The 71,163-nt window shown below is 40.8% G+C and overlaps 2 protein-coding genes across 14 annotated transcripts; both read left to right on the forward strand.

Moving 5' to 3' along the window:
* Positions 1-839: 839 nt before the first annotated feature.
* ICE1 (interactor of little elongation complex ELL subunit 1) lies at positions 840-39,771 on the forward strand. Of its 12 annotated transcripts, XM_082322798.1 has the most exons (21): positions 876-1,351; positions 2,200-2,258; positions 3,816-3,850; positions 4,297-4,315; positions 5,105-5,216; positions 6,204-6,280; positions 12,609-12,646; positions 14,585-14,667; positions 14,938-14,977; positions 15,067-15,123; positions 16,836-16,925; positions 17,011-17,064; positions 22,327-22,679; positions 23,236-26,884; positions 27,230-28,029; positions 29,739-29,907; positions 32,861-33,021; positions 35,324-35,514; positions 36,970-37,076; positions 37,845-37,943; positions 38,863-39,771. In XM_082322798.1, exons 1-21 carry the CDS (start codon positions 1,268-1,270, stop codon positions 39,042-39,044), a joined length of 6,459 nt encoding a protein of 2,152 aa, XP_082178924.1. In that variant the 5' UTR covers positions 876-1,267; the 3' UTR covers positions 39,045-39,771. The 12 variants fall into 12 exon arrangements, with proteins under 12 accessions (XP_082178921.1, XP_082178924.1, XP_082178915.1 ...); XM_082322795.1 differs by having other exon boundaries at positions 840-919; positions 23,236-28,029; XM_082322789.1 differs by having other exon boundaries at positions 23,236-28,029.
* Positions 39,772-57,538: 17,767 nt separating this feature from the next.
* On the forward strand, positions 57,539-67,113 carry HUS1 (HUS1 checkpoint clamp component). 2 transcript variants are annotated; one of them, XM_082308920.1, is made up of 8 exons: positions 57,539-57,676; positions 58,004-58,131; positions 58,670-58,846; positions 59,517-59,624; positions 60,600-60,674; positions 62,723-62,822; positions 63,179-63,310; positions 64,171-66,269. In XM_082308920.1, exons 1-8 carry the CDS (start codon positions 57,625-57,627, stop codon positions 64,251-64,253), a joined length of 855 nt encoding a protein of 284 aa, XP_082165046.1. In that variant the 5' UTR covers positions 57,539-57,624; the 3' UTR covers positions 64,254-66,269. The 2 variants fall into 2 exon arrangements, with proteins under 2 accessions (XP_082165046.1, XP_082165047.1); XM_082308921.1 differs by lacking the exon at positions 59,517-59,624 and having other exon boundaries at positions 64,171-67,113.
* Positions 67,114-71,163: the final 4,050 nt, after the last annotated feature.

Below are 71,163 nucleotides of genomic sequence, written 5' to 3' on the forward strand. Positions count from 1 at the left end.
GAGAAGGAAGATTTAACGTGGGTCCACAGATCCAGAGATGAATAGTTATACCCCTGAGGAATGTGTACAAACTATCATGAAGAGAAGAGTGAAAAATCAATTTGAAGTACCTGGATAAACTGTGAGCCAGAGAAAGTTTCAGGTGGACTAAAAGTTGTGTAAGCAGCAGCAACATCGCAAAGAGCATTCAGTACATAAAGTCCAACAGCATGAGATGGATAGAAAAAAACCCACAAACTAATTCACACTGTGTGCAATCAGCTATCCTGTGTACTAGATACTGAATGACTGCTATGGAAGTAGTGCAGTGGGGCCATACCTCAACAATAACACGATGTGGAACACCACAGTCAGCAGTTATTACCTTAACTTCTGTTTCTCTAAGTGATCGAAGGCATGGCCTGCAATGCATGAAGTCTTCTAGCTGGCTCTCTAAGATAAAGCTGTTGTGTAAGTGGTAGATGCAGGCAGCCACGATGACGACAAGTGATGCTAAACATTGCCCTTAAAAATCTCCTTACGAGTGCTTGGATGCAATGAAAAGCTCGGTCTCTTGCCATGAACAGCACGCTCCCGCAAGATGCTGTCTCAGTGGGTGGAAGTGGTACGCTCCCAGTTTAAGAACTGGTTCTGCGTATGTCAGGGAATAGCGGCAGCCACGTACGGCCACGGCTGGACGGCAGCTCCGCCTCGCCAGCGGCCAGCGCCGGAGGCGAGGGAGGGCGGCCGCGGCGGCGCGCCGTGCGCCCGCCCCAGCCCCGGGCCGCGGGAGGAGAGGGCGGGGCAGCAGCGCGCGCAGGCACCGCCCCCCTGGCGCCCCGCCCCAGAAGCGGCCTCGTCCAGCCTCTCGCGCCAGGTGAGGAAAGCCACCCTCGCCCGCGCCTGCGCCAGGACCCAGCAGCGCCCTTCGGAAGCGCCCGTGCGTTAAAAAACAAAACAAAACAAAAATAGTACTCGTAGGAGGGCGTGGCAGATGCGGGACCGGTCGTTCCTTTCAGTGGGCCGAGACGGTCTTCGCCGGGCGCTTCCAACGCTCGGCCTCTGCAGAGAGCGCGTTCTGCCGTCTTTTCCGCTGCCGCTAGTCAGGCAGCGATGGGGTCGCCCTCGAGGAGGCGAAGGCGAGCTGGGTCCTTGCTGAGTCGGCGGCGCGACCTGTGACGCAGCTGAGGCCGCGCCCCCGCGCCGCTGTCGGGGCTGGGCGGAGGGGCGCGTGTGGCTGCGCGGGCGCTGCCGGGCAGCGGGGCCGGCGGGGGGCGCGGCGGTCACGATGATGCCTGGAGAGACACCGCCGCCGCCGGCCGGGACTGCGGCCGCCGCCGCGGCCTGCGCGAATTGCGGCGTTCTCCAGCAGGTAGCAACGGGCCGCCGTCCCCGCGGCGCTGGAGCGCCTGGGGCGGGGTTTTTGCTTAAGGACGCGACCGTGGGGCTACGCCGGGCCGCTGGCGGGTGGGAAGCGCTGGGTGCCGCAGTCACCGCTCCCGGTGCAGCGGGAGCTCAGATAGCGAATGTGGCAAACGGGCTCTGTAACAGGAGCGGCAGTGGCGGGCTTTAGCCGGGCGAGATGCGGAAAAGTAGCTTATGTTTCTGCGGCGTGCCTAGCGGGATCTGCTAGTGAATTCTAGGCGTATCCTTTTGAGTTTGCTTCGGTGCAGTGGAAGGAGTGTCATCATTCACCTCCTTTCTTCAGCGCTCTTAAGCGAGCGTGTAGTTTTATAGTATTACGCTTTAGGCAGTGTCTGTTTCCCCTTTAAATGAGGGGAAGGCCCTGCTGAGAGTTTAGAGGGCGGAGAAGGTCTTCGGACACACTTAGAATGAGTCTGGGTTGAGAATCTGGAAAATCTGTAGGCTCAAATGAGCTAGATGCCGTTTATTGGTAATATTCTGCCAAAGTTTAATTTGATGTTGAAAAAAAAGTTGTGGGGATTTTAGTATATAATCTACTGTAAAGGCAAAGTTTTAAGAGCTTTTGTGGTAAAGCCTCATCTAAGTATGCATACTTTCTTGTGGAGCCTGCATCCTCTGTGTGTATTTGTATGAATATATTTTTGGTGAGTTACTAACTCGTTCACTAAGAGAACTGAAAAAAAGAACAGATTATTGTATTGCATAGATTAGCAATCAGTTTAGAGGTTATTTACAGTGTGTAGTACTGGTTTTTGGGGTGAAACTTCTTTACCAATTTGAGACTCTTCCTTACAGAATATAAATGAATATGTAGCCGCATTAATTGCACTGAAGCAAAAAATGATTGATGGCGAGTAAGTACAATTGTACAAGTGTCTTTTTTTTGTTTGGTTTTTATTGCTCTTAAATTCTTAAAGCAAATACGTTTTGTGGAATGTAGATATTCATTAATGCACAAAACTTAATCCTTTTCAAAGTGCAAGTAACTTCTTCACAAACAGGTCCTAAATCTAGACTGTAAGATTTCTTTAATTTATGTCCTAAAATATCTGTGTGTAATGGTAGTAAAGCAGGGCTATTTTGTGTAGCTATAATAGCTCATATATTATTACGAATACTAGCAGAAGCAGCTCTCTGAAGAGATTCATTTCATCTGTTGTGAAGAATATAGTATGAGAACTAAAAGTCAAGCACAGGTGTGTACGAACCTTTTCAACAGAATTTAGTCTGAGCATTAAGGTGTGAAAAGCTGTTGGGATTAAATATCAGAATATGAAAAGCGAGGCCAAACGTCTGTCAGAACAGTAAGGTTCTAAAATGCTTCTCATAGTTTGCCTTCTCTTCTGTGATTGCTTCCACTTCTTCTCAATAACCATCAATATATGACTATATGGAAGAACATAGCAAGACATGTTATGTATACCTCCATACTACGGCCTAATATCCTTGCTATGTCTCCTAATTTTAATGGTTTATTTCTCATGTACCCTTTCCCAGATACATGTCAATCTGGCTTTAGCGAATCTAAATTCTAGTCCTGCATTCTGGTTTCCAAAAAGTACTTAAGAGAGCCCTCATTGTCTTGACTGAGACCCTTTTCTTCAAAGATCCTTTACTCTGTGTCCATAGATTCCTTTTCCTACCTTGAAACTTTGTGTCCCTCTTCTTTCTGCCAGTACAAACATTTCTTGTGAGAATTACCGCTCCTTTAACTGCTTGCAGCTCAGCCCCTTTCTTTTTTGCCTTACCTGATTACTCTTGACTGTTGCAAGAGAAAGTAATGCAGCGCTCTCTGTATTGGAGGAACTGCCATGGTATTTCTTTTTCTTGTCCTTTCTTCTCTCCGTTCTTAAAAACCACAACATTTGAGGAAAGGAGAGAATAACTTTCCTTGGTGCAGTCCTGTGTCCCACTGTACACCTTGGATCAGTGTTACACTCTTATGGCTGCTAGAAGAATAATGTAAAGATTAAAGCCTTTTAGGGTCTTTTGAACTATTTTTCTTACATTTATGTGTTCTTTCCTAGGAAAACATCCTTTTAAGTTTGGGAACTAGGATATGATTTTGTAATTATATTTTTTGATTTTATGTATATTATGTTCTTTACCTAAATAATGGGTTTTGGGGGCTTTGTTTGTTTGTTTTTTAAAGCTGCAAATAGTTAATGGCTACAAATTCCTGTAACTGCTGGTTGGTTGTTTGGGGTTTTTTTATTATTATTTTAAAGCAGCCTGATTTGAGGTTTGAATGGCTTAATGAAACAAAGGGGTTATATTGACTACTATCAGAAAATGCAAACCAACCTTACACTTTTCGTATTTATAATGCAAAAGGAAAGGTATCCCAAGACATGATTGTCAAAATCAGGTGGGAAAATGAGTAATGTCTTTTTTTTTTTTTCTCCTTGCAGTCGTTTGCTGACAGAGTATCAACAGAAATGCACTGATATCCTTTACTTTTCTATTAGTGTTCTTACAGAATTAGTATATCAGCATTTCTTACAAGAGGGCTTGAGGCTTTTTGTTTAAGGTTTAATTTAACAGATGATGTCTCTAGTAAAGAACAGACTGGATAGGCTTTGTAAAGAAAATAGGGCTATGAAATTAAAACTATCCACTTAAGATCCAGCTTATCTAATATATGGCTTAATATGGACTCTTTGAAATCTGTATTGCTGAGAATGACTCAAGTTTTTTCATGTAACAGAAGAAGCTCTGCTTATTCACTTCAAATGTATTGAAATGTTTTAATTAAACACTTAGTTCTGCAAGTCCTATGTTTTTTGGGTGGAAGTCTTTATTGGATGTTTCTTTGCAAGTGGCGATTGGTTTGAAATATACTTAAGGACGTTTGATAAATGTTTTTTAATTTCTACCTTAACAAGAGATTACAGCTTCAATTTGCTGAACGGTAAGTTTGATTTAAACTGTTTACTAAAGATGCTATGTTCTCTGTGTCTTGGACAGTTTTAGGAGTCTGAGTTGTAACAGCAACAGCCCTGGGTCTAGGCTGAGCTTTTAATGTGGTCCTTTCTTTTACCATGCTTCCTAGGCCATAGTTAGCAAAGTCATCTCCTTGATGAGGAGAGAATTCTGTCCTTGTTCTACAATACCTATGTGAAATTCTTTCCAGGCCCTGTGTTACATAAGAGTCTAAATTGAGCAAGTGGAGATGCGGAGCTTATCTGGTGGTGATGGTTCAATGTAAGCGTATTTGGGGTGGCCCTATTTGTATAAAGCATTTTGTCTTAGAATTGTAGCTGTGTGCCCTTGCTTACGCTACTTGATTATAGAGGAAGAGGCAGCATATAATCTTTACGGACTCCATCCTGCCTGCTGAAAAATCCCAGAGTTGGACCCTGCTCTTATTTCACAGCACTGCCTATGTGAGACACTTATTCCTGGTGCTTCAGTGTAGGCAGCTGGGCAGTACTCCTGTGGGGTATGTGCCATCTGCTTGCATCTAGCTTTAGGCTCAGTTTAATGTTTTTAAATCAGATCTTGAATTTTCTTTGAATGTAAAATGTTGGATGGAAAAATGAGAACACTTAGACTCTTAAAAGCCCCACATATCTGTCACAGCATTTTTCCATAGGGGAGAGCAAAATACTCAGACACTTGCCTGAGGAATCAGAACATTGAGTTTGAAAGCACCCATGTTTTTTGGCAACTTTTTTTTTAATTACACTTCCTGTTTCAGAGAGATCTCTGCTCTTCGTTGCCAAGTGGAGCAGATGCTGCAGAAAATCCTGCCTCTGGAAAAGTGCCAGGAAGAGTTGGGTTCCTTGAAAGCAGAGTTGGAAGAGAAAAAGGTATGCTTGTTAAGGTTTAAATAACTTGTGCTTTTTCTGTTGAAGGAAATGTATATATTTAATGCTCATCTTAATGAAGCAGGCTTTGATGAGCCCAGTTGTTATTTCCAGCTCACTGGGACAAACAGCTCTGGTTTTAGGTGAAGTTAATGGCAGCAGGTTTCAGACAGGCAAAAAGTTCACGCTTTTGTAGTTCCTATGATTTTTGATCAGGTTATTTGTGGTTTATTTCTTTATTTAGGAAGGAAGGAGATACTTTCAAATTCCTTTGGTTTTCTGTTCTGATCTTCTTAGATTACTGAACTCTTTATAACTTGTACTGCTAAAAAGGTGCAAAGAGGGTCTGTGCCGAATAGGATTTTGCTTCTGTTACCATTTTGAACACATGCTTTTACATTATTACCTACTTGAGTTTATTCCTGATTTCTCTCCCATCCTTTAGCTGAGATTTAGTCTACAGAAGAGAAGCTTTTGACTGTTCAAATCTCCTAAACATATGTATTTTCTAGACATTAACTATTATGTCTGAAAAAAATACCCCAACCTCTTTCTTGTAGTTTTTTCATGCCGATACAAGGTAGGATATTAACATTTGTCTTGTCACTGTACCTAGTTTTTCTTCTGTTAGAACTGTTTTTTAAAACCTCTTCCCTCAGCAAGCATTAGTAGCTGATGTCCTGATGGCACTTTTTCAGAAAAAGCAGGATTAGATGTATGGTGTATATTAGTTGTGCTCTTGACTTCAGCTTTGAGTTCCTATCCAGATAGGTGTTGGAGGCACATATTCAAAAGATAGATAGATATAAATTTATTTGTTATAACTTGCCTTTAAAGAGGAAGAATAACCTGATTTTTCAACTTGCTTTTCTCATTGAATATACTTCTTTTGGCTATGCACTGTTTTCATTAGAATAGGTAAAGTGTCTGCCATCTATTTTTTTTGCCCTCAGTAAGGACATATTTTAACTGTGCTTTCCTTCTCCACAGAGTTCTCTCAAGATTTATCGGGAGAGTCAACTGGAATATGTTAAAATTAAAGAAGAAATAGTAAACAGTGATGCTGTGTGAGTGATGCTTCTTTTTTTCACAACCTTTCTTTCCCCCTCTTACCTCTTCCAGAACTTGGTCTTGTACCTTACCTAGTTATGCTTTCCATTTTGCTGAAGTTTTTATGCTTACGGGTTCTTAGAACAGGGAGTTGTGGAAGAATGGTCGTAAATTTTGTAGCAAACACTCTGGAAGGTAGTATTAGTTTAATTATTATCCTGCCTTGAAGTGACTTTTGGTGGTTGTTTAGAGAAGGTTTTTAAGAAGAGGATGAGATTAGAGAAGAAGCTGTAGCTTCTTCAGTTTTAAGTGGTTCTTAGTCTTGGCTTTTTGTTATTGCCGTCCGTTTCCATTTTGCTGACAAGTCTCTGAGGCCGGTATATAAATGACATTACCAAAGTGATCTGCACTTAAAATCACACTTTAAAAGAACTGTTTTTAAAGAAACAGCTCAACAGGCCCTGAACTGTCCACCATGTTTGGAAATAGGCAGGAGGGATTTGGCACCAGAAGTGTAGAAGCCATTTTTGCTGCCATGGTACAGAATATTGTGAAGCTATGCCTTGATAATTCCCAAAGTTTCTTCTTCCAGTAACCAGTGACTCAAAGGCTTCCTTGCCTGGAGCATGTGTGTGTGTTACCTGTCTTAAAGCTTTTGATGGACTCTCTAATGAAGAGAGGCTTTTTAACCCTGTTATGCTCTTAGCCTCTAAATCACCTGTATCAGGGAACTGTGGTTTCTCAGTACTGTATGGGAAGGTACTTATACTCTCAAAAGAGAACCACTAATATACAGCTGGGTGTTGTGAGTTTGTAGTTGTCATTATTTTTCTTCATGTGCATCACTTTGCATTTATCAACGCCAATGACTGCTCTCCAGTTGCTTGGAATTCTAAGACCCTTCTACTGTTTTTTGTAGTCAGCTTTTATTTCTGATGTGTTCCAGCACACATCCCAGTGGGACTACCACTGGTGACTCCTTACTTCCTTCCATGTAAACTGGCTATTATCTTTAACTTTGGTGTTCCTAAGCTATTTTTGTGTTACGAGCAGGTCGAGGGAGGTGATCATTCCCCTCTAACTCAGCACCGGTGAGGCCACGCCTGGAGTACTGTGTCCAGTTCTGGGCTCCTCTGTACAAGAGAGATATGGGCATACTAGAGAGAGTCCAATGAAGCATCTCTCAAATGAAATACCCTAGTATCTTTACATGGCTTGTGAAACATGCAGTACTCACAAGCACAGCAGCAAGCCACTATCATCCAAAAGGTGGTACAAGCAGACTAGCATTGTTGTCACTTGCTGTTGTCATTCCTTCTGCCAGACTGCACTTATTTCACATATAGGTACTCTATGTTCTGTGAGCTTAAAGGAATCTTTAGCAAATTGTCCTATCTAAGAGCAGCAGAGAGCAGCTACCCCATTGCTAACTGCATCTTAAGAGGGAACTGACCACCCTGATGTGCTGGCAATATACTGTATCAATATAGATATATTGCCTGTCTCATATCTGTCACTCGTATCTCCAAGAAGGAGGAGCCAGGGAATTACAGGCCAGTCAGCCTCACCTCGATCCCTGGGAAGGCAATGGAGCAGCTCATCCTGGAACCCATTTCCAGGCACATGAAGGACAAGAAACTCCTCAGGAGTGGTCAGCATGGCTTCACCAAGGGGAAGTCATGTTTGACCGACTTGATAAACTTCTACAATGAACTGACATGCCTGGTAGATGAGGGGAGAGCAGTGGCTAGAGTCTGCCAGGCCTTCAGTAAGGTCTCTGACACTGTCTCCCATAAGAGCCTCACAGCCCCTCAAGCTGTTTCTGCAGGGGCTGGATGAACAGACAGCAAGGTGGATTGAAAACTGGCTGAATGGCCAGGCCCTGAGGGTGGTGATGAGCGGCGCAAAGTCTGGTTGGAGGCCAGTAACTAGCGGCGTACCCTGCGGGGAGAGGAGAGGGACCGCGTACTCGGTTACTCAGTCCAGTCCTGTTTAACATCTTCGTGATGTTCACTTCGTGTTCTTCATTAGTGATCTGCACGACGGGGCAGAGCATACCCTCAGCGAGTTTGCCAATGACACAAAGTTGGGAGGAGTGGCTGATAGGCCAGAGGGGCGTGCTGCCATCCAGCGTGAGCTTGACAGTCTGGAGAAATGGGCTGACAGGAACCTCGGGAAGTTCCAACAAGAAGTGCAAAGTCCCGCACCTGGTGAGGAACACCACCACACAGCAGTATATGCTGGGGCCCACCCAGCTGGAGAGCAGCTTGGCAGAAAAGGACCTGGGGGTCCTGGTGGACACCAAGTTGGACACGAGGCAGCGATGTACCCAGGCAGCGAAGAAGGCTACTGGTATCCTGGGCTGCATTAGGCAAAGTATTGCCAGCGGGCTGAGGGAGGTGCTCCTTCCCCTCTACCCAGCGCTGGTGAGGCCTCCCCTGGAGTATTGTGTATTGGGGAGCCCACAATGGACAAGAGAGACATGGACACACTGGAGAGAGTCCAGTGAAGGGCCACAAAGATGATTAAGGGACTGAAGCATCTCTCCATTAAGTAAAGGCTAAGAGGGCTGGGACTGTTCAGCCTGGAGAAGAGAAGGCTCAGGGGGGATAGTATCAATGTCTATAAATACCTGAAAGGAGGGTGTAAAGAAGATGGAGACAGCCTCTTTTCCATGGTGCGCAGTGACAAGAGGCAACGGTCACAACCTGAAACGCAGGAGGCTCCTCTGAACATCAGGAAACACTTCTTTTACTGTGAGGGTGGCTGACCACTGGCACAGGCTGCCCAGGGAGGTTGTGGCCTCTCCATCCTTGGAGATACTCAGCAGCCATCTGGACATGGTCCTGGGCAACTGGCTCTAGATGGCCCTGTTTGAGTAGGGTGGGTCAGACAAGGTGACTTCCAGAGGTTCCTTTCAACCTCAACCATTCTGTTATGCTGCAGCTATTTTATATACCTTTGACGCTGAGGCCATTTTACGCAGTAGGTCACATGAGTTCAGTAATTTGAGAGCTGAGTTTGTTCAGAAGCAGAATTCTAATGAATTGTTCATAAAATGAATGTTAATCTACAGGTACTGTAAAATAATTTAGGCCAAAAATTATCTCTCAAGTCCTTTGGTCCAATCTGCCATTCAGAGCCAGCATCAAAGTTAGGTTGCTCAGGACCTTGTCTAGTTGAGTTTTGAATATTTACAAGGATGGCAATTCCCCAATTCTAAGCTTATAATAAGCATGATAACTTGAGACAAATATGCATGTCCACTCTGAAGAAGGTTTTAGGTATGAAATCACTCCTACAGACAAACTTTGTCTCAAGCTTTAGCTCCTCTCAGGACTACGTAAAACTAAACCATATGACTTAAGAACGTCATTAAGATGCTCCTTGAACTCTGACCAGCTTGGTGCCCCACTTCCCTGGGGACCCTGTTCCAGGGACTGATCACCCTTTTGGTGAAGAACCTTTTCCTAATGTCCAATCTGAACTTCCCCTGATGCAGCTTCGTTCCATTTGCTTGTGTCCTGTTACTGGTCACCAGAGAGAGATCAGTACCTCCCCCTCTGCTGCCCCTCTTGAGGAAGTTGTAGACTGTGATGAGGTCACCCCTCAGCCTCCTCTTTTGTAAGCTGAACAAACCAAGTGACCTCAGCTGCTCCTCATAAGTCTTGCCCTCGAGACCTTTCACCATCTTGGTCACCCTTCTCTGGGCACAGTTTAATAGTTTGATGTCCTTCTTATATTGAGGAGCCCAAAACTGCACACAGTACTTGAGTTGGGGACATACCAGTGCCGTGTAGAGTGGGACAATCGCCTCCATTGACTGGGTAGCTGTGCTGCGTTTGATGCACCCCTGGACACGGTTGGCCCTTTTGGCTGCCAGGTAATGCTGTTGACTCACATTCAACTTGCCATCAACCCAGCCTCCCAGATCTCTTTCTGGAGGGCTTCTCTTCAGCCTCTCATCCCCTAGTTTGTATGTATAGCTAGGATTACCCCATCCCAGGTGGAGAATCCAGCGCTTGCTCTTGTTAAATTTCATACGGTGGGTGATTGCCCAGCTCTCTGGTCTATCCAGATATCTCTCTAATGCCTCTCTACCATCGAGGGAGTTTAATTTGTATCAATCATTTGCAAACTTACTTAATGTGCACATTTGACTCCTGTGTCCAGATCGTTTATAAAAACATTAAAGAGCACTGGCCCTAAAATTGAGCCCTGGAGAACCCCACTGGTGACTGGCTGCCAAACTGATGTAACCCCATTTACTATAAGTCTTTGAGCCTGACCCCTCAGTCAATTGCTTAACCAACGTATTATGGACTTGTCTAGCTGTGTGCTGGACACGTTGTCCAGAAGGGTACTGTGAGAGACAGTATCAAAAGCTTTGCTAAAAGCCAAAAACCCCCATATGTACTGGCTTCCCTTAGTCAACTAGATGGGTGACCTTGTCGTAAAAGGAAATTAAGTTAGTTAAATAGGACCTTCCCCTCGTGAACTGCTGGCTATGACCAATGACTGTATTGCCTCTCAAGTGTTTTTCAATAACTCCCATAATAACCTTCTTCGTAATTTTACCTGGCACTGGAGTGAGACTGACAGGCCTGTAATTACCAGGGTCTTCCTTCTTACCCTTCTTGAAAATTGGGACAACATTTGTGAACTTTCAGTCAACTGGGACCTCTCCAGACTCCCAAGAATGTTGAAAAATAACGGAGAGAGGTCCCGTGATAATATTGGCCAGCTCTTTTAGTACCCTGGGATGAATCCCATCAGGCTCCATAGACTTATGTGCATCCAGCTGGAGCAGCAAGTCTTGAACAAGTTCAGAGTTGGCTGGGAGTTTATCATCCACCCAATGATGGTCTTCCAACACATGGCTCCGGGGAGTCCCAGGGCCCATCATTGGTGTTAAAGACAGGTGAAGAAGGCATTAAATGTCTCTGCTTTGTCTATGTCCATATTTGTTAGGTGACCGACCTCATCAAGTAATGGACCAATGTTATCTCTGATCCTTCTTTTGCTGTTACCATATTTTAAAAAGCCCTTTTTGTTGTCCTTCAGAGTACTGGTCAGCTTGAACTCTAATCGAGGTTTGACTGCACGAATCTTCTCCCTGCAATGGTGAATGGCACCTCTGTAGTCCTCCCATATTGCCTGTCCTTGCTTCCCATGTCCATACATTGTAGATGCAGTACTTCTGTGCATTGGTCAGAAGATAATCTATAGAGAAACAGAAGTTTGTTACCTGCTATTTTTTAAAAGACAACACCACCCTTTTTTTTTCTTTTTTTTTTCCTGCAAAGATGTTTTATGAGGATTTTTTTCTGAAATTCTCACCTATGGCTTGACTGTCAAAGCCATTATCTGAGTATAGAGAGAGTTAAGTATGAACCTGTTCAGGCTGAGAAGGTCCAAGAGCATTGGTCTATTACTTTATAGTATAAATGCTTTGATTACTGAACATGTCAAAGGTGGTCAATCATCCTGTTTCTGAGCGGGTTTTCAAATGTATTCCAGTTAATGTCCGAAGTAATGATTAAAGCTTGCATATCCAGAAAGGCTTGGGTTGTAAATATCAATCCATTATACAAGTTTTAATATGGGGAGTGGATGAACTGTGTTCTTCTTCATGAAAGTGATTAGTACGCATTGGTAGCTTGTGTTTGTCAGGACAGAGTCCTCTACTTACCACAAGAGTTTAAAAACTGTTTCTGGGATATTGGGATCTAACAGAAGGAAATAATAGAAGTGTTTACTTTTTTATTTATTTTCCAGTTCTATATATGTTTTACATGTAAGGTAGGGTTGGAAATGCTAAAGTCAAAATTGTTCAGGATGCATCATTTTTTTTGTTTTGTTTTGGCTTCAGTAAACACCTGGGTATTCTGAACAAAAAGCTGTGGGACATAAGTGATGGCTGAAGGCTATTCCTGATTATCTCATTGCTTAGGTCTTACTGATTGTAAGCAAGGCTTAATTGTTTTTAAGGAGTAAAACTAACCTGTCTGCATTACATCATAGAAATGCAAAAACCAGAAGCCGATTTTCTTGGATTGTGTTTGTAACTCCAAGTTGTAGCTGAAGGTATATTATGTACCTGGATTAGTGGACTGACTCTCTTAAGAGCAAACTCTACCTCTGTAACAGATATACAGCTGTTTGTGTGAGAATGTCAGCAACATGCCACTGATCTAAGTTTTCAGATTCAGGGATGCATTCGTCTCAAAGGTCCTGGGTCTAGGAAATGTGTTTTCTCTGAAATGGCTAGATTTCTTTTTTTCTGTCTTTTCATGCAACATAATTCTATGCAAAAATGATGTATTAATTCCTTCTTTTTAATAGGAGAAAGAAACTGGAAACAAAAGTGAAGAAACTTGAAGGTAACTTTCTACATCGTGTTACTGTGCTGTTGTCCTACTCCATCTCTTCATTCCTTTTTTTATCCAAAGAAGTAATTGCAACTTTCTAACTCTGAGGCTCCAGGGAACAAGGCAGAGCAGTACTATGCATGGTGCTAAGTCTCTGAATTACATCGGCCCTCCTGCAAAATGTTTTTTGTTGAGTATCTTAGCCGCATGGCGTAAATGAAGTTGGAAGGGAACTTCTGGTCATGAAAACCTCATAGGATGGAGTCTGCCCAGCCTGTCTGGGCAACCTGATTCACTGCATGACTGTCTTCATGGCGAAAAAGCTTTTCCTTATAGTCAGTTGGAAACTCTCTTGTTTCAACTTATGCCTGATGTCTCTCGTCCTTCCACCACGCACCACTGAACAGTCTTGTTCCATCTTCTTGAGACCTCCTTGTAGGTACAGGAAAGCTGTGCTTGGATCCCTTCTAAAGTTTTTTATTGTTCCCTTCTAAAGTTTTTTATTGTTTGTTTGGTTTTTTTTTTCCCCTCTCAAGCTAATTAAGTCTAGTTCAACGAGCCTGTTTTCATAGGGTATGTGCTCCAGCGTTCTAATAATCTTGGCAGGATTCTTCTAGTCATGTTTGTAATCATATTTAAATATGTAGTGATCCTGACACATGTTTTCTGATCTTTAAATATTCTGGCAATTGGTTTTTTATTTGTTTCTTTTCCTTTTAAGTAGAGATAAAGCACTTGCCTCGTGGCACTGTGTTTTTCTTGTTTCGCTAGTAGAGGGTAGATATGCATAAAGCATTCTGATACTTAACTTGCTGGACTGTTAATTGGCAGGGCAAATATTTTCATTCATGGCACGCTTACAGCTGTGCTTACCACAGTTTAAAGTACAGTGAACTGAGTGACTTGTATCCTGGTGTTAGAAACCCCCCAAATCCTGCTGTAAAGTACAGGTAAAGGGTGTTTATTTTGATGAGCGTTTTGGAGTTCCATTATGCGGCAGCAAGGTTTTTGTAGGCTCTTGTCCCCCAAAACTCAGATTCTGGCAGAGCTAGAACAAAATATTGTAAGATAGTTTGCATTAGGTCCAATTTGAGTGACTAGTTTATCTGTTTTGTTCTTTTCTGTGTTCATTAAATGTCCCAGACCCTGTATTTTAGCCTGGTATCTTTTGTCAATCTGAAATTTTCCCATGATTGTTTTCTGTCAACCTACCACCTGAGCTGCCTTTTTAATGCTCGCTCTTTTGATACGCTCTCTTCTGTGACCTGATCTGATCAGCACGCAGGTTCCCTCTGTCTTTTTTCTGCTGTCTGTGTATAAGTCACCAAGCTGATCTCTCAGGAGTTCTCTCGAGTATCTCTCTTGCTTGAGAATTTCCCTAGGAACCTCATATTCAGCCCCCACTTACCTGCCCTGTACTTTTTATTCACACCCATCTGCACTCTTCCCAGGTGTCTGTTAGACATTAAGAGGTAAGGTACTCTTCACTGTTTATTAGTCTTGAGTGCTATCTACATCTTTCTAATGCAGTTGGCTATGCTGTTTTCATCTTTGAACCAGAGCCCTCTTTTAAATAAGAGAATAAAACACATGAAAAAAACATTGCACCTCATTCTTAATTTTATTCCTTTTTTTCACTTGGTGTCTATTGTTCTACAGTACAGTATCATTACAATATGACCCACTCTCCATTCTTGCATGTAAGTGAGAAAAGTGATAAAACTATTTCAGTAGTTCAGAACAGTAATTATGCAGTGGAAGATGACATACTTGTATGCCTGAGTTGTTGTCATAATGAGCCAAAATATAACTTCAATGGATCTATATTTCACACTATCTATTTTTTTTTTTTCTGGTAATTTCATTTGCAAACTGGTGACCAATACTACTTAAATTAGTTGTCTCTTACATTGTAGTTTCTAACTTGAATTTTGGTTCTCTTTCTTGAAGAGGCTGCAACAAAGCATACACAGGACTTCAGACAACTGAAAACTGAAAAGAAAAGGCTTGAAAAGGAGCTAAAGAAGGCACAAGTAAGACTTTCCTCATCTCTTGTATGAAGCTTCTTTTAGTATTTCTGGGGGGGGAAAAAGGAAGCTACTAGTAATAGAGGTACTGAAATAGTAAAATTACATTTATTGGGGATATTGAGTAACTAAACATAGCAATTCACCTTAAAAGATAGAAATTTTCCAACTGAAGCATGACCTTTGAAACGTTGATTTAGATTTCATGCTAGTTAAGAGTAGATGCTCTACAAACTATGTATGACATGAAAAATGAATATTATTTAATTTTAACAGGGAAAACTTGATGGTGTACTTAAAGAGAAGTGCAGAAAAGGTAAGTGTTCACCTTTGAATGCCTTCAGATTTATGTGTGGTATTGTTCCATTTAAACATTTCCTTTCCCACCTCTCCTCTTTTTAATAGTTAAGCATGCGGAGACCCAGAGTTCAAGTGAAGATGTTACAACAGATATAGACAAAGGTAAGATTTTTTTGCAAGACGGTTCTCTGTGCGGAGCCAACCATTATGAATTTATTGCAACTCTTCTGGAGTTGCATTTTTGGAAACAGAGGATACTGAAAGAAATGCTGTATGTGCAGATATAGTTGATACAAGTATGTTACACTGATGAAGGACTAATATAATAGATGACTATTTTCAGTTTTGCAATAAGGAAAATACTTGATTCGTTAAAATCACTAGTCTACCCCATGCATGTGTGAAGTCAACTGATGTGCAATTATAAAACAGAATGCAAACACTGCGAAAAATACAAACAATCCTATTGTCTTTGATGTTCATTGAAATCATAAAGGAAGCACGCAAAGCAAAAGAGACAAGATAGGAGTGTAATCTGCTACAATTTCTGTGTGAGGCTCTGTAAATCAAGTGGAAATCCAGGATGTGTAGTTGTTTCTTACCCTATTGACTTTTTTTCCCTAATGATCTAAGATACCTGCTACAAATTGTCCAGATCTGACTGTGTAATGGAGCAAACTCCTAAACTTCCTCTAAAGTACTGAGGCCAAACTTTAAGCAAATTTATATTTTTGCAGTCTTTTAAACTACTGATATTGCTTTTGAATTGTTTAGAAATTCTGAAGGCAATTTGCAGGCAAAAGAACTACTTCCCTGTTCTATTTCTTGCTTTGCAATATTTGTATATAAAGTTTGTTGCCAAAGTTAAACTTTCTGAAGACCTTGTCAGTTCTTGTGTGTCTTGGCATATTTTTATTGCCTTTTGGATTGTACTACATTGGTACCCAATTTCATCTTTTAATTTTTAATTAATGGCAAAATGGGAAAATTAAGATCTGAGCTCTGATTCGAGTTTCAAATAGCAACAAGGCTTTATTACTAATGAGAAAATGCTAGTGTTGTTAATAGCTGTCATACAAAATTTGGCAGGTTTTCCTCTTACGTGCTGAGCTTTTTTTAATATGTCTCTTCATAAAACAATAGCAGTTTGTTGTGGTCTTTGACTTACGGAATTGGCACAAAACGAATAGTCTCAGTTCTTGATTGTTGGATCTGATTATAGTTTTGGCATAAGTAGGTGAGGTGCTTGTGTATTTTGTTGAGTTTTTGGTCTGTTTCTCCCTCTCCACCTGCCCTTCTGGTTCTGGAACTAGGTTGTTTGGCATCACCTAGCAATGGTGCTGTTAGGACTCCAGACAATGTCTACTAATGTTGTGGCCTGATAATTAGTTCAGATACATTCAATGTGCTGTTACTCCATGGTAAGACTAAGATGAGTTACTACTGAGTGGGCATAAAGAAAGATGTGATATAAATACTTTCTTCCTAAAAGATTTCCTCCCCCATTTGTGTTCATGTCACCTGAGTTGTTTAGAAAGCTGTTTAATTTCACTAATGCTACATTGAAATCTGCTTTTACATTTTACTCTGGGGGCTGCTACAACTTTTTGCCACCCTCACTGTAGAAAGAAAAAGCTAGAGTATCCTGCAACTGTTCCTTCAGTCTGCTGTGTGGCAATGGCCAATACATGATCTATTCCCTCAATGGCATCTAGCGTTTCTCTTTCTCTGAAGCTAAAATGCCCCTGTGTCCCTTGTCTTAATTTTTGTTGTGGGTATTGTCTGTGTTTTGAGTAAAAATAAAGAAACATAAATTCTTAGCTCTCTGAGCAACTGAGGTTTTCCTCAATTTATAAAAATATTTATTTTAACAGAAAAAATAAAGCTTTTGTTAGAAGAACTCTGGATGTGCATTGACAGTGCAACAGGAAAAAGAGAGAATCAGGAAAATGATCCTGTCTTGGGTGAGATGGCATGCAAAGTCTTGGAATTTTCTTGAAGTTGTCTCTCTCTGTCTGACCAAAAATAAATACTGGTACATTTTTTCAGCTTCTGTTCAGGGTGAGGCATGGCCTGAAAAAAGAAGACTGACTGTTACAGAAGGTAGGTTCCAGTAAATGTGAATTTATTAATATGCAAGTGCATTAATTTAGTCTTACTGGGATATCATCAGGTTGGGTACTGTTTGCATAACACTTTTTTGACAGACTTAAGTACTTTCCTTGGTGATTACCTGGTCAAGTACATGTGTGATTAGAATATTTGAAAATAATTGCATATATTAATTTGAACAGCCATGTAAACTGGAATGCTCTTCTAAATAAAAGCTGTTGTAATCTGCTGTTGCAATTGAGAAATCAAATTCCTTTACTATCAGCTGCTTTGACTATTTCTAAGTAGTCAAAACTCACCTCTCGTTTATACCTGAATTACTATATCATTATAAACTCTGCAGTACATAATGTGAATTATGGGATGCAAGCACTCTTTTTAGTCTGAAACAAACACATGGTAACATAGTTGGATTGTAAAATTTAAGAAGCTGTTAGCACCATTTTCTTCATACCTGCCTAAGTAATAATAGGTAATGGTGCATTAATTTTCATATTCGTGATACAGAGAAACAAAATGTATAATTGGGTGATAGCTTTAATTTTGTAACGTGATATTTAGTATAATAATAAAAAATAATATGACTAGTTATACACATGCACATCCACAGCAAACTTGAACTGCTTTAACTTCACATAACAGATGTCATTTTCCTTCTGCCCTCAAGAGTAATAGGTGCCTTGAAACTGCATTAGTATTTCTGTAGTTGTCTCTCCAGAGTGTGCTTATTAATCTTTCATTTTTCTTTTCTCTACTGCTTTGGCTTTCTGTTACTCAGGCTGTAGAGATACTGTCTGGGATAAGTACCCTGCCTTTTTAAGAGCTTTGAAGGTGAACTGTTACCCTGTCTCCCTACCCTGTTAAGTCTGAAAATTTGCTACCAGTGTAGATCCCAATGAATCTAGTTTCAGATTGTATTCCAGTGGAATCCACATAAGAGGTGCCAAAATAACCGGCTCGTAAGCCAGTTTATCAGCCTCATTCCCACCAGTTTAATGCAGCAGATCTGTGGCTTCAGCTCCAAAACCGAGCTAGACAGTTGTCCCCTGAGATTCTGAATTTGATTTATTGATAAAGGGCCAATCAAATGACAAGAACAAGAAACTGAAGAATTTGAAATATGGGTGATTTCAGGGATATTGGGTTCTAATGTCATCCCCTTCCCAGCCACCACAGGGGGAACTTTAGATTCCAGAAGTCCTGTCCCATCTTTCCTATGCATATCTTCTCAAGGAAACTACGGTACCTTCACAAAAGGAAGCAATTGTCCATAACAGTCCCTTCTAGTCACTCCCTCTTTTGCTTTTGTTGGAGTGGCTAGATATTGTAGAAATACATCTTACTTTCTGTTGCTTTGGGTTTGGTTTTTTCAGTCTTTAAGCCTAGGACAGCCATCTTCTTGTTCTGCCTCTCATGAAATTGTCCATTACCTTGGATTCACAATAGCAAAATGCTTATGTTTACACATGCAATCTTATAGCAAAAAAAAAAAAGGATCTTAATGAGTTTGCCCTAATTTCTTGTCCGATATTATAATGGTTTCATCTTAGAGAGCAAATCAGCTTGATGGTAGTATTGCTGAGGCATCTTTTCCAGAGAATGTCAGTTCATCTGTCTGCCTGGATCTAGCCTTTCAGAAAGATAACTTCTTGGCTGATTTCTTAGTACACTCAAGTGTGCTCTAAAATATCCAAAGCTTTGCATTACAATCAGTGCCTTCTCTGTTCCACCAAGGTTGATACCCCTTTGAATGGCTTTCTTGAAGAACATGTTCGTGTATGAAAACTGGAAGACTCATCCATTCATGCTTTTTCCAAGAAATGTGCCATTGTGAAAGCCTCATAGGACAATGAGGTTTTGCCAAACTTAATTTAAAAGCATTTTTGCTTGGTCTTGGTAGTATTGTTACAAATCTGCCAGTAATAAAGTTGACTGTACCTGCAGTTGACCATCAGACCAATAACCTTAGACCAGAATCTAAGGTTAATAAGACATTGCTGGTTTTTTAGACTTTGGAAAACTGTTTCCCATGTAATTTGAGCATAAAGTCACCTACGTTGAGAATGGGCATGTGAAGAATCTTGTAGCCCAATGCTGAAGATTTTGGTAATTTGGATTCTCCAACACGCACTGTCCGTATGCAGGCTTATGGTGAGAGGAGATGAGGGAAGATGGGAAGACCACATCTGGGAGGAGCTGAGCCTCTTCAAGTAGTATGTATAACAGGGTTCTGAGTTAAATCTGGCCTACTACAGAGCTATACCCCTCTTATCTGATCTTCCTTTTAGTTTGGGGATCCAGGATAGGGGAGAAACTGCATATAGATGTTAAGAGCAGGGATGGAAAGGAACACACTGGAGGTACCTTGGTGTCTGCTTTAATACCAGATAAAAGGAGATACAAGGCAGTGGCATTACATGTAAAATACAAAGATAAGACCAAATCCCTAAGGACCTGTGTATGGTCCTGAGATTAAAGCCCATAGGATGTGAGTGATTTAAGAAGCAGATGTCCTTTCTGTCTTTAAGACCATATGAAAATCTCTCAAGATAACATCTAGATGGTGTAGCATTGTGCATTTAGTTTCAGGTATGCAATGTTTACCCTAATTATTTGTTTCATATGATGGGATGCGTGGATTTGCTGTCTCGAAAAACAGAATACTGTCTGTAGCTCTAAAGAATAGTGTATAAAACATACTGAAATTCACATAATTGGAAAGAGGTTGAAAAATTAAGGGTTGTTGGCAGGCCATTAGAAACTTCCTGTGGAGGGATTTTTCTTCGGAGAAATATTGCTGTTTGTCCTTGAGAAGTGTGCAATTGCTGCTGCCAGGCATTTGCAGTCACTGTGCTAATGATGATGAGTTTTTGCTGTAAACCAGAAGAGATTCTATGGCTAGATTAGTTATTTTGATAAAATATCCAGCATCTTAATCTAGTCCTTCTTTTTGAGAGAAAAAAACAAGACTTGCTTCAGAAAGTTGCTTTGTTGTTTAGGGTGGGGAGAGAAGAGGACATTGTTTTGCAATGGTGAATTGCCCTGCAATGTGGACAATCGGGAGCAAAGATTTGAGCTGTAAAATTCAATTTGTTTAGTACCAAGGCAACCAATGTTAGCATTGGATTGCTTATTTCATCTCTGCTCTCCTTTCTCCATTCTTCATCAAGGAAGTATTTCACAGTAGTGTGTGGTAGATTTTGATGGTGTTTTCAGATCAGAGTAATCTTAACCTTCTCTCAGAAGTGGGGGAAGGCAGCAACATAAGGATTTGAAGCTATGTGGACTAAATTCCAGGTTGTAGATTTGAGGACAAAACTTAATCATTTTGTTAAGTGACATAATGAAAAAGAGTGCGATTCCCTGGATAAAGTAAAATTTGTCTGTGAAATATCTTTGAGAGGATCCTTATGATGAGAAGGTCTCAATATCAGTATGGCTTTTCCTGGACCTGAAGTTCAGGCCAAGGTGCCAAAGAGTCTACTGTTTCCTATAGAGAAGTTTACTGTATCCTGAACCTTTGAAAATTGCTATGACAACTCTTCCTACAGATAAAGGGGTAACCATGAGAAAAGCATCTCATTCCTAAGGAAATTCAACCAAAGTTATCAATCAGGGACTGGGTTGGAAAGGGATGAGGACAGAAGGATGGAGAATCTCTTAGTTAATCAGAAGTTATATCTTTGATCCATTTCTCAGAGGGAACTTTTCAGTGGATGGTGTGTATCAATAGTCTTCAGCTCCATGTAGGCACGTGACTGATTTTGAGAGTAAAGTTCCTGATAAGTTAGTAGTATTGTGTAGTTCACTGTGCAAAGTAAACTTCCCAGTTGCCTAATTGAAGTTCCAGGAGCAAAACACAGAACTGTGTGTTTCTGCCCACTTCAGTGTGGAGAAAGTTCTGAGCTTAGAACTGGTTGGCACAAAGGAGCATGAAAGAAATCTTGTTCAAAACCATTTTGAGCATGTGCTGTCTTTATCCTGTGGGATGGTACTTGGATGTACACAGAATAGGCTTGATCTCATGCTTGAATACTGCTGATTCTATGTCCAACAGCGTTTGTGAGCACTATAAACAAGATCACACATACAAATGTCATATAAGAATTGAAAATACTATGGAGGAAGTTCTAGTTTCATGTGGCACACTGGGGTTTGGCATTGTTGATTTCTACTGTTTAATTGGAGGTCATCTTTTCTTTTTATAAAAATCATAGAATTTAAATTTCAGAAAACTGGGCCATCTTTTCACTGCTAAAAGTATCTAGCACAATTATAATCAATATATAAACTCTTTGTCTCTACTGTTCAGACTTTCCTGGGGCAATGTGTTTTGTCTGCATGCATAAGAAATGGGTTACTGTGTAATAACAAAAAGTGTGATTTGAAAAGGAACAAAACAAAAGTACAACGCAAAGAATCACACAGCATTTGGACATGCTTTCTTGCTGCTAGAATAACTGTGTAAAACTGATATAGTTGGCAGTATCTTGAAAGGGTTGTCAACTGCTCAGTATCTTTCATTGTCTTAGTGGTTCAAACTCCTTTGTGCATAGGTATGTCGCGGGGGAACCTCACTTCTAAGAAAGATTTTTTTTTTTTTTAAGGCTTCAGCTTTAACTAAGTCACATCATTGAAGACAAAATCTTGTACAGTTAGACTCAATATTGAAATTTAAAGAACAAACACTTCAAAAGCGTATATGTATTAAATCATACAATTAGGAATATAGCTAAGAACTCCCTTACTGTGTTTATGGCAGGGTATAATTGTAACTGGCCTGCAAGTGCAGCTGCTGGCTCAAAGCTGCAGGTTGCTTTAAGCTGAGAATTACAGCCTGGGTGGGGAATGTCACTGCCTGCTTGTCCTGCTTTTCCTGAACATCAGTTACTGGGCTAAAACTGAAATAAATCATTGAGCTGTATGGACCTTCAGTCCTACCCAGTATGGCCCTTCCTGATAAGAAAAATTGGGAAGAACAGTCTTAAGGATTCAAGTCAGAAAGTGGTTTGGGGGGGGGAGGTCTTTGCACATCCATATACCTTTTTCATGAAAAAAGAATTGTTTGTGAATAACAACATCTGATCTCTGTAAGGAAAATATTCCTGAAAGTGACATTAAGTGCTTCTTATTACTAGTCTGTGGGAACATCACTTGAAAAGATGGTAATGCATTCTTATTACTATGGTGTATTATCTCTATAAAGAAAAATGGGAGGGGAAAAGAATTCATAATAATATTCTTGTGTTTTAGAAACTGTACAAATCCACCAAAAGATCAGGAAGTGTGATGGCAAAACGCTACCTTGGTATTCTTTACTAGAAAGTGCTGGAAAGCAAAATTCTGTAACAGCCATGCAACTTGAAGCGAGTACTGAGCATTTTGGAGGTGACTCTGTTGAGAACAGGACTACTGAAGAATGTCTGCATGGTGTTGAGGATAAAACTGTAGATGTGATAATACAGACAGATGGGGCACACAGCAGTTCAGACTTCTCTGATCAGGAGCAAAAGGGCCCAGGTGGAAATGTGATGGATATATTGAATTGGGCCAGGCCTCTCCCTGCTCTGCTTTCTCCAGTACAGCTTTCACCACCAACTACACAGGTGAGTTTTAGCATGTGTCTGACTTGGCACTAACTTGGTTGTATAATTACTGCAAAAATAATGATTTGATGTTCCTGGGCTTTTTAATTTTCTTGAGTATCAGTATCAGTTACTCATGCACTGAAAGGGTCTCTGTGTGAGTGTTTGGATAAAACATAATTTTCAGAAGTATATTTAAAACAAAGTCACCCGTGTCTCAACTGCTGTCATAATTTCTTTTCCCAATGTTGCCGACTTACAGTCCCAGTTCCTGTTGGGTATAAACGTGGCTTTCATAGCAAAATTCTACAGCTTGAAAGTCAAGGGGAACCTACTCAAATATTGTTTTCCAGTAATCTTAGAATGGAAGTAGGTAGGTGAAGAAGTCTCCAACTTTTCACAGAGGTACTTTCCATTTGCTGTGAAGAGCAATGATGGAGAAGGATGTAATTCTGTTGATAAGCCTTAATCTCTCAAAACCACTGCATGTCAGGGCCACCAGTATATTTGTTTAGAGAAATAGATCTTAAAACTGATACCAGGCTTTGTAATATTAACTTTGTATTTTTTATTAAAGGATATATTGTTTGGAGAAGTCACAGGTTCCAGTGACGAAGAAGTTGATTGTGGTGCTTCTGCGGTGGAGGATATTTTACAAGACGACCAAGTTCAGCCTCAGAGTTGTGATGTATTCAGCCTCAATGAGGAGTGTAACAGACAGAGCAAATCATGTGAGCATGGTCTTGATGCAGAAATCTCACGTAATCTGAGTTGGGATGAAAAGAATGTTCATATCAGTCCAAAGATGTCAAGCAAGGAGGAGAGAGATGCTGAAACAAAGCAAGCTGAAGCTGCTACTTTAATTACAAACATGGAAGCCAATAAAGATTGTTTGGAGGAGAATTCTGAGAATATGGAAACTGAGAAGAGAGAACTAACTGAAGCAGCAGGACATGAATTGGAAGCCATCAAAGAACAGAAGGGAGATAGTGAGGACATACACAGTGAAGAGGAAGGTTCTTCAGCTGATCTTATGTTACACAGTTTCAAGCTTCAGAATCAGATGGAAAAATGTAGTGAGGTAGAGCAAACAGAGGAGAATGTAATCTTAATCCGAGCTGTTGATTATGAGGGTACACATGAAAAGTGTGGTGAATTAATGAAAGCAGAAAGAGGTGGATTATCAGGAGAGAGGATAACTCCCAGGGCAGTATCTGTTCCTCAAAATGTTACTCATTTGCCACCCAAGCAATGCATTGTGCTGCAGAGTGAAGATTCTGAGGAGAAATCTGGTGTGTTGATACAGAATGAAGTGGTTGAAAATGAATCAAAAAATGTAATCAAAGTAACTAATATGACAAGTAATGTAGGGGAAAACGTAGAACAAGTGATAATTGGAGAGGAAGTAACAGCCACAATACAGATGAAAGGACTCTGTGCAGAGGCAAGCAATGAGAGAGAGCTCTCTGAAAATGTATTGTCCGATTTCAGTAGTTCAGAATCCTTCTGTGAAGTGGAGTGTCCTAAAGACCTAATGATACAGTGTGATGGGGAGGGAATAATTATGGAGACTGAGGCAGACACTGGAGCTGTTGAGATCTCTGCACACTCTCAGTGCTCCGAAATAAAACATGACAGTGAAGAGATACTGGAGAAACAATGTGTGCAAACAATAAAAGATGAAGTGGACAGAGAATGCGAACCAGAGACTGTTAAAGTCTCTAGACATTATTTACCTGTATCTACTATTGAAGGAATCAGAAATTCATTGTCTGTGGATGACAGAGACCAAAATGTATGTATGGAGGGGACTGCTTTGTCAGCCTTTCCAAAAGATGATGAACAGCTCAAAATTGAAGACAGGCATACAACCAGACCTGAAACTGTTGAACTAGCCTTGAAATTTAACAGAGAAAGTGTTCTAGAAATAGCTGAATCATCAGAGCTACTCCGTATTTCAGAAAATGGAAAATTAATAGATATAAAGGAGGAAGGATATTTAAAGGGCAAACCACACCAGGAAGAAAATGGCAGTAATTTATCACAAGGGAAGTCAGACTTGGAAAGTATACTTGCATTACCGAAGATGGCATGCATTATTGATGCAGAAAGTGGTGTAGCTAAGTTTGAATCCTCTGTGTTAGATTTTACAGAAATAAAAGGTGAAATAAAACAACCTGAAAACCTGTGTAGTACATTAGAACGTAGGTTGTCCAAAACTCAAAACTTGAGAGTGTTTGAATCTCAAGAGACTGAATTCAAAATTAATCCAGAAGATTTCAGAAAGGAAAGCAGTGAGCTGTTGGAAAGAGTGGATACCATTGAATCTGTCTTAGTAGAAAGTAAGCTTACTTCTCAGGCACAGTTTGCAAAACCTCTGAATCAGTTCTCAGTAACTGAAAATGTTAAATGTGATGAAATAAAAGGGGAATTAAATAAACAAAGCGAGGAATTGGTGACAGAGACTTGTTCCAGTTCATTTAACTGGGAAGAGAATGTTGTGAAGAAAAATAATATTTCAGAGATCATCTGCCAGCCTACTTCAGAAATGGATTTTAATAGTGGCTTGGCTTTTTCTACTCAAGGTGACTTGGAGGTGGGCTGTATAAATACTGAAGAAACATATTCTCCTGTGCAAGTGGGAATTGGCTCAGAATCCACAATGCCTCCTGATCTAAATTTCAGTCTTCAGAAAGCTGTCAGTTTTGTTGAAACTAATTTCACAGAAAAGACTGCTTTTTCCCGTACACGGGAAAACAAAGGAGATAAAAATTGTATTACGGGTAGCGCATTTAACTGTTCTTCAGAAAGCTTGGAAGAGGGTGCTGAGACCCTATCTGCTGAAAAAGACAACATGTGCAAAGAACTGGACTGCCCTGAGAGGGAATACGTACACAAAAATGAAGTGAAAATTCGAGATGAGAAGGAGCAGCCAGTAGATAAAGAACCTCAGGCATCTGTTACATCACAGATCCTGGATGCAGACTCTTATAATAAGAATACTTCTCTTCTCCAAAAGTTTGATTGTCAAGAATCAGGATGCAGGACTTCTATGTGGGAGGTTAGAACAGATCCTTCTAACACTGGTTCACTAACAGCTGGGGGAGAAAGCAAAGAATTGAATAGTTTTGAGGCGTCTGGGAAAAATGCCATAAAAAGATCTAAAAATGATTTTGATATGCCAGAGCAGAGCAATGAATCTGAAGAGAAAGACTGTTCTGTACAAAAAGTTAGATATGTGAAATGTTCCGAATGTGTTCCCATGTTCAGAAAGGAACTGAGAGCTTCCAGGAGAACTGTAGTGGGTGCTCTGGAAACCGGTGCAATTGTTGATGCTAATTACCAAGCATGTGAACTTCATTCAACAATGCACCCAGGAAATACTTTGACAGTTAGTCATCTAAATGCAGACACTATGGTGGATATGGATACACGCAGTGAAGCACACAGTGAAACAAACACCTCTCCAGATACTGCAAATGAGTTGTCAAGTGTGGTTAGGAAGGGTTATCCTAAAGACTTAGCCTGTTGCAAAAGAGAGTGTATATTAGTAACCTCTGAAAATGCTGAGGGTGCTAATGAATGCATGGTAGGTTCTAATAGAGCTGGATGCATCAGTGACAGTGAGGAAAGTCCGTTAAAAACTGAGGTATCAAAAGAAAGCCCTGTGATGCCAAATGCATCAAAAAATAGATTACCACTATGCCAGATGTTAACCAGATTCTCAGAAACATGCAGACTGGCTGTAAAAAACAGTAAAGTAAATACAAGAATGTCAGCCCTTGGCAATTTCTTAGAAGAAAATGATTCTGAAAAACTTCAGTCAAACGTGGAGCAAAGTCTACTACATGGTGTTGATATGGGGGTCTCAGTGTTTGAAGAATATAATCATAATCAAACTTGCACTGCTTGCAACATAGGAGAAAACAACACTGATGTTATCCTAGATGGTAGCAGTAGAAAAAAAAATGTTGTCAATTATCTTCCAAATCCAGCCCTATCTGATGTAGAGTGCAATTGTCAGACAGTTAGGCAGCCTTCTGAGCCACAAAAACCAGTATTTGAGAAGCCATGTATGTTGGAGTCAGAGTCTTGTGTGGATGTTGCTCTCAAAGACAGCAATAAATTGAAGTGCAAAGAGCAAGAACTATCTGAAATGTTGACTGTTTCAGCCAAGACAGCTGCCCAAGTAATGCATGCCAAGCTATCAAAGAGGCTGTTTCAAGGTAAAAGAAAAACAAAGACACACAAAGTTAAACTAACTCAGCCAGTTCTCGCAAATGCTGATACCTCTGTGCCAACAAAATGGTCATCCGAGACTATAAATAAAATTAGGCAAGAGATGGGTCCTCCTCTCCCCCCCTTGCTACTGCCTTTGATTGCTACTCCTCCAAAAGCTGCATGTACCATATCCCCAGTAATGTCTTCTACTGGTCAATCCTCTTTGCTTTCCCCTCTTGATGACCTGATATCCCCACTACGTGAAACTCCCGTTCCCCCTCTCATGTCTCCATTAGCAGATACTCCAACAGTAAAATCTGCTCTTTTGTTTTCTCCTCCCTCACCCTCAGAAATGGCAGTAGGTAGAAGGATTCGCTCCTCACCTTTGAAATTTTGTACTTCCATTCCAAAGCACGCACTTCCTGTCCCAGGAAGATTTCCTCTGTTTGCAGCTGATAGTGCTGCTCCAGGTGCTCCTCAGGAGAACTCTGTGAAAATATTGGACACTATGTATCCAGAGCTGTCTGCAAGGGCAAGGACATTAAACATTCTGAAAGGCAATATTCAGCTTAACAGATGTGCTTTTTCAGACAGCCAAAGTTTGCCAGGACCTGTGGCTCAAATAGGTGGGTTCAAAGCAATTGCATCTACATCAACTGCTTTTGTTAAAACTGGGAGCAATTTGAAATCTGATAGTAGTAAAGATCAAGACAAAGGTGTGCAAAATCAGCAATTGTTTTCAGGCTCATCAAATCATCTTGAAAAACGGACACTATTGCCAATATCTATGCCAAGAAGTGCAAAGAGACTGAGGTTGGACAGTGAACCACCAAAGCTGGAGCTCAATGATATTGCTGCTATTGGAAATACTAAAAATACAATCTCTGAAATGCAGGAGGCTTTCGATGACAAAAGCTGTGAAATCAGTGATTCAGCACACAGTTCCAGTTTAGAAGCATCACTACCAGTAAAGAAGGTTATTGATCCTGACTGCCAGAAAGTTTCTTTAGCATTGAAGAAAATTGCTGACTCCTGTTTTGACTTGTTGCCAGTTATTAAAGGTCACGTGTATGTCGGCAATATCTCAAAGATTCCAATAATGAGAGATGAAGAGAAAGAAGTTGTCTATGAATTTAGTATAAAAAACAAGGTAAGTAGCATATTTTTTAGTTTTGTGTTTTAATAATGACTTCTGTGCAGATGAAAAGGGTGTAAGTATGCAGTATTTGAATTCTCAGTTGTTCAGGAAATCTGCAGTGCCAAACTGTAGTCTTGGAAGGTTATCGCACATATAACCTTTTATAACTTAAGAAAATATAGAACTCTACAAGAAATCACTGTTCAATGGTGTCCAAGATGCAAAACTGTATTTGTAAATAGTTTTGCTTTCCTGATGTATGCATAAAACACTTTATTTTTTGTAGTGGATAACATTAAAAATTGTAGAAGGAGTTCCTCTAGAAGTGTGAGGTTTGATTACCTTTTTTATTTTTTTCAATTAAATAAGATAAACTGCATTGTATATACAATAGTGACATACCCTTTCATTCCATGTTTGCCTTTATTATTCTACATCAGGTTGTTCAAATGCATTTTCTTGGAAAAATCTTCCATTAGTTTGTTTCTCAGAACTTGCTGTTGAAAAAATTCACTTCAATTGCCATCTTTCTCATAGAGAATTTGTAGTCTACAGCAGAGCAATTCACTAACATGGCAGCATTTTGCCCTGTTTCGGTTCTTGAATGTAATTAAGTTCTCCACAGAAGTTCTAGGGTCATCTTTGTTAGGAGTTGCCAAATCTAGTAACTTCATAGAAGCAAGGCTGCAGCAGCTTTATGTTTTCAGGTCCAGCCAGTAGCAAGGCAGAGTATGTACTCCTAATAGGCACACGTGCACGCAGTATGTGCCTAATCTTGTTCCCTTCTCTGGCTGATCAGAGTGAAAGCCTGGTAGTGGAAAATACTTACATATACACACAGTATGGATCCCTCCAGTAGCTAACATTAGACACTCGGTATATGCAGTAGGTAACTCCTGTTCTCCCCGCTAGTCTCATGCACTGACAGACTTACAGACACAGAAGTGCACACACATCCCTCCAGTAGCTGGTCCAGACCTATGGCCTTACCTGCATCTGATCCTCAGACCCCTGGTTTTCAGGTCGCTGGCTTGGACCTTCTGATTCCTCACAAAGCCAGCACTCAGACTCCCTGGTGTCTGCAGGTACCCAGTCTAAACCTGTGGCCTCTCCAGCACCTGGCTCCTAAGCCTCTCATTCTACTCCCCACTTCTAGTCCTCCCTCTAAACATCCTATAATAAGTCTTGCACAATCCCAATATTCTCCTTCCTTGCATCTCATTTCCAGTCCCATGTTACTGTAGACAGTAACACCCCCTCCCCACCTCCTGCAGTGTGTAAGGTGATCTGGGTAGAGACTCTGCTGTTGATTGATCTAATAGACAATGGGCTGTTCATCCTCCTGTGACTGCTCAGGGAGTAGCCAAGTCAGGGTGCTCCATTTGTCCTGATTAAGTTATTGTGGTTCCTCTACCTGTCATTATTCCTCTTCTCACGTTTTGTTTAAGGAAGAATTTTTAATCACATAACTAAAAAATTTCTATTTAATGAATAGTAGTCCTATTCCTCATCTGTTTAAGGCATGTTTATTCTGGGAAGTTGCTCCTCACTCTTTTTTCTTTCACTGGTTGCCTCTGATTTACTTTTCTGCATTTTTTTATGTATGCAAACAGTATTCTTGCAAGTAAGATAGTAGTTCTTTTTGCTTGTCATACTACTGTAATGTTATCAAATATTCTCAAGTATATAATAGTCTTAACAATATTTTTTGTACCTTATAGCATTTAGCAGAGTCCTTGCTGCATGTTATTCTCAATAAACTCAAGGCTCAGAAGAATGCCACAAATTACAATTTCAATCAGTCTCTATGTCGAGTCTATATAGGAATTTGTCGACAGTTGGGAGATTTGGAAAGAGCCCGCCTTTTCTGCTATAGCCTACTTAAAGAAGGTATAGTGTTACTTGGTGGTCTTGTATCTTAAATATGCTGTGTGTCTTTGCTGTAGTGTTCCAGAATGATTATGTTTCTAAAAACAAACTAACAAAAATCCTGTGAAAGGGACATTTTCCTTAGAACTTTTTTCTATAGTGCAGAAGTATAAACTGTTCTAGGAGAAATTTCCTTTCTCACAGTTTCTCCACATCTGTGTCTCAGTTTGGTGATGACCGGGGCTCTTAGCAGTCTACTAATTTTTTCAAATAAATATTTTATTTAGGATCCTCTGTGCTTTCATTTTTGCCCCACCATCTCCAAAATGATAATGAGATTCCAGGGAATTTTGTACTTTTTGCTCATTAGTATTTTCTTATGTTAACTGAGTAAGCATTGATTCATAAAGCAAGTGTGATTTAAAAACATGTATCGGCTTAAAATAGTGTCAGGAGTTGGACAATACCTTGATCAAAACCAGTGCATTTGTACAACATATCTTGCTTAAAGTTTAATTACTTCCCATTATCCAAAGTCTCGCTTGGTTGAGAGGTGTTTTCATTTTGGTTCCCTTCCTCTTCCCCTCTTCCTTTTGTTTCCGGTAACAAAGGTAATACATACATACTATCACTGTACTAATTAAGAGTCTGTCTTCGTTCTGGAAGGACTTCACTTAGTTCGAAAATACCGAGCCCTCCAGGGCTCAAAACAGTATACTGGTATCTATGTTTCAAATTAAAATAAAATAAACTTTGAGAGCACTGAGGAGCAAAATGCTACAACTTTTGGTTGCTTCAGTTAGTGGCTATCTTCCACATATCATTCCTATCTTTTTTCTTTTTTCTTTCTTTTATCTTATTAAGGATTGTGATTTTATTTTGTCTTAATTGTCTTTTTTTTGTTGGGTTGGGATATTTTTCTTTTTTTTTTTGCTTGGGTTCTTTTTGGAATTCCTGTTTTCTTATCTGTTTTTCTGTCCTTCGTGCAGTCCATCATAACTCCTTTCACTTTTTTTCATGTTAATAGTTTTAATACTGCACCATGTCAGAAACTATTACTTGTCAGATATCTTTTCTTAGTCTAAATTAACAATTAAGCCTTTTGTTTTGCAGTACCTTGGTACTTTGACTTTTTCTGGGCTCTTGCAAATATTAAACATTCTCCTTTTTTTCCTTTCTTTTTCTGGGTAAGATTCAAACTTCAGTAGCTAAATGCGTATTTTTGTTGAATGATTTTCTGTTCTATACTTTGAATTGCATAAATTCCTGTTGTGGTTGTTCTGTGGTTTTATTGTTATCTTTTGAGTGTGAACAGCTATAAACACATCTTAAGGGCTGTTTGGTTTTTTTAATTTGTTTATTTTGATTTGATTACAATGCATTCATTTTAGGGTTTTCTCTTTCATGTAGTTTTGTGTATTAATTCCCATCAGAATTATGGCAACACAAGTGTGAGCTATGTTCCAGCTACACAATTGCCAAATTGACTATAAACAGTCAGTACTACCTCATTAGACTTGCATCATCTGTTCTCTTGACTTCTTGTCCATCCTTTTTTGTTCTGTTCTCCTTTCAGGTATTCTGCCTTTAAATGACTATAAATTGAATGTTATCTTTCTCTGGTTATTTTTCCTTTTACCTCTCCTCCGTTCCCCTCCTCCGTTCCCCTCCTCCGTTCCCCTCCTCCGTTCCCCTCCTCCGTTCCCCTCCTCCGTTCCCCTCCTCTTTTCTTTTTTTGTTTTCTTCTTTTGATGCCTCTTTAACTCTTACTCATCACTGAGTGAGTCTTTTAAGTGTTCCAAATTCATGGGTAGGCAATTCAAGTAGCAGCATGTAGATAATTCTAGTTTAGCAACAGTCCTTCTTCTGACAAAAAAAAAGTTCATTCTTATGTGATGAGAGGCTTCAGAGTAGAGAAGGTCCATCCAAGACATTGGATGGAACTCTGTAAATTCTTTATGCTCAGTGAATCTATTAAAGCTTCTTGATTTGATGTATTTTCATATGCTCTCTAGTTCTTAAGATCTTTCTAAAAATGTAGAAGGTATGCTGAAGTGAAGATGGAAGACGCATTTAGCTTTTCAGTTTTCATTATGTTTTGTAGCTTTTTATAGTGACAATAGTGTTTCAGGCATATGTGTTGCAGTATTGCATTTCGTGCATGAAAGTAATATCTACTTATTGCTTATTCCAATGTACTTTTTATTGCCTGCAGTCTACACATTCATGTTTTATCTTAATATTTTGCCTTGAAGATTTCTGCTTTGGTGTTCAGAAGGGTGTATTAGCTTCCCTTTGACGGCCTGGAACTCTGTCCTCTCTTATTCTTACAGTTCTGGATATATAGTTGTCAGATACTTGCTCTGAGTTAATTTAATGAATGAGGTTTCTTCAGCTGTATCAGTAGCACACATTTTGTCTATGGAACTACAAATTTTGACATGCATCATTCATATACGGTTACCTACAACTTGTATCATTTCCCTGATGGAGTCTGGGAAAATTGCTGAGCAATATCAGATTTCATATTTGAATTGCATGAAAGTTCTTTGCAAAGTTGTTTTCTTTTTTCATGTGGATTTTGTAGGTGTGTGGGTGCAAGGTGTTAGCAAGTACTGTGGATTTGTACTGAAGACCTGATTTTCATATTATTGCACATCTCAGGATTATTTTTTTCTTTTGGACTAGCTCTGGTTTGAGCCAGTGATCAGAGTGCTCGTTTGTGACTGGAGTGTATTAGGTAGGCTTCTGGAGTGCATCTTCCAGTTTAATTTCATCCTAAAAGAACCCAGTTTCAGTGCTCCCAGACCAAGTATTACTCCCCTTCCCTGGGCTGCAGCTGTTATGTGACTTATATGCCTTCTTTCCTAGTTATCTTGCTGAAGAGTGTACTAGCCTTTAATGCCTGAGTATGGGCTTTTTTTGTTGTTTTTTAATGTTAAAAACTTACTTTGTTCTTTCTTTTTTTCCATAGGCTTTCCAGACTCAGAAAAATTGATTTTATTTATCACAAATGTATGGTCTGACATATTTGTCTTCCAAGGTGCAATTAACAAAGCTGTGCAATTAGTTGTCAGGCAGAGTGCAAGCAATGAGATGCTGGCCTGTTTGAGTGCCTATCTCAACTGGGAAAAGGTAAAGTCTGCTTTCGTTGTCAGTATCAGCTTTTGTCTGCATTGGTCACTTTGCAGGCTGTATCAAATCAAGCAGCTTACTTCTGATGAGGGGTGTGAAGATACTCTGTGAATCTCCCATAGAGTCTGTACAATTGCACACGTAATGCTGCTTCAGGCCTTTTTCCTGTGATTGTCTAGACCCTACTAGAACACAACACTTTTCTTGTTTTCCCTATTAAATACTAATCTCTCTATTAAACGTTAAAAGTAATCATTATTTTTAAACTTTGACTGGAGTGTTCTTGGACTAGGGAATTCTGTCTCTCTATGGAACTGTGACTTTGTTCTTTGAGGTGTTTGTTTTGTTTTGTTTTGTTGGGGTTTTTTTAATATGTACTGGACTGGTCTGCCTTTCATAGTTCTCTTTGTAATAGGTAATTATGTATCACAGTTAATTTCAAGACGAGCCTGCCTCTTTTTACTCATGATCTTTCTGTGACGTAGACTATAAATATCCATTTATCACCAAAAAAAGTCAGCCTATTAATTTCATAAGCAGTTGGCATGATCAGTACAAAACTGCAGTGATGGCAGAAGGAGGGTGACCAATGTTAAGAACCTAAGGACTTTTGAGATTTGACTTCAAGTCTTTGAGCCCTTGGGCAAATCGTTAAATTTCTGTCAGTTTTCAGCAGGCACATATTACCATCCTGAAGGGGATGTTGCAAAAAGGAAAAATTGGGACATGCTTGATATTAGTAGGAGCAAATTTATATCATGCAGATGGAAAGCCAGAGGTACTTTGCTTCTGGAGAAGGCTTCTGTGTAACAGGCTTGTGCGTTTGCTTGAAGGCTAGGGCCCCGGTAGTTTTGAAAAACCCATATTAATGCCAGGCTTGCTTGGTGGAAGTGCTATAGTTCTGTAAATATCAAGTGAACAAAGTCATCTTGATTCATAGCTCATCTATTCACTATCCTAACGTGCTGCTCCACAGCTGCCTTGGGGACTGCAGCTAGGCTTACTGCTGTCAGCATAGCTTTAGGTGTTGTACCCAGTGGAAAAAGCATGATGTTTGTTTTTTCTTAGATTTGAAGCTAGCTCTGAATTTAATATGGTACCACTGGAATTACAGCCCCTAAAACCCTCCTGATTTAGTGCAGGTTTACAGTGGAGTGAGTTAAGAGGGCGTGGATTTGTATATGTTTCTTTTTTGATTAAATCACAGTTGTGATGTAGCATTAAGCTCTGGTATTCAGAGTTATGCTGTACTGCAATCCCTGTTTAGCAAAGAATTTGTATTCTCCATTCTGTTAGGTTACAGCTTTCAATCTCATGCCAATAGAGATGCACATAAGTATGTCTCAGTAAATGTTCCTGGAAATATTAATTTTGTGCACTCACACTGCCTGCTTTCTTTATGGATCTCTATGAAATATGAGAGCTGCTGCAGCTGGGGAGAAAGACCTCAGGAATTTCTATATTGATGATAGCAGATGACATCATCCTATCTGTAAGATGTTTTTTACTTAGGTGGAAATACAGGGACAAATTCAACTGGATTGTGGTCGACAGTCATACATACAATTTTATGAGAAGATTATTCCACTTATGAATGTAAAGCTCGTGTAGAATGGGTATTTAGTTCTTGGTCAAAGTATGCCATTTTAGTGACTTGCACCATTGCAGAACTTGCCAGTTTTATGAGCTTTTGTACTAAGCAGATATGCTGAACACCTACTGTGTTTATGTGATAAGCCTAGACTTTTTGCTTAATACTTCAGATATTCAGAGGATGTTTGTTTTTAAATTTCCTTGATTGCCCTAGCTATTTAATTAGCAGAATTGGTTCACATGACATGTTTTCAGTTATTACTACCTCAACTATTGAAAGTACTTGCTTGGAAATTAGCCCCTAATGAACAATAAACAGTAACAAATTTCATCATCAGGAAAAAAAAAAAAAAACTTAGAAAGTGTGCAGGATTAGTCTAATCTTCTTGCATTGGAATTACTCTTCTGACCTTAAAGCTTCACTGAAAGAAACAAAAATTCCCAAACTGTAGGAGGAGAGAAGGGAGTGAGTGTAAGGTTTGTGGTTTCTGTTGGGTTCTTTTTTTTCCAAACTCCCCTTTTAATAAAAGCATCAAGAAAGTGTTGAAGAAGTTTATGTACTCTTTTTGTTTGTGTTAAGTCAAACCCAAAGTTGAATTTATGGTGTAGGGTGCTGTGGACAGTCAGAATCAAATATATGTAAAGAAAGAGTTTGGTTCTGGGTTGGTAACTTTTCATGCATTAAGATAATCACCTTCTAAAATTCCAGAGTTCCTCTTTAGATGCTGGTATTATGGTCTCAAACCTGCTTTTAGAAATGCAGTCATGTCCAAAAGTAGAATTTCAACTGAGTGAGCAATACGGAGAAGATCTGAGTGAAGATGCTTGGCAGTACATATTCGCTGTTGATCTACTCTGCTCTCACCTGAAGTGGGATTGGACACATGACAATGTTATAAGGTATTGTGGCAAGCAGTTCTTTCAAATGTTTTCCTGTGCAGGTTTTTTTGTGGTTTGTTTTGGTGGTGGTTTTTTTTTTTGTTGTTTTGGTTTTTTTTTTTTCAAAATTTGAGACATTATGGCTTAGCTTTTAAGGTAATAAAACATTGCATAGATACTTAGAAATGAGGGTGTTTTAACCTGATGAGGCCTAGACTACTGTGTTTATGTGCCTTATTTTAAGATAGAATGAGCGATCAATGAGGAAATGTAGGATTTTATGGTGCTTGTCCAAGAAATTAACCCTGTTTGAACCATTCTAATAAAGAATTGCTTTTAAAATAGCTATATGTGGAGAATTGTGAAAGATTTTGAGAGGGATTGTTTGTCAATGAAGCAAAATGATTGATTGTCTTCCTCTGAACTTAATTGTTGAATTCTTCTCCCCCCCATCACTAGAAATGTGGGTGGAACTTTTGATGTGTAAATAGCACTCCTTCAGCACTGAAAGTGAAATGTAACCATACTCATTAGCGTACTATCCTGATTTCAGCCTGATTTTAATTCTAAAATCATTATAATACTTAGATTCACTGTCTTAAATTTTCTTTGAACCCTATAATCTAGTGCATGGACTGCTGCCATACTTAACTTGGTTTGAAATACTTCATTTTGATACCTGCACTGGTCTCTGATACCTACACTGATCTGAGAACCCCTATTTTCTATGTAGAGGTTACATAACCTAGTAGAATCTCCAGAAATATGGCATTTGTTTAACTATGACATAACGTAATCATTGAGTATAAAGTAAATGCAAATAACTTACAATCGTCATACAGGTTCCATGCTTTCAAATAGTAAAGAAGTTATTTTTAGTGAAATACTTTTAAAATGATACAAATTAGCTTCAGTGAAAGGTATGCCATTTTAACTAAAGCCATACCTATTTGATGGTGTGGAGTTGTGCTGATAATAGGTAACTAGGTCTATTAGCATCATTTTAAGGATGAAAAAAGTCTTAACTCAGGTCCTTTCAGGTTTAAAAACAAGCATCAGATCCTCCTTATACCATGCAAACTGAATTTTCAGTCATATAAGAAGCTTGCATAACATCTCAGCATGACATTTGAAAGTAACACAATTTCATATACATGTATGAAGTCAGTGGAGTAAGTTCTTGACTTTAGGTAGAGATGCACAATGTTGCAGGAAGATGAACAGGAATACTATTCTGAACAGGAATGATTCCTCCAGAAAGTTAGCTTTGATTGTTTGGGTTTAAAACCTTCTTTACATGACTCAGATTTGTGGATGCTTGGCATATTGTGAGTGTCCCTAGAAGGTGAATTAAAGATGTGAGTGGAGTTCTGGAAATACATGGTAAACAGAAGAACCATTTGTGTTCATTTTGTATAAATATTGTACCACCACTTCATGCAGTATCAGATTTTCAAATTCATTTGTCTTTCACAGCAAAGTGCTTTGGCCTTCTATGGATAAATGGGTAAAGAAGAGAAAGGGGCACGAAACTGCTCAATCCATTCCTGATAGTGTTATAGCATTGACACTCAGGCTAATTGGTAAGTAATCTAAATTCTTGCCTGAACTTCTGCTTTGTGTAAGTATGTCCTTTGAAAGTGTCAGCCTGCCTGGAAAGTGAATTTAAGTATTTTTGCTTTTTTTTTTTTGATCTTGATTCCCGCCCCCCCCCCCCCCCCCCCCCCTTTCTTCAAAGATTTTCACCTTAAAAGCCAAACTTTTACAATCCTGTGCAGATATTTTCTGTTTGGCAGCCTGTGGTAAGCATGTACTTAAGTTTTGAGAGATGTTACTCTGATTTCACAATAACAAATACCAACATGTTTTATGTACTTAAAATGAAATCATCTGTAGCTACATATGCTTTATAGCAAAGTGTATAAAATAAGGTTTTATATGCAACTTAATGCCTCTTCCTGCAATTTTAAGTTAGATTCATTTATTTGGGGGGCTAGATTTACCTTTGCATTCAAGGTAAATAGATAAACTTTGGGTTTCAATAGATATTTTCAGTATGTAGGCTATACAATATTGTTTGTTAAACAGAAATTGCATTCTTTGAGAGTTTTACACTTACAAATTGTAAACCTGCAGGAGGTTAGATCAATGTGATGAAAAATGCTTTGGGGTCTTTAGTTAGAAAAAGAATAGGACAACTGTTCTCAAGACAACATGGTAACAAGAATGACTAATTTTTGTAATTGAAATTTGCATTTTGTGTTGACACTTCAACAGACAATCAGTAAGTCTAAAAGTTAGGAAGTCAACTGTCTAAATGTCAGATACATAGTAACCTTTTTTTCTTTCAGGTCGATTGGGCCAAATAGGTTTGAAGGAAGGATATCTTGCTGCGGTGAAGAATATTAGTTCTGTAATTGGACTGTTTGTACAGCATGCAAAAGAGGAAGGTAAAGTTTTTATTTAGATGAACTTTAGTGTAACATCTGCAATATGAAGTTTTGCCAATGTAAACAAAACACACACAAATTGAGACACACATGCCAAAACAGCCTGCTTGTGCAGTTTTATGTTAGTGCATAGCAGTACAAACAGTTTTCAGTTTGAGTCCCTTTCTCTTCCGAAGTTAATGAAGCATATGTATTACTCTCTGTTTGAGAGAGAGAACAACTCTGAGAGAGTTTCAGCCACCTTGGAATTACACTGCTTCATGTAACAGCATATCATCAGCTGCCTCAGAGAAATTAAAAGGTGATTTGACTTGAGCAGTAATAGCTAATTTGTTACCTGAGCAGCTCATGCTGAAGCTTGCTACTAGCAAGATTGTTGTATTGGAAGAGGGTTGCAAGACAGTCCAAATTCCTGATTGAGACAAAGCAAGGCAATTAGGGCAGCAAAGATCTATATTGCTAAGTTATTGTGGATGTTAAGTACATTTTGCAGTGAAGCACTGGTTGATGTTAGAGAGCTGTTTTGAACCACTTGTATAGCTTCTCTTCCTTGCAGTCTCAAGTTCTTCTAAGTAAGTGGTATATGTCCATGTCTGCTTCAGACTCTGTGTAAACCTGTTTTCATAGAAGTCTGATCACCCTTAACCAGAGTAAAATCACTAGATGCTCAAATCTTTTATGCCCTTTGAATACTGAAAACCTGCTGAATTTTGAAAACTGGAAAGTGCTAGTATAAAATGACATGTTGCAAAATATGTGTGCAGCTTGTCATCTTGCTGCTTTCTGGTTTTAGGCATCCCAATTGTTGATGTGTTTTAATTCCAATTCTTGAACTAATAGTTTCTTTAGATTCAGGTTTCCCAAAAATATTATCGCATATCAAAGTTTCTATAAGTGGATTTATGTTAACTTTTTGCAGATGTTCCCTGGGGTGTGCAGCTGGCAGCCATATATTCACTGTGTGACTTGGGTTCAAGCAATCCAGAAGGTATTGTTGAGGCCATCCATGCTTGGAGAGCAACAGTTCTTAACAACATCCCTTTTGCTGTCACAAGTGGCATAGCTGAAATCACTTCTCTCTGTAAAATGGAACTAAACTAAAATCTAGGGAAGTGATCTAAAGGAAGAAGTGCCTTATTTTACTAAGCAATAGTTGGTTCCAGTTAAAAACAATACAAAAAGTGGTGTGTTGGGTTGTTTTTTTTTTTTAACAGAATGTCTGATCACACAAAGGAAGCTGAACTATTTTATTTGGCTTTTCTGTTTGAGGGAAGAGTTTTCCAAAAATAAATACAAAGACTTGCTTTTCCTAATAACTGATCAGTGATCTGAAAACCAGTGCGTCTTTGACTCCTGAGATATTTCTGGTTTGATGTCAATAAAAATCAGTAATAGTTTCCACTGTTTTACTTCCATCAATTTGGAGCATGGGCTATTTAACACAACAGAAGATTGAGTCTGGCTGAAAACCTGGCTCTATTATTTTGTACTATATTTATAAAGTAACCGTTCAGATAGCAGAACTTTGCCCAGATTCTGCTTTATTTTTCTTGAGTAGTCTCATAAGCTTAATTTAAAATACTTGTGTAAGACAGGTAGGAATTGACTTTTTGTGTAACAATCATGTATAGAGTAACAGAGATATTAAATCTCTGAACTTGTATATATGGTATATTCTGATAATGTGTCTCACATTTGATATTGTTCCACTTGGGGAATTCTGTGTATGTAAATAGAAAGTTGGTTCCAAAAAAAGTTCACGTTTCTAATGACAGCTTCACTACACTCTGTGGTTTTGTATCTTTCATAATAAAAGAAGCAAACACCATTGTGTTCTTGTTGGTCTTTTTAAATAACACAGAACAAACTGTTGTTTCTAGCTTATATAAATACTACTTTGGAGGGCAGGAGGAAATTACCTATGAGGTCATTTCACTGAATGAGCTGCCCATAACACTGCAGTTCTGGCCACTGGAAAGAGGGTATATTGAATCTTTCCAGAATTTTCTGGTATGCCTTGGGGACGACTGGGGAGGTAGTTTTAAAAATCCATTGAAAACTTCTATTTTCACTCCCTGATTTATAACCTTCTGAAGGGGCGAGCTTTGCTAATGCAGATTCTCATTGTAGTGGGACCTAGACTCCGCCAGAGCTCTGATGTGGTGTCAGTCTTTTTTCCTTTTTCTTTTGATCGTAAAAAGGTCAAAAGGCTTTTAGTCTGCTGAAGCCAGCTATGAACTTGGATGATGAAATCTTTTAACTCAGAGTGAATCAGGCAACATACAGTTTACACCTAATTCTTTCTCCTACGCATTGTGTCCTTGCAGGCCCATCTATGCTTTCAGGCTTGTCTTCAGTCAGTTCAGTATCTTTCAGTTGCAGCAAGCACTTTACCATTTCTTCTGGTTCTTGTAAACTTTTTTGGCACCTGAGGACCAAGTTGGGTTTCTTAGTCCTCTCAACAGTTTCTGAGTTGCTGCATGAGCTGCAGGCTCTCAGCTCTTGTTGACAGATCTTGTGTTTCCTGGAGGTTCTGCTCTGCAGCATGCTGAGTGGCTCATTAAAGAAAGAAAAGCCATCCCCTTCCTGCAGTTCTGCTTGATTAGGACTGCTGTGTTCAACAGATAGGATGCGTGCTGCTTTTCATGTTGCCTGTTGTATTGATGCCTGTAGCATCATACTTTAATTTAGACACAAGCTTTAGCTTATTCTGCCTTGCCAGTTTGTTTTTACATCTACTTCAGATTAATGTCTTAAAGCCTACTGGCTGGTTTTGGTGTGAATGGAATTTTATAAGAACCTCCCTTATATCTTATGCCTCCTATACTAGACGCCCTGATAAAGACACTTAAGAAGTAAAATCAATTCACTAATGTTTCTAAATATTCATTGAAAATGTAAAATTCTGGGTTGGAATAGCTGGTACTGACAGTTCAAAATTTAGAGCAAAATAATGTATTTTATAAAATACAAATTGTATATTTTGTGTATTTACACAATCTGTACAAAATATTGTATAAATATTGTGTTTCTGATCAAATTGCTTTACACTCTATTGCTTATCTATAGAAGCAAGTTCTTAGCTCACCCGTCCATTCTTCAGTTCTGCCACCAGAGTTAGTCTGTCTCTGCGGTATCTGTAGCTGGCATGTTCTTTATGCTCTGTGCGTGACATAAGGGGTAACACATATGCCAAACCTTCAGTTCTTCTCATTTCCTCACTGAATTGCAATACTTTGTGTCTGACTCTTTCTGATTATATTTTGATTTCAAAAGCATCTTTTTCTACCACTTGTGATAGTCGTGTTCTATCACATGACTTTCATTCCAGGCATATTTGTATTGTCACAGCTTAGAACAACATGCCTGAGAAATTCCACTGCTCTTCTATGTGACCGATGAAGCATAGTAGCTTCCAAGTTGTGGGGCTTCGTGCCATAAGGATTAGGTCTTCAGATCCAGGAGGCTGGGTCATTTTATCTGTGCCAGCTCATTCTGCCTTGTCCTTGATATCTTTGAAAGCTACTAGCTTAAGAAAGACCAAAGGAGAAGTGCCTTACAAGCCATCTAGTCTTCTTACTTGCTTTTTCTGGATTCCAGCACACTGCCTCTCTGGAGACCTTGGCAATTACTACAGACTAATGCCTAGCTATTCAGGCCATCCTTCAGCACCAAGAAAATCATTGCTGACAGCTGTTCCTTCCAGCCATACCTGAGGCAAAACCTTATGAGACTGATTTCTGCCAGCACCAGTGACGTGATGGCTTCAGTTGCATTAGTGTTGATTTTTCTTTGGTGCTGCCTTGGCCCTTAGCCATTTCCAGCTTTGTGCTAGTACTGTAGTCTGGGGCATTCAAGTCTGTCTTCACTTCTGCTGCCAGTGCTGCTGGCATGGTCAGCTCTGGTGCAAAGAGCTGGTGTTGACAGCATTGTGATTTTTGTGCCTCATCAGAGCCTGACTACCAATGCAGTCTCCTCGCCCTCCGAGAGGTCCTTTTCCTCCGAAATGAAACCATGCAGAGCAAAGTGTCCATTGATTTCAGCTGCAGATATAGCTGCTAGCATTCTGGACATCAAATTGACCTAAGTGAGCTTAAACACAGCCAGCTAAGTCAATGAAAAATGTCTAGCAGTATTGGTAATACCTGTGCACAACTGGCATTGATTGATACAGATGTCTGTCAAGAAGGCTTCCAATAAGGACATGTAGAAATTAATTTGCCTCAGGTTGAAACTGTATGATGTCTGGAACACTGGGCATTTTGGTGATTGTGAGGGCTATGAAGATTTTATGTATAGCCTTTACTTATTTTTCTTGCATTAAAATGAGCACAGAATATCTGGAATGGAAGAAGGACAAAAGTAAGCAAAGGTTGACAATAAAAGTATTGTTAAAAAATCTGGTAAAGAAAATTAATGGGAAATAGATCAAATAAAAGAAAACAAAGAGGGGAGCAACGTGAAAAAAGGATCCCAGATGTTTCAATGCAAAAACATTCCAACCCAAAAATCTTCACAGCGAACAGAAAATCCTGTTGCCTTTAGAATTTTTATAAAACACTGACATTTCAAGTACATGAAATTCACAGGGGAAATATCAGAGCTTTCCAAGACCAAAAATCTACAGCTATACTAATTCGGAAACAAAATAAAAAAAACAAAAAAGAAAAACCCACAAAGCCATTTGCATGAAAAATCTTCTGTTCTGCTAATAGGACTGTAAGAATAATTTTCTCATGTGCCAGAACGTGAGCCTGATTTTAATTCTGCCGTTACTCTCTCCTGTCCGATCAAACTGCATTTGAATAAGCAAAATCAGAATCATTAATACCTGAAGGTGTTTGATTCTGTTAAATACTAATCACTCGTATAAAAATAATACTTGTACCTCCCATACACAGTGTCAAATTTACAGTATTTAAAGACCTGTAAAATGCCGATGTCCATAAACAGGTGAAGAAAGTACAGCAATTTTCACCATATGGAAAACTTTTATCTATATAATTCTCAGAATCAGAAATTGCATAAGTAAATTTCTCATCTCGATATGTGTTCCAAATACTAAAATCCTATTTTGTGTAAAATGCCTAGTCCGTTAAAACAGGGATTTTCAGATTTCTGTCACCATTTGCAGACTTTTGCTTTCCTGTGTTCTCACACAAATATTGACTACGTGGTCTGTCCCAAACTATATGTATCAGAGAATGCTCAAGTTTGCACTTCCTCCGTGCCCTCTCATATTCCTAAACTAAGACAGGAGGAGGTGCCTCAGCTGCTAAGAAATTAATGTCAGCAATCTAGGGCCCTTTGAGACAAAATGCTAGCTATCAAAATTGATCTCAGTTTAAAACACTCAGCTCTAGCACTTCTCCCCACCCAAATATAGGAGACAGTAAACATGTGTAATTGCTTATTTATTAGGACAATTCTGTACTACAGGCTTCTGACTTCATAGCTGTATTATCAGGTATTTGAAAAATCCCTGACAGACATGTATCTACTTCAGGAAAAGAAACCTGTCATAAATATTGGGGAGCAGTTTAACTTTATGTCCGTTTGTGTATAGATGAACAGGATGCTGGAATAAGTTCTTCTAGGAAAAATTATATTTATTTATTTTACTTGTATAGCTGCCTCTATACTAAAAGTTCTTTCCTGTGTGTCTGTATCCTAGCGTGCTGTATTGGCAGAAGTATGCCACTGTACGCTCAGCCATACCGTCATCCCTTGCTGGAATACTAATTTTGGACGTATATACCTTTTTTTAAACCATGTTTCCATAAAAAGCAGCATCTTTGAGCTATGCTACTGTTTTTTGTTGGCCTGTTATACCATTAGGGTATTTTCCGGGGTGATTCTACCTGTCTAGGTATAGCAGCAAATCTTTTCTGGTGTGAATTAGTTCTTGGTTTGTCTTCATAAAAGAGAAAGGTCTGGACTCTAGATTATTTAAAATTAAGCTCTAGTTATTTTATCAAACCCTCTAAAACTGATGTATTTTCTTTCCTACCGTCTGCTTTCACCTGCCTGTTTTGAACAAAAAGGATTGCTGAAACAGACACTTTAAAAAGGCCAAAGCGGTTACAAGTTTTCCAGTTTGAAATGACTAATGAAATTACATGTTCTACCCTCAGTTTAAACTGATGAAATTGCATGTATGAATGGAAACCCATGAGAGAACCTGAAGATTTGTTTTCAAGGAGCTCAAATTAGGTGGTTACATCAGTTTGGAATATCACCGTACAGCTTCACATTCTTCCCATTCTACCCAACTTTGGTCTTTAAGAAAAGTCAGAGACTACTATCAAAAGACTGGCAAATTAGAGAGAAAGGGTTTCTTCAGAGACAGGCTTTGTAATGACACTGTTATTGGACTGAGTAGGCTGAGGTCTCCATCTGCAAAATTCTGAACCTTGTTTAATTTTACAAGGTTTTATAGATCCATAAAATGTTAATGCTTTTGGGTGTTCTGAGCCCGTCTATTGCACTCAACTTAATGCAACTCACTTTATGAAATTACTTTTTGTACTCTCTAATTTTTTTAAAAACCATTCTGGAGCTTCATGAAGGAAATAGGTACTTAGTGGGAGTTAGAAAGAAAATAAGGGAGATATTTATGCAAATGGACTGGGTTTTGATTATTTTGAATTTTAGTCTTAGATGGCTCAAATTTCTTGAGCTCCCACATCACCCTGGAGATGTCTAAATGTTTGCTGCTGAAAATGGCCTGGGTTTTCTAAATAAAAACCTGCATTTTGTTGGCATTCTTTGGCTTGGACAGAATGAATTCTGACATGGTTTAAACATCAAGTAGGAGACAGCTCAGTACTTGGTGCAACCTGTCTCCTCAGTCTTCACATACAGCCATGAGCCTGGCTCCAGAGACCTGTTGACGATGGTGGATTCTCTATTGATTGCACAGGCAATAACCTGTTTGGTTTGGTTTGGTTTTTTTTAAATCTCAGCATGCTAGGGACAAATGTGTAGCGTTCATTTAGGGCCCTTCGGAGATTTTGTAATTGCTCATTGCTTCAATGGTAGTGTGATATTAGTAGGCAGCTTCGTAACACTGCTGCAATATTGGCCCAATAGCAAATCTCTGCCTGAAGACAAGATCCCTACATATGTTACTAAAGTTCCGAGTCTCTTTGGACCTCCATATACCCCTTCTTTATAACAAACTTGAGCACAGATTAAGGAGGCAGATGCCTCTTAGGCTATCAGCCTGTCTAGATCTGGCATATTATTTTCTGATTTGGTAGGTTTTCTCCGCAAGCTGGCAGGATTTCCCATCAGAGGTCTTATGTGATTCACTCGATATTAAAGCCCAAAAGTAAACCAGAATGTAGGCAGCATATAGACAAAGTCCCTGAATTGAAAATGAATGGGAATGACTTAGCCATGAAGGTACAAAGAAGAGCAAGCACTGCCTCCCTGAGGATTCTGAAGGTAATGTTATTTTAATAAAATACACATAACTTGTTTTAGGTAAAATTATTTAACTCAAAACAGTTTCTTGTGATTGTCCACATATTCAAAACTACTTCAATTTCAGTTTTGTGTAGAAGATGATAGAAAATAAAGCTTGAAGTTCTCTTCATCAATAAGAAACTGCAGGTAGTGTTTTATTCTTCGTTTCTTTTTCACTTTTTACGTTTTTCCATATTTAAATTACTATTCTTTTTTCTCATTTGTGGTGCAGCACAATGGAGCCATTAACCATATAATGAAAAATGTGTTAAAGCCTGTACTTGGAATCCAAGCATTGGTTTGTGGCCTGTGTAGACTTATGTTGTACTTATTAATTTCTTGCTCAAAGCACCACTTAACATAGGGCTTTTCACTAATAACTTAGAAACAAAGTGTATGAAACAGGCATGTTTCATTCAGTGTCCAGTTTCAAATTGGAAACACTAATTAATCTTAACATCTAGGTAAAAACAATGGTCAGTTTCAACTCATTTATGTAAAAGACACTGAAGTTTTCCGTAACAGCCAAAAAAAGCTTCAAGCTATCTTACCACCTCCTCAGTCCAGTGATACAGACATGTTCAGAGCTGAGCTTCAGCAGACTGGCATCAGAGCTCACACACTTTTCAAGCCAAACGACTGCCTGTTTACGGGAGCTGCAGGGGGAATGCCTGGTAAATTAAAGTTGTCTGTTCTCCTTTCTGTTACAAACTCTTGTTGAGACAAAGGGGAGATATATCTATATATATAGATATAGATATATATATATGCAACTACCTGTATGGGCATGTATATGGAACCAAGAATGTGCTGTTAGTTTACTCTAGTTAGTGTATTAGACCAGTTACAATAATACCCACTCATAGTTCGAATTAACGTGGAAAGGCCTCAATGGTCCAGTTAAAATTGTTACACAGAGAAAGAGCCCTTCCCAGTATCTAACCTTTTTTTGTAGTGTTATGCTCACCCTTCCAGTGTCCCTCTGGTTCTCAGGGTTGACATTCTCAGATTTTTCTTTCACTTTCTTTGTCTCTCCATCAAGCAACCCAAGTCAGATTCCCACAGTTAAGCAGTGTGAATGCCTTCTTCCCTGAATGAGTATGCTTTAAGTTACTTAGATGGGCAGAAAAACACAGAACTCGTGATTTCATGTGCATGTATAATTCATTTATTATGTAAATAAATAATAGAAAAATTGGAAAAAAATTCATTAACCAAGCAAACACTAGGGGAGAAATTGTTTTCCATCACAACAGGTAACTGTGTGGCAGCAGGACTCACCAGGCCTAAAGGTCGGCCAAGGACACAGCAGTGTCACAAGCGAGAGCGGGGGGTGGTTGAGGAGATGCACAGGCAGCACTGCAGGTTCTGAGTTATCAGGAGCAGAGGGGTACATCTGCTGTGACAAAGCTTCCTGCTGCACAGACGCTGCTCTGCCGTATCAGGCTCCTTCACAAAGTTGTTCATACCTGCTGTAAATGTGTATATGCCCTAGTACTTTTTCTTTTAAGCCAGTATGGATGGAGAGCTGAACCTCTGTCACTCTGCCTTCTCTCCTACAGCTATAGCAATAAAACTGCTCCTGCCTGGCCTAAATCCCTGGAGCAGAGCGTGTTTATTCTGCAACACCTGTTACTCAGTTCTGATGAGAGCACAGAGCAATACAAAGCCATTTTTTACAGGCTTTTAGATGTATATATAGCATATAATAATTTATTTCTGATACCTAAGTTGGTTATTAATTCTCTGTTCTTTATTATTTAGGGCAAATGATGGAAATTGTCTGTATAGTAAAGTTTGTCCTCTCATTGTGGCTTAACCTTCAGAGGCAGTAAAGCATTGATAACAAACAGACCATGTCTAGAAAACAAGCTAGAGAACAAATTTGTGTTCAGTTTTCTCAGGAGACCATATGATAAATAGTCAAAGGCAAAAAAGGCAAGCAATGTGGCTCTGTTAAGCCTTTTGCGATCCACACATATCAGGATGTCACAGCTTTAAAGGGATTAGATCAAGCTTCCTTCCACAAATCCCACTTAACCTTCATATAGCAAGCATTTCACTAAAAGCAGTCTGCAACTATGCGTGTGAAAGATGGAACATGTTTTGAACTGCCAAGTGTGATGGAAGTATGAAAGATGTGAATCTTTCAGTGAACCTGCCTGGATGTGTGGGATTTCAGTCCATCTTATCTTCTGCAGCCACATTTGTTTTACAAAACAAAAGGCTAATGAAGCAGTATTTAATGAAAAAAACAGAGGTCTGTCTTTCAAAGAACCACACATACAGGCTTTATTTTGTTCATATTCAGTATTTTTGCCACACCTAATATATTTGAAAAAAATCTCAAGCCATTTTGTGATATAGATACAAATATGGCATTGACAGTAGAGCTGCAGGAAAAAATGTAAATTTTGAAGAGTATTATCAAATATTTGTAATCACACTGACCAAGTTATATCAGTACATTTTCCAGACAAGTCCTCTAATGTTCATCCTACATACCCTTGGCCTTTATGCCCATTTATTTCATTATAAAGCCAATCATGACAAGGCTGCTGACTTGTTGATTTGTCTGTGGTGGACTCAATAACTTGAGTGGCACATGAGCGTCACGGATATCATCTTGGGATGATACAGGATCTGAACATCTAACAAAAATCAAGCAATCTATGTCTAAATTTTTTATATCCTGAAGGATAATCAAAGGAATAAAAATTAAAGAGCCTGTGATTTTAAAGAAAAAAAATCTTTGAACTTTTGTAAACAGTTAAATTTTTTAGGTCTTATGATAGATTTTTTTCTCTATCATATTATGTAGCAGCTAGCATGAGTTAAGCCTAGTTAGCATAGCTGTTAGCATAAGCCTATGAACTCTAATGACTTTTTGTTTTAGAAGTAGGTAAAATGTAACCAATCTCTTGTCCCAAACAACAAGAAATGTGTTCAGGAAAACAGACAGCCGAACTATGCAACCAACCAGTTAGTCATCAAGAGGTGTGAACATGTCCAGAAGTGTTTGGAACAAGCAGATTGTGAGTGCCAAAAACGGTCACAGAAAACAACAGCACAATTTGAGCAGACTAATTACCAATGAAGCATTCTCTACTGAGTCCTAAGACTAAGGACACTTAAGGCACATTGCGGATAATGCAGTATACTTGAAACATTAATTCAGGGAGAAACTCCACTACTATGCATCGGGACCCAAGACCACCTCCAACCCCCATGGAGAGAGTTGTTAGAGTGGTTTGTAAGATGATCTTAAATCTTCCCAGGAAAACCAAATGTTTTTATTTTCTTTAGATGTAGAAAGAAAGTCTGATTCACTGATTCTCTTCAAACACTTAATAAATTTTGCAGATAAATGGTAAGCATTTTAGTATTCAACAGAATATTCTGAGATTCGTGACATTCTGAACATGAGCCAGCAGTGTGCTCAGGTGGCCAAGAGGGCCAATGGCATCCTGGCTTGTATCAAGAATAGTGTGGCCAGCAGGACCAGGGAGGTGATAGTGCCCCTGTACTCGACACTGGTGAGGCTGCACCTTCAGTACCGTGTTCAGCTTTGGGCCCCACAAGAAGGACATCGAGGTGCTGGAGCGTGTCCAAAGAAGGGTAATGAAGCTGGTGAAGGGTCTGGAGCACAAGTCTTACGAGGAGCGGCTGAGGGAGCTGGGGTTGTTTAGCCTGGAGAAGAGGAGGCTGAGGGGAGACCTTATCGCTCTGTACAACTACCTGAGAGGAGGCTGTGGGGTGGGGGTCGGTCTCTTCTCCCAAGTAACAAGTGATAGGACGAGAGGAAACGGCCTCAAGCTGCGCCAGGGGAGGTTTAGGTTGGATATTAGGAAAAACGTCTTCACTGAAAGAGTAGTCAGGCATTGGAACAGGCTGCCCAGGGAAGTGGTTGAGTCTCCATCCCTGGAGGTATTTAAAAGAAGGGTAGACATGGTGCTTAAGGACCTGGTTTAGTGGTGGCCTTGGCAGTGTTAGGTTAACGGTTGGACTCGATGATCTTAAGGGTCTTTTCCAACCTTAATGATTCTATGATTCTATGACCTTAAGCTTTTCCTAGGTCATTTTGAACTCTGCAGCAGAAGAGTGTGCTCCTCTGTCATGGCCATTTGACACAGTCCTCCAGCACTGTCCTGATGCCTCACATCAGGCTTCCTCAGTCAGAGAACTTGGTGCCACTCTTTCTTAGAAGAACTCTAACCTTCCTGGACAGGCACATAGCAACCAGCTACATCACAAGTGGCTCTCCAGCCACTTAGAGTTGGGGTAATGAGATTTCAGAGGGAATCTGCCAACTGAATATATTTGCAGAAAAAGTGGAGTCCTGGCAGTGCAGCTCCTTGCAGACAGCCCTAGTGGTGGCCTTCTACAGACAGAAGTTCTGCACCCCCTGCCAATTATCCCCCCTTTTTTTTTTCCATCAGTCGGAAGTGGTCTTCCAAATCTTCTCCATCATGAGGGGAGTGGGAAGGCCAAGGACGAAGATTTCAGCCCTAACTACTTCCATCAGCCTGGTGTGGTCATCAGGCCTTGATGATCACTTCCTCTCTGCCTCAACTGCTACGTCCTGAATCAGGTACCTGACCCATTCACTGTGCAGCTTCCAGAAGCATAGCTGTGCTTGCCCCCTAGGAAGAAAGCAGCCACCACTTGGGCCTTAGGTGGCTTCAAAGGCTGCTAGAGCATGATCAAAACCAGCAAAAGTAGGAGTAGCAGGAGCAGCAAGGTAAGCTTCTTGTTAGGCACTAGCAGCATAGACAGAATCCTGTGACACCAAGTTCCCAGAAGAGGCTGCCTAGAGTATAGGGCACAGGACAGTCAAGAGAGGAGCAGAGGGCCTACATTGTGCTAGTGAGGTAATGTAGTCCATTAGGTGCAGAGGTGTTAAAGGTGAGACAGAGTAAATGACAATTTATTGTGAATCAGGACATTGGTGTTCGTTTAAGAAAAAACAAGATCAGAGCTCTTACTCTACTTGATTGCTTCACACACTCCCTCTTATGTCCCTCTCCCCTTTCCCCCCAAGTTACATTCACTAGGTCCTGACTTCCCTTCGTAGTAGGCAGACTGCTGCTGGTCTGGGAAAGTCAGGCAGAAAGCTATGCTGGTTTCTTGCTGTGCAGCTTCTTGCAGTCACTGGCATTACGAGCCAAGGACCCTGGGCATCCTCCAGCATTTGCCTACATGAATCTCCCCATTTCTAGGAACTTCCCCTCATTTCCAGGATCTTTCTCTCTCTTCCAGGATCTTTCCTCCAGCCAGGATCTTCACCTTCTTCTTTGCAGGCCCCCAGCCCCTGGTTTCCCAATCTAAATCTATGCACAGAAACACAATTCGTGATGAGTTTCCTAATAGGTGATTCTGCCTCTCATTTCTTTATTAATCAGATGATTCAGAACTTGCCACTTTCGTTTAGTTCAGGTCTCATCAAAATCTACAAACAGCCTGTACTGGCTGTAGCTAGCAAATAGTGGGCTTGTGCCCAACTGGGTTGCCAACTGGGGTTAAACCACAACAGAAATTCACACACGAACACACATACACCCAGTTATCTGCCACCTATCAGCATCCACAATTTTCACTATTTTTCACATACCACAGAAAAGCAATAGGATATTTTTTTGTGCAAAGATCTATTTCATTCTGCTTCAGGTACAGTAAGTTTACTAGAGATGCTGTAGTCCCAGCCTGTGTAGCCTAGTAAACATGATTTTTGCCATGATTAATTAAAGGCCACAGATTTTGTACTGACCTGACAGTGCATGGTCTCAGGACTGTCCTGGCCTGTGCTGGTTTCAGCTTGTCAATTTGTCAAGTGATTACCGTCTCACCCGGTTTAGCTTTAGCTCTGGGAATATCCCATATGGTAAAAGTCTGACACAGCTAGGCAGTGCCTAACAAACAGCCCTTTGTGTTAAACAGGTTGGGAGAGGCCAAACTGCAACTTTCAAACTTTAGCTGGAAATGAATGAGAAGGGAGCAAGTTGAGGTGAGAAAACATACAAATATAGCCCATTTCAGGTGGCCTAGAAATATGTGAGGGGGTTTTCTCAGCTTTTAAGCACAAGAGCCAGACAAGAATGAAAGTAGTGCATTAAATTGAGTGTGTCGAGGATAATTTCTTAATCCAGGTGATAGACAGCCTGACCAGAAGAGAAGCGTTACTGGACCTGTTGCTCACAAACACAGAAGAACTAATTAGAGATGTCAAAATTGGTGGCAGCCTGGGCTGCAGTGATCATGCCCTGGTGGAATTCACAGTCTTGAGGGATATGGGCCAGGTGAAGAGTAGAGTCACAACCCTGAATGTTAGGAGAACAAACTTTCAGTTGTTTAAGGAATTAGTGAATGGGACCCCCTGGGAAACTGCCTTCAGGACAAAGGAGCTGAACAGAGCTGGCACTTTTTAAGGACATCTTTTTCAAAATACAAGAGTTCTCAACTCCCATATGTAAGAAATCAGGCAAGCAAAGCAGGAGACCAGCATGGCTGAGTAAGGACTCCCTGGTCAAACGGAAGTGTAAGAAGGAAATGCACAGGCAGTCGAAGCAGGGACATGTATCCTGGGGAGAATACAGGGACGCTGCCTGGATGTGTATGGATGGGATCAGGAAAGCTAAGGCACACTTGGAGCTGAATTTGGCAAGGGATGCGAAGAATAATAAGGGCTTTTACAGGTGTGTTGGCCAGAAAAGGAAGATTATAGAAAATGTACGCACCCTGGTAAATAAGATAGGAGAGCTGGTGATAACCAACATGGAGAAGGCTGAGGTATTCAACAATTTTTTTGCCTCAGTTCTCAGTGGTAATCCCTCTTCCTACATCTCTCAAGCCCCTGAACTTCAAGGCACGGAGTGGGGGAATGAAGACCTTCCCATCATAGGAGAAGATCAGGTTCGAGACTACCTGAGGAACCTGAACATAAATAAATCCATGGGACCTGATGAGATACATCCCATGGTCCTGAGGGAATCAGCTGATGTAGTTGCCCAGCCACTCTCCATCATATTTGAAAAGTTATGGCAGTCAGGGGAAGTCCCCAGTGACTGGAAACAGGGAGACATCACACCCATTATTAAAAAGGGTGAAAAGGAGGACCCAGGGAACTACTGACTAGTCAGCCTCACTTCTGTGCCTGGTAAAATCATGGAGCAGATCCTCCTGGAAGACATGTTGAAACATATGGAAGACAGGGAGGTGATTAGAGACAGCCAACATGGCTTCTCCAAGGGCAAATTGTGCATCGGTGGAGAAGGCAAGAACTACAGATGTCATCTACCTTGACTTCTGTAAGGCGTTTGATATGCTGCCCCCCAACATTCTTGCCACTAAATTGGAGAAATATGGGTTTGACAGATGGACTATTAGATGAATAAGGAACTGGCTGGATGACTACGTCCAAAGAGTTATAGTCAAAGGCTCAATGTCTAGGTGGCAACCAGTAATGACTGCTGTCCCATAAGGGTCTGTACTGGGACCAATACTATTGAATATTTTCATCAATGACATAGGCAGTGGGATTGAGTGCACACTCAGCAAGTTTGCAGATGACACCAAGCTGAGTGGTGCAATTGATTTGCTAGAGGGAAGGGATGCCACCCAGAGGGACCTTGATGGGCTTGAGGAGTGGGCCCATGTGAACCTCATGAAGTTCAACAAGGCCAAGTGCAAGGTTCTGCACACGGGTTGGCGCAATCCCCAATGTCAATATAGACTGGGGGATGAATGGATTGAGAGCAGCCTTGTGGAAAAGGACTTGGGGATAGACACTGGTAGATGAAAAACTGGACATGGGCTGGCAATGTGCTTTTGCAGGCCAGAAATCCAATCACATCCTGGGCTGCATAAAAAAGAAGCTTGGCCAGCAGGTCGAGGGAGGCGATTCTCCCTCCCTATTCTGTTGTCATGAGACCCCACCTGGAGCACTGCATCCAGCTCTGGGGTCCCCAGTACAAGAACCTGGACCTGTTAGAGCGGGTCCAGACGAGGGCCACGAAAATGATCAGAGGGCTGGAACACCTCTCACATGAAGAAAGACTGAGAGAGTCAGGGTGGTTCAGCCTGGAGAACAGAAGGCTCCAGGGAGACCTTATTGCAGACTTTCATTATATAAAGGGGGCTTATAAGAAAGACAAAGAGAGACTTTTTGCTAGGACCTGTAGTGACAGGTCAAGCGGCAATGGTTTTAAACTGAAAGAGGGTAGATTGAGATTGGATATAAGGAAGAAATTCTTTATGATAAGGGTGGTGAGATACTGGAACAGAGAAGTTGTGGATGCCCCATCATTGGAAGTTTTCAAGGTCAGGTTTGATGAGGCTTTGAGCAACCTGACCTAATGAAAGATATCCCTGCCAATTGCAGGTGGGTTGGACTAGATGATCTTTAAAGGTCCCTTCCAACCCAAATCATTCTATGATTCTATGATTCTCTTCTATGGTTTGAGTTTGGGTTAGGGTTAGAAGGGTTAGGGTTTGGCTGAGGAATAGGGGTCAGGGTTAGTGTTAGCATTAAGGTTAGGGGAAAACATACAAAATCATTGCTTTTGAAACACAGAAACACAGGTTGTGGTTATTTGACCTCATTGTGAATTGCCCCGTTCCCAGAGGGAAAAAAAAAAAAAAGAAAAAAAAAGAAAAAGATAGATTCAGAAAGGAAATGACTGATCAGAGTTTGTGATATCAGTCTAGAAAGGAGCTATATAAGTAACACCAAATATATAAAACCCTCAGTAATGAGAGGTCTGAGAAGTGGGGCTAATCTAGAATATTCAAATGGAAATGAAACATTTTAAAATTTACTAGAAATGCCACATCACCGAGGTACTTTCCATTTATTTTCTTATCTGGTTTTAATGTTATAGCAAGTCATAATGTGTAGCTTGACTTATTTCATATTTTGTAATTGTCTGCATATAAATGACTCACTGGAATATGAAGCACAAACAGAGTGTAGATATTACCTGAACACACACTTTCTTTTGCCTGCTTCCAATACATTGCCTAATTAAATTTTTAAAAGTACATTTATACAAATTCTTGTATGTGTCTCTTTCCTTGTTACCTAATCCTTTTTAATTAGGTATGTATAGTATGTGTGCTCTACCACAGTGCTTAAGCATCACCTAGCTGTTTCTAAATGGATGACAAATACAGATAACATGATTCAGCAGATTAATTTCTTGTAAGCTCTAAGAAATTTTAAAGAAGTTCCATTGTCAAATACAATGAAGATCTACAGCATAACTAACCAGGCAAATCTAAAACAAAGTCTTGCAGTGTTAACTTCTATCCCTCTGACTGGGAACAGTGTTGGAAACACATCTCGTTCTATTCTCCTCTTTGGGAAGCCATCAGAACTTTAGGCTTGGCTGCTTTAAAAATATTTCTAACCTTGATGGCTAAGGACTAAGATAGTAGAGTTAGGCAAACAGCCTACTACATCTTCTTCCCACCCTAAGTACTCCAGAAAGGAAATGCTCACCATCCCAAATGAAGTGCTTTGTTGACATCCATCTGGTAGAACACAGAGGACGTAGACAGGATCGACAAGCAGGCAAGCCTAAACCATGCCTGTTTTGCAGGTATTTGTGATATACATTTCTGTTAAAAATTCATCTAAAAAGGTGGAGAAAAAGAAAAAACATGTACTTGTAGTGTAGAAAAGTCTAGGCCATTTAATTCCATCTCAATGTGCTCTGTAGAGTAGAAATAATTGTCGGGCAAGGAAAGGAGAGAAAGGAACAGTTAGCTTTGAAGACCTCAACTTGGCTTAAAGTAGAACTTGAGACCCTGAAAGAAATCAAGATGTTAAATGTGAATGAACGTTAATGCAGGAAGGGGTTAACCTACTAGGTGACCAGTTATCTCTCAAGATGAAGACTATAATATTGTTGCTGTTATAGTTCTTCCTAGGTATTCCTGCAATCTGGGCAAGCAAAACTTCAGTGGGCTGACCATCTAGTTCATCCTTATTCACCCCTGACTTATCAAGAATTTCCAAATCACCCCTCTAGGAATAATTTTTTTCCACCTTTGCAGTTGCTACTTTCCCACTTTACCTCCCCTTTTCCTGCTACACCTATGTGCTGGTTTGGGCTGGGATAGAGTTAATTTTCTTCATAGTAGCTAGTATAAGGCTATGTTTTGGATTTGTGCGAAAACAGTACTGATAATACAGGGATGTTTTAGTTACTGCTGAGCAGTGCTTACACAGAGTCAAGGCCTTCTCTGCTTCTCACACCACCCCACCAGGCTGGGGGTGCATGAGAAGCTGGGAGGGGCCACAGCTGGGACAGCTGACCCCAGCTGACCAAAGGGATATCCCGCACCGTATGGCATCATGCTCAGCATGTAAAGCTGGGGGAAGAAGAAGGAAGGGGGGGATGTTTGGAGTTATGGCATTTGTCTTCCCAAATAACCATTACATGTGATGGAGCCCTGCTTTCCTGGAGATGGCTGAACACCTGCCTGCCCATGGGAAGTAGTGAATGAATTCCTTGGTTTGTTTTGCTTGTGCATGTGGCTTTTGCTGACCTATTAAACCGTCTTTATCTCAACCCACGAGTTTTCTCACTTTTACTCTTCCAATTCTCTCCCCCATCCCACCAGGGAGAAGTGAGCGAGCAGCTGTGTGGTGCATACTTGTTGGCTAGGGTTAAACCACAACAACCTAACAGTCATCCCCCATTCTCCAGTGTAGACATACCCTCAGCCAGGGGTCTACTGATTAAAGTAGAGCCTGGAGTGATAAAGAACCATTTCTGTGGTCCTGGTGACCAATGGGCCCCATGACGCCTCTCAGACCAATCTGACAACAGCAGCCAACAGAAATGGGAACTCACAAAAGACAAGGATGTAATATATTCACAGACATTGTGTAAGAGATTTGACACTGAACGATCATCCTGTTAGGATGACTTTTATCAGGGAAATACTACTCTGAAAAACACAGTGTACATCAAACCACAGTGCTGAGTTTATTGGTTGAAGATTTGAATTGGGATTGATTCTGCTGAACCCTGCTGTGCTGGAGTGGTTTCGCTAGGAAAATCTTCAGCTGATTTCTGCAAAGTGCAGAGGGCCTGGAAGCAACACAGCCAGAGAATAACCTCTCCAGAAGCTATTGCTCTTTCTGTCAGTATGTAGACCCAAGGTTGTTTCTTTTGTTCTTTAATTTTTTTCATGATGACTGTATCGAAAAACAGCATCAAGGCCCTGTGAGCAGCATCCCAAGAGTATTTCAAAATCAAATGAAAGAAAGGCAATTTAGCTGATCTGGGGAACTTGCAGTGTGACAAACACACCAGGCAACCCTGAGGAACCTACAAGAACAGCACTAGAAAACTGCCTCTGTAAATACTGCCGTTTTCAAGGACTGCAAGGAACCAAGACCACCACAGAGGCAAAGGACCAAGTCGCCTGTAGGAAACAGGCATGTTGCACACGGACAGGTAAAGCAAGGTTTCCCCTCACTTTGTACTTCTTTGAACTGTTCCAGTCTCTACATAAACCCCTGCACAGCATGCACTAAGCTGAAACAGCCCTGGGCAAAGGGAGCCTGTCTGCATGAGGTGCCCGGTCTGACAGAGAGTTCTTTTCTCAACACACGTTCGGTTGCCCAGCGCGCTCTGGGTGGCCTGCCTAGCACGGCAGAGGAAAGGCCCGTTAGAGAGCGCCGCTCTCTCTACTTACGCGACTGTTACTTTCCTCCCTCGCCATCGCGCCACGTTGGGCATAGCACTCCGCCTAGGGCCAGGGTCTGGGCCTGGCCCCTGCCAGGGGCTGAGGGTTTCTGCTGCAAGGGGCCCCTTGGATTTGAAGAAGAAAATTCCACGAGATATCGGGGAGGGTACCCCTGCAGATGCCTGGATTTATACATATGTCCTGGGGGCACCGAGAGGTTTTGCGCTGAGGTGAGCTCTTCGGCGCCGGCGTCCGCCAGCGCTGCGGAAGGAGGCCAGCCAGGCCCCGCCGCTGCGAGGCCGCAGGGCCTGCCTCCGCCGCAGGGCCCGCCCCCGCGCAGCGGGAGAGCGGCTGCAAGGGCTGTTGCCCGCTTGCAGCCCTTGGGCCAGGGGCCGCACTTCCCCTGACTGACTCCTGCTCGGGCCCGCCCTTGGCCGTACCGCTAGCGGAGCGGCGGGCGGTGCTGCGGCAGCGGGCGGGGCCGCGGCGGGCCCGCGGCGGGCCGGGCGCCGCCATGCGATTTCGGGCTAAGATCGTAGATCTCGCCTGCCTCAACCACTTCAGCCGTGAGTATGCCAGGGCGGGGGGGGGCGCAGGCCGGAGGACGGCTGTGCCTCGGCGAGGGGCCGGGGCCGCCTTTCCCGGGGAAAGGGAAGAGGAGGGGCTGGGCGCGCCGGCGGCCCCCGGCCCGTGGCAGGCGCCGTGGCGCCCAGGCCGCGGCCCCGGAGGCCTTTCCCGGGGGAGGCGGCGTGAGGCGCTTTCCTTCGCCCCGAGGTGTTTGGGAGTTTGCACAGCAGCATGAGCTGTGTTTTTGGAGACTGAACAGTTGTCCCCTGTCGCCCTGGGATGAGGTGTGTGAAGGTACCGCTGTAACGTCCCCCTCCCTCCGCCAGGTGTAATTAACACAATCGCCAAGTTAGCCAAGACCTGCACCCTGCGCCTTACTGTCAGCAAGCTGTATTTCATCCTCTCTGATAAAGTAGCAAATGGAGGCACCAGTATGTGGTGTGAGCTGTGCCAGGTAAGCCTGGGGAAGTTCAATAACCACATGTTGAAAACCAGAGCATGCGGTTGGGTTTAGTGTGCGAGGCATTTTTTATACATGTAGCCCTCACCTGAGATGTACCAGGTCTCTCAAGGCCTGTCTGGTCACTGAAGACACTTTGTTTTGCAGTACTGTCTTTTAGTTGCACAGGCCTGGTGTTTCTGGCTAGACATCCCTTTTACCTTGGTTGTCACTTCAGTGTAAAGCTTCAGTGTGTGCTGGCCCACAAGGGTGTGTCCAAAACTGAAAACAGGACAGCGTGACTCACCCGTCATACTGCTTGTTTTGAGGACTGATAGGTGTTAGAGGAGGATCTGAAGGTTTAGCCAGAAGCAGTGGACCTGCATGCTTATGCAGCCTGTCTTGATTCCTGCGGGTGATGCCAGGCAGAGGAAAGCTTACCATTGTACACAGTCAGTTCTAAGCTTAAGGTCTAATAGGTAAAATGTGCCCCTCTGTCTTTTTTTATTTATTTATTTGCTTTATTTTATTTCCCAACTTTCAACAATTGTAGGGGAATTTCTTCGATGAATTTCAGATGGAAGGAGTAGCTGCAGAGCACAATGAAATCTATTTAGAGTTGATGCCTGAGAACCTGTCAAGAGCATTAAAAACTGCCCAGAGTGCTAAGGCAGTGAAGATCAAGTTGACTAACAAACACTGTCCCTGTCTCAGAGTTGCTGTGGAGCTAGTAAGTGCTTTTATCTCCTTTATTAAGCAAAAGCTCTTAAAAATTAAGTGCTTTTCCTAAGATCAAATAGAAGTTTTCATAGTCTTTGGTGTAATTCTGGAAAACTAAATAAAGAAAAATCATGCCATTTGCCATTTCACTAGCCTTTCCTGCCATCATGGTTGGTAGCACACAGAACCAGCTTTGTATTTTCCAAAAGGCAAGGAAGAGGTGGAGGAAGAATGAAAGCTATGTGATTGAAACACCTTTTTCTAATGTCTACTTTTCTTGATTCCTTCATTCTCTAAGTCTTCTGTGGGTTATTGCCTTCTCATTGAAGCCATTAGGTGAAGGAGGTTTCAGTGTAGTGTTTGGTGCTTTGTTTTGCTTTTGATTGTTCTGCCATTCCATTTCAAACTGCTGTCTTCCAAATTTTTTTTTGTTGTTAACACCTCTTCACTGATTCACCTCTTCAGCTCTAAGGATAGCTTATAGATACTAATGACTGATAACCTCACAACCTCTTCCTTATTCAAAAGGGAAGTCAGTGGACTGATAGGAACCTATGGAAAACTGAAAATGAGTGTCTGGGGCACTCAGTTACAGTATTTCCCAGAGTGGGTCTGAAAAATTTGAATTCAGAATTAAAGTCCTATTTTTAACTGCAAGAGCATCTTCTCTCTCCCTGAAGCCATCTTTATCAAGCAGCAGTAGGATTGTGACACATGACATTCCTGTGGGGATTATTCCCAGAAGATTATGGAATGACTTCAGAGAGCCCAGTGTGCCAGACTTTGATGTAAGCCCTGTTTTTTATATTCCTTATGGAAAGAGGAGTTTGCAAGTGGAATGCTGTTGCTGCAGAGTATACTACCAGTGGGTTTTGGAGGAAAACAAAACCCTTTCCTTTCCTTTGAAAGGAAAGAGGGAAGGCTGGAGGCTAGAGGTTTGGAGAGAGATGGGACATGGCTTCCATCTTGACAAGAGAGTCCAGAACCTGTAAAAACAGAGCAGGTGGTTACCAGTTGTTGCTGTGATATTCAGGGTGGAGGGAGGGAGGAGCAAAGGACTTGCATGGCTTTAGGCAGGAGCACCTCCAAACCACACAGGTTTAGACTGTTTCAGCTGTTCAGGTACCAAGTGGCCCAAATAATCTGTTCTTTCTGAAATTCATGGCCTGCCTGGCAGAGTTAGATATATATGTGTTTCCTCCTGGTTTTTATATATCCTGTCTATATCCTTTTTGACTTTTAGCAGAGTTGCAAGGAAAGGTCTTTGTGCAAATGTGCACCTATTTGAGGTTGTGAATGTCTTACCTCTATAGCTAAGAGTATTTAAATTATGAAGACATATGACTCAGTAGAAACTTGATGAATTTGTTCTGTTATTTCAGATTTACACTGATGCAATTCCAGAAATGATTACAGTATCATGGGAATCATGTTCTTTCCTTTTTGGCTATAGTTAACTGCGCAGTAACACAGATGTGGGTTCGTGTGAGAATCTGATCTGCAAAAACCTGTCTGTACTTTATTTTGAACACAGACTTGGGATAGTATGTCTGAAGCAATTGCTAGAGCAATGGCTTGTTGGTATAATGGGAAAGAGCTCCTCTGTTCCCGAGTCATTTGTTGACTTCAGTTAAATATTGTGCTCCCTGCACTCAATAGATAACTGGGTCCAAGATAAGATAGAATTGAAGGGAGAAAGAAATGTATCACATCCCAGTCACACGTGAAATATTTGTGCGAATGCAGTTCTTATGTCTTTCTAGGTCAGTATTTACCTACCAGTGCTGAAAACAATGAAGAGTGTTGTGGAGAGAATGAAGAATCTCAGCAATTCCATTGTAAGTTAAGGCACTTCAGGCATGTGTCCTACAGACCTTATTTTATCTTGGACATAGCATGTTTCCCTCTTGCCCAAACTAGTGCCCCCTGTGTTATATCTTATTTTGGGATGGGTCAGACATTGAACTAAAGGCACCTGAAGTCTTTGTAAGGGCTGAAGAGAATGATGAGATTTATTTTAGGATTTACATTGAAGAGCTCATCCCGGGCTTCCTGGAAAGTGGTGCTCTTTGTACTGAATCCTTGAAAGAACATGGCATTGTGTTGCTACGAGCCACTCTTTATAGCTGGTAAGAAATTGCAGTCTTTCAGGAAGCTAGCTGGGGACTTCCCAGATGATTGCATTAAAGAAATGCCTATTGAGTGTGTCTTGTGTTAGGTGTCTGTGTGAACTTTAGGTAAACCTGAGGTAGGATTTAAAGGAAATCCTACTAATAGCTCCTGGATGTCAGCCTGTGCTTTAGACTCTGACATGGTGGGTTTCCAGTCCACCCTGGGTTTCTGGAGTGCTGGTGGGGCTTCCATTAAAAGAAGCCCTCTGCAGTTGGCCAGAAAAGGGGTTTGTTTTGTTTTTCAGTTGTTGTTGCTCACAGTCACCATGACTGACTGACATGAAAGTTAGTAAGTGAACATAGAGCTTTGGAATAGTTTGGTTTTAGGGTTGTTCATACCAATTTTGATAAATGGGAAATTTTTTGTAAACTGAGAATCCTGGAATTGGGACAGTCTCAGTCTTCCAAGGCTTGGAAGAGCTGAGAGATTACCCTGGGTTTCTCGCAGTTTTGCAGGTAGCAGTTATCCTGCAAATACTCCTGCACTTCAAACTCTTTTCCTTTGTCAGTCTTTTGGGGGTTTCATTTTTCCTCTCTCCTTCCTTCCCCAATGTCCTCAGTGGAAGTGCTTACACACAGCTAAGCACAGTTTATAACTGCTTTGTTTCTGGACTTGAGGATCTCTTCTCACACAGGATAGCTGTGTGATGGGATTCAACTTTGGTGTTCAGCAACACTCAGAAGAGGTACCATGTCAACACTGGACATACCCGCCTTCCTAAGTTCCTTACCTCTTGCTCCAAAGCAGGAAAATAAACAAATCTCCGTTGAATAGCTTTGATAGCTCTAAGGGAGGAGACAGACTACATGCATCCTCTACATGCTTTCCTGTTATTAAAGAACAAAAACATCAAGTGTCACAATTAAATATTTGTGGTAGAAGCATCCTGGTAGAAAAACTGGTCAAGATCAGTGCTGCAAAAAGGGCTTAGAAGCTCTTTCAAATAGTACTTGGCCATTGGGAGCATTTGTCTGTGGGCATATCCCATTTTATAGGAGATTCTGATTGTGACATGAGCCTCTTCTAAAATTACTGAGAATTCTTCTAATCACAGAAATGAAGTGCTTAGATGTGCTTTAGGAATCCTCTGATCTGCTGGGGATTTGTGTAAGATCATATATAGTCTCCTTCTGGTTGGACACCTTGTCGGAATGGAATTTGAAAGCTTTCAGCACTTTTCCAGGATTTCTAGCAGTTCAAAGTCCTGCTTGGAGTTACTGCTCTGGTGCAGCTGTTGTCTGTTCTTAGGTCTTAGAAAGCAACACTGTAACTACAGGTCAGCTCTTGGTGCATCGCTTTTTCTGTGTGTATCATATGGACTGTGTAGGTGCCTTTCTGTTTGTTGAAAAGCTGGATGGAAATGCAGGAAACCTTGCATTTCTCCAGCTCCAGTCTCTTATTTCTAAAGCCTTTTGCTCAGCACATGAACTTCCCAACGCCAGTAGTTGTTCTAAAAGTACTGGACAGCAATTCAATTTCTTTCTTTTTGTAATTTCAGGGAGGTTGGTCTAGGATAATTCACACAGAAATGATGAGAAATGCATTTTTTAGGTGAACATTCAAATGTTCAAACCATGTTCAAAAAGTACAGTTGAGCTGTGGAGGCACTGAGGTGCTTCTGGAAGCATGTATTTGAACAAAGCTGCGCTTTATTCTTCTGTAATTCTGCAGTGTGAAAGTGGCTTGCCTAAAATTGAGGTTGATTGTATTGCAGGTGATTGAAGCAAACTTGAGTGGAGAAATGAACTTGAAAATAGAAACTGACTTAGTATCTGTAACGACACATTTTAAAGACTTGGGAAATCCTCCCTGGAGTAAGTTTCCCTGTTTGTTGCCTCTTGTGTCTGTCTGATCTCACTACTTAAGTGTGATGCTGGTAACAGTACTTACCTTCTGATAGTCCTTACAAAATAGCACCGAGTACTTCGAAGTCTTCAAAAGAAACCTTAAAAAGTAAAGTGGCCAATGGCTGTTTCATGTTTGTGGGGGGAATCTCTTCCAGTATCCTTGACAACTTTGTAGGAAAACTGGGCTTTCTCTTCCTTGCACTCCTGTTTCTGAAAAACAACTCAATTGAGTACCAGCTGTTTAGTGATTATCAGGTGTGTCCTTATAGGTGTTGAAACTCCTTCTGATGTATTGACTAAGTGTTGTGTTCTTATGCTTTTAGCATCAGAGGATGGATGTCAAAGTTCTGCTCAAGGCAGAGATCTGGAAAGCATGGCTGAGGCACGCATAGATATCAAGAAGCTGCAGCAGCTGCTTGCTGGACAGCAGGTCAATCCCACAAAAGCATTGTGCAGTAAGTTCAACAGCTCTGCTTGCAAACTCCAGTTAAGGAGGGACGTTTGCCATACTTGTAGTCTCAGCAGAACAGCATATCTTCTGTTTTGTCTGTTTGACTTGACTCTTTTTAGTGTACCTGGGGACTTTTAATATTTCTATTTTTAGGCAGTAAGCTTCAGGGCTTAGGCATTTGGGGAAGAAAAAAAAAGCCATAAAAAAGTAAGTGAGGCCCTTTTATAAGTATCAAGTTGAATACTCAGACTGACCAATCATGGGTGTCTTCTTGTTGTCTTTGTTTTGAAGTTATTATTTTTTATTATTATTTTGAGGTATTATTTTTTTGAAAGTCTTAAAACAAAGCCCCTAGTTTCTAGCAGAGAAACTGGGATTTACTGACATGTTTGTTTTGGTTATTTTCTCAGATGCTTTCTTATATTCAGCACCAAATTGATGCTAATACCAAAATGCTTTTTATGCAGCTACTGTTTCTAACCATAGAAACAATATGTTCTTTCTAGAGGAAGCCTATGCAGGGTTTTATATCCTATTTTGATAACTCTGTATGCTTTTCCTGAGAACATCTGTGTGTTATGGTTTAGTGCAGATGCTAACAATTTCCCAAGGAAGATTTAAATCATGGGTATAGCATTATAGGCCATACCTTACCTATTTCCTTTTTGGTATCAGCTTTCGTAGTAATTTAGTAATGCTTCATAGACCCTCAAGGACTTAAATATTACAGGATGGTATGTCTAGTCATCCTTCTGTCAGAAGTAGTAGAAGCATTGTATTCTTACGGTGGCATTCTGTAGAAGATGTAACTTAAACATGTTTTTCCTACTTTAAACGGGATTTGTGGTTTTTTTCTCTTTACAGATATTGTAAGTAAAAGAATTGTCCACTTCATCTTGCTCCATGAGGATGTTTCGCTTCAGTATTTTATTCCAGCACTTGCCTGAGTGTTTTGGAATCTCTGTCATTTTCCCACCCGAGGCCTTTTCCACGAAGTCTGAAAACTTTCATGAGTTGCTGGAGTACTCTCATGTGATATGTTGTTAGATGCAGCCATCAGATAGACATTATTTCCATATTTATGAAATTATTCAAAATATCTGCTCATCCGGAAGGCCATTTTTATGAAGAGTTATATGCTGTGAAAGACACAACGCTGGAGAGCTGGCATATCTGAGTGTTACAGGGAGCGAAACTGAAATTTGTATGTGCTTTTGGGATGCTTCAAGCTGTGGGGAAGGCAACGTAATTTTTTTTTCTTCTCATCGACAAACATAAAGGTAGAATTGACCTCTGGAGCTGCTGCTGCGTGTATTCAGTATTGGACAATGCAGCTCCAAGGTAAGGGATCTCCGAGCAAGCTGTCATACCTCCATGGAGCAGGAGAGCCCTCTGGAGGGTTGACAGATTGGTATTTGCCTGGGCAGATAAGCACAGCCCTCCTGAAGGGGAGGAATGACTTCTCTTCCAGCATTGATGTAGATGGACTTGATGCTGCTGCATATTGTGCAGCAGAAATGTGTCTGCGGCAAAGGAGCTTCCTGTGGCTGCCAGCATGTAACAAGGTGTAACATGCTAAGGAGCACCAACAGCTCAGCAGCGTCTGTTTGTACCTGGTTGTATCTTTTGATCTGATTTGCTCCAACATACCTCAGTAGTTCTGTTAGTGCTTGAACTGATGTGTTTAGCTCTTGGCCTGAGAGGATGAGATAAACAGTCTGAATTAACCTTGTTAATGTGGGCAGTGAAGGTCTTGATCTGTGTACAGAATGAACGTTGCATGAGGACATGCGTGAACACAGCAATTAGTGTGAAATAAAGGGCAATTAGTGTGAAATAAAGGGCAAGTTACCTGTGGATCATGTTTTTCCCCTTTCCCGATGGAAAGCATTGTACAACCTGTGTTGTCATGGTGTCAGACATGGTGAGAGTGCATCTAGGTTCTGATGGTGAGAGTGCATCTAGGTTCTGATGCTGAGCACCAAGAGCATGACTAAGTCTCACTGATGGGAGTACTGCCTCTGCTTCTACTTCCTGGTTGTCTTCTGAGGTCTTTTCTTCCTTATTCCATGTGTGATTGTATTTGTTATCCGGCCATGTTCCGTATAGCCTTTGGTGTTCCACAGGGTTTTGACTATCTTGTGAAACTTCTTGTTTTAGAAATAGTGAGTGAGTCTTTGCTGCCAAATGGGACTGGGAGTTTCTGCTAGATGGTAACTCTTGTTGTGGTCAGAAGTGTTGGGGTTTTTTTTTGTTTTTGTTTTTGTTTTTTTTTTTCTCCAAAGGGGCATTGAGGTTAAGGGAGCAATTAATCTTTCTGTTCTTGCAAATGCAAATGGTTAAGAGAAGGCTGAAGGAGAGGCAGTGCCCTGGGAATGTTATGCTTCTTTGCCTTCTTCCACCATTTCTGTCAGACTAACCAGAAGGCATCTTCCAAATCCTGTTAGTTTTCATGGGCAACTGCAATTACCCAACTTTGTCCTTCTAACACACGTTTCTGTTACTGAATGTTAGAAGTGGCCACCACCTCCAGCAGCTCTGGCCCAGGACTCCTCCTGCACTGCTACTGGAGCCCAGCCTCAGGTACCTGGGTACCAGGGATGTGTATGCCCTGGGCTGAGGGATGTAGCTGCTGCTTTCCCACTTGCAGGTTCAACCAGCAGTGAAACTGAGCTTGTGTCCCAGAAACATGTATAGACACACACAGGACTCTGACATGACTGGTCACAGACTGCCACGGACAATGTGTGCCTTCAACTGCATCTACGTACAGGACCCACGTAAAACAAACACAGGCAGCCACATCCCCTTCCTCTTCATCTGGCAGAGACAGCAGGTCACTAGTGCAGGCACACACAATGCTCTCTAGGTTCACAAGCACATGCACATTTGTAGATCCCTCGAATACTGGCACTGTCTACCTAGTACCCCTGCCCAGATCCTGGCCCTCCCACCCGCCCCATGGGTCCCCTATTCACTGGCTCATCCAGGTCGGTGCTCACTAGCAAACATGCAGCACTCACACTCTTGTCCCACAGGCCAGGAAAGCAGGGTTTCATCACATGTAAAGCTTACTTGGGAAGACAGGCTCCATAACTCCAAATGCCCTCCCCTTCTTCCTCCTTTTCTCCCAGTTGAGCACAACACCATACGGCATGGGATATGCCTTTGGTCAGCTGGGTTTGGCTGTCCCAGCTGTGTCTCCTCCCAACTTGTGCACCCCCAGCCTATTTACTGGTGGGGCAGTGTGAGAGAGAAGGCCTTGATACTGTGTAAGTACTGCTCAGCAATAACTAAAACATGGGGCTGCTATCATCAGCGCTGTTTTGGTCACAAATGCAGAACATAGCACCATCTGAGCTACTATGAAGAAACTTTATCCCAGCCAAAAGCAATATAGCCTGCAGTTTCTTGGTAGCCCAACAATTGGTGTGAATGACCAAGTTTGGTTGTTTTTTTTTTTTTTCTGGTTATTGGCTTTGTTAATCCTAATTGGTCAGGTTTTATACCTGTGGGTTTGTCTCCTTCCTTTTCCTTATCCCAATATAGGATGTGCTCAATCAGATAACCTTGCTGGAATAAACATTCTCACACTCCTGCATACACTGCCTCTCTTATAATTTGTCCATCAGTTTTGTGTCCTTTATGTTCTTGTTTATGGTTTCCTCCTCTTATTATTATCATCCCTTTTTTGCATTTAAAAGGTACCTGACCAGATACCCTTAAAGGAGCAGACACACTTCTTCCACACATGCTTGTAGTTTTCAATCCTTTCATCCTTTGTATTCTGGAGATTAGCAAATGATTTTATCAAAATAGAATTTGGTTATGGTTTATCATACAATATATACTTAAATAATTCTAATTTTTAATTATGGTATTCTGAAATTGGGTATTAATGCTTGCAAGTGACTGTATATAAATGCTTTCTTGTAGCTGTCTGTGAATCTCTCTGTGAAGGTTCTTTGAGGCTGCAGGTAAGTGGGAGCAGCTGGCTAGTTCTGGCTCTTCCTTCAGTGAGCTCTCTGGTGCCAAATCTGGTCTCCTGTCTCATCATGTTTACTCCTGTATGCACACATGCTCTCCAACAAACTTTATTTCGCTCCAACAGTAGATAATTTGTGCTTAATTATCATCTACTGTCTACAGGGTATATTGGATGAAGGACTTATATGGTTAAACAAGGGGATAAGACTAAATTCTGTAATGTGTTTGGCCTAATTCTACTTAAAATTTTGTCCAGAGAAGTCAACTTCTTCCTTGGTGAGTCAATGGGATACCAGTTCGCAAAACTGTGCAGGCACAGATCTACATTTTAGGTAAGTGCTGTTTTGTGAACACATTATTTTGCATAAATAACACATATTGAAACCCCTACTAAAGGCTACCGAAGAGTATATGAAGTCACTGACTTCCTCTGGTTACTTGCTAGACCCAAAAATCAAAACCAGGGAGAAGAGGGGATTCTTCCCCTCCATTTGTAAGGGAGCTCCTTCTTTTGCGTAAGACTGTGCTGCACATCTACTGCAGTAATGGATAGTGAAGGCGGTGAGTGATAAGTATTGTTGAATTTCATTTTGGGATCGTATTTGTGGGATCTTAGGGTACCTGTTAATATGTGTCCCAAGCAATTCTGTACTTGATATGAGTGATCCCAGCTGATTACTTGGTGCCTTCCTCAAAATATCTGTTAATCTTGGAGAATGTTTCTTGGAAACCTCTCTCTACAAATTCAGCATCTGTATTAGGGATTGAAAATTTGACAACTTGCTGTTGGCAGTCAGTATAAACAGTTCAGTGCAAATACATTTACATTGATGTGGACCATACACTTTCCAAGCTGTGGTCCCATTTCTGTCTTGTTATTAAATGAGACCAAAAAAAAAAAAAAAAGAGGTTTTATTGGGGTTTCTGAGCCACATTGGTCTACTTTAATATATAAACAGTTATTGCCAGAATGGAAGTGAGATAATGATGTTTAGCAGAGAAGTATGCTCTAGATTTCCTGATGTGGAATGACATTGCTGTCTGGGTTGGAAGGCCAAGCACGGGGACTGAGCGTCACACCTAAATGTATCAGGCAAATAACCTCAAATTCTCTCTTGGTATTAACATCTGTGTCTAACATCATTCTTTCAAACAAGTGAGCTGCATGTCCTCTGACATTCCGTAACCTATAGGCAAAGTTTAGAAGTAATTTAATTTTATGTGACTGAGACATCAACAGTATTGGGAGGGGGGGATAGAAAATTCTGCAGGTGTTACTTGTTTGGTTTATACATAAATTTCTGACTTTTTTATTATACTACTTGACACTGTAAGTCTTATTGTACCTCTCTGTAAGATGAGGTGGGGGAAAAGGATCACTGTTCTTAATTTCATAAATTTTAAGATATGATCAAGCAATTCACGCAAATGCATGCTTTATACTGTTTTGAACCAATTGACACTTGGGCTGTTGAGTCACTAGGTCTGCAAAATTTTCAGGTCTAAGTGTTCATCTCCTTAATGGTGCTGCTTATACATAACTCCAGAAAGGGCAAGAGGCATTTTTCTTTTCTTCTTTGTTAGAAATATTTATTTGAATGTGTGGGATGTTCAGCCTCTGGGTTTTCAGGTTGAGTGTTTTTGCTTTGTCAGAAAAGAAAATTAATTGAGGTGTGACATGACCATGTGTTAGAGTCAGAAAGGGATTTGCTGCTCGTATTGACTTGAGGTCATGCAGCACTGAGTGTCAGACAACATGTAAGCCATGGGCTTGGGGGCCTCAATATTATGTTCTTGGGAAGCCTTAATTCCTTAATTCCTACTGAGGAGCCAGATCCATGCATTCTTAGTTAATGCCCTGGTGAGAGGATGGAGACAGGCGCTGAGGGATAGGAGGGAAGCTGCTGTATCTCTGTGCTAGCTTCTGTTACTCTGAAAAGCTGCATCACAAGCTCCTTGGATTCCCACTGAACTTTGTGCACCTCTGAGGGGCTTTTCTATCCTCTTCTTAGGGCCTTCCCCTGATTTGTGCCTTAAATGTGTGTACCAAGGCCTTATATGTTCTTCTGCTGACAACTTCCTTCTCAGTGAGACAGGTTTTATTTTTTTCCATCTTCTTAGTGAGAAAAGCCCTCCTCTATACCACAAGATGTTTATTGAAGCAGCTTCAAAAAGGCCTCTGACCAGTGTGCAGCACACTGCGCAGATCCCATCCATGGAAGGGTCATCCCATTTGGGGATTCTTACTACGTTGTAATATTTTTGCCTGCTTTCAGTGTGGGACTCATGCCTCTGTGTGCGTGGAGAGTGGGATATGTTAGACCTTGGCTCATGAATCTTGGGATGCGCTGGACCTGGCATGAGGAAAATGTGTTGGAAGAGTGCTTGGGTGCAAGGGAGAGTTGATAGCCACACTTCCATGCCTGGCCTACAGAAGGGAGTGTGTCTTCTAGCATAGAGAAGGGAAGACAGGGCATACCTTACTCAGCCCCCAAACTGGGAGAGCGGCGCATGATGTGGTGGTAGGGATACCATGCTGCGAACTGAAGGCAGGCAGGCAGGCTGACAGCACTCAGTCATGGCATAGCACCCCATCCTCCATCATACCTGCTTCCCACCCAATGGAAGGAACAGTCTTGTCGTGTTTTCTCGTGAGGTTCTCTCCAGGTTACACAATGTTTGTTTTCAAGGGATGACTTAAAAAGAGCTATTCTTTCCCCATTTGCTTTTATTTGGATGAAATGGGTGTCATGGCAGTTGTGCTTCTCACAAAATGAAAGTTACAAGATAGTGGAGGATCCGTCCCAGCACAACAAAGTGTTGTTAAATATTAATCTTTTTTTTTTTTTTCCCTTCTCAGGAGTCTCTACTCATTTATTGCAATCAAAGAGCTTGAAAACCTAGCACAGATGTAGTTAACATCTTAAACAGAGTAGGCAAATAGGAGAAATGCTGAAGTTATATTCAGCCTATATTGCTGAAGTGCTAGTTTTGCTTCTTTCTTGCAGTAGACTGGCTGGGTTGACTGTAATTCTTTGGATTCATTTCAGACTAGTGTGATTGCCACTGATCTATATTTAAATCGCAGTATTGTCCAGAAACATTAATCAAATCGGTTGTTCTGGGTGCAGTACAAATTGGAAGGTATTTATGGAGCACAGAAACAGGTTTTTACAGAAGCTTGTAATATTGACCTATCTGTTGATCTTTTGAAAACTAGTGGAAATCCGTCACTATTGCCATTAGATATTGCCCAAGATATCCCCACCCATTTTGTATCAGACACTGTATTAATTTCCTATTGCAGGGCCTTGGTTTTCAAGAAATCTTTACACGTAAATGTTAACTGTCCATTTTAATACACTACCAACCTCTGCTATCTTATATTCTTTTCATTCATTTTTTCAAAGTATGTCTTAGAGGAGCATTGAAGAGGGTGAGAGCATAGAACTCTCTGAACCAACCACCCACTGCTAAGATAGTAATGAAAAATAGTAGCTTTCTTTACCAGTTATTTCATTCTGGCACTGTGGGTTAACACAGAAAATAATTTGCTCTGCCATTTCACATGCTATCTCACTCCTGGCTAAATAGAGTTTAAGTTCAGATGCTGCAGTATCTGTTATGGTCTGACATTTAGCAGTACTTCCATTTAATCAAATTTCCTCTGACTTGGAACACCCAAGATTCGGTCAGGGTTAAGTAACAAGAGAAGACAAACTTGAAATGTTGAAGGGTAAATTCTAAATATAAGACAGGGGATTTATACAAGATATTCCCCTGTCCCAGGGACCCGAAGATGCTCTTCATCCCTCACATCCAATCCCATCTGTCTTGTTCTGGCATGAGCCAATTCCATGGAGCAGCCTT

Source organism: Platalea leucorodia (genome assembly GCF_965183815.1).
Source record: "Platalea leucorodia genome assembly, chromosome: 1".
NCBI classification, from domain to species: domain Eukaryota; kingdom Metazoa; phylum Chordata; class Aves; order Pelecaniformes; family Threskiornithidae; genus Platalea; species Platalea leucorodia.

Bases quoted from the DNA above. Each gene is read 5' to 3' on its own strand.
- HUS1 (XM_082308920.1), top strand. From the start codon at position 57,625: ATGCGATTTCGGGCTAAGATCGTAGATCTCGCCTGCCTCAACCACTTC. The intron at 58,847-59,516 runs GTAAGTGCTTTT...CTCTCCCTGAAG, and splicing joins TCAGAGTTGCTGTGGAGCTA to CCATCTTTATCAAGCAGCAG. The intron at 60,675-62,722 runs GTAAGTTAAGGC...ATTGTATTGCAG, and splicing joins AGAATCTCAGCAATTCCATT to GTGATTGAAGCAAACTTGAG.
- ICE1 (XM_082322789.1), top strand. From the start codon at position 1,268: ATGATGCCTGGAGAGACACCGCCGCCGCCGGCCGGGACTGCGGCCGCC. The intron at 1,352-2,199 runs GTAGCAACGGGC...TCTTCCTTACAG, and splicing joins ATTGCGGCGTTCTCCAGCAG to AATATAAATGAATATGTAGC. The intron at 29,908-32,860 runs GTATAGTGTTAC...TTTTTTCCATAG, and splicing joins CTATAGCCTACTTAAAGAAG to GCTTTCCAGACTCAGAAAAA.